General features: G+C 38.7%; 3 protein-coding genes and 2 long non-coding RNA genes across 18 annotated transcripts in view; 1 reads left to right on the top strand and 4 right to left on the bottom strand.

Annotated features, from left to right (window-relative positions):
* The window catches only part of LOC148733819 (uncharacterized), a 1,669-nt gene extending 1,205 nt beyond the window's left edge, over window positions 1-464 (bottom strand). Inside the window, exons 1-2 of the long non-coding RNA XR_002696477.2 lie at window positions 264-464; window positions 1-49 (exon numbers count right to left, since the gene is read on the bottom strand). The exon at window positions 1-49 is cut by the window's left edge and continues 1,205 nt beyond it. This is a non-coding gene — a long non-coding RNA (uncharacterized LOC148733819). The remainder of the gene's footprint in view (window positions 50-263) is intronic.
* A 5,486-nt stretch (window positions 465-5,950) lies between these two features.
* Window positions 5,951-8,422, bottom strand: LOC148733820 (uncharacterized). Its single transcript, XR_016000496.1, has 3 exons — window positions 8,202-8,422; window positions 7,328-7,395; window positions 5,951-6,641 (listed from the first exon to the last, which is right to left on the bottom strand). It is a non-coding gene; the product is annotated as an uncharacterized LOC148733820 (long non-coding RNA).
* Window positions 8,423-10,229: 1,807 nt separating this feature from the next.
* On the bottom strand, window positions 10,230-13,058 carry LOC148733821 (uncharacterized). Its single transcript, XM_088758037.1, has one exon. The coding sequence runs from the start codon at window positions 13,056-13,058 to the stop codon at window positions 10,230-10,232; it is 2,829 nt and encodes a 942-aa protein (XP_088614163.1).
* Window positions 13,059-17,780: 4,722 nt separating this feature from the next.
* Window positions 17,781-50,950, bottom strand: LOC111319595 (podocan-like). 10 transcript variants are annotated; one of them, XM_088757288.1, is made up of 25 exons: window positions 50,823-50,950; window positions 48,824-48,937; window positions 46,046-46,887; window positions 45,262-45,473; window positions 45,054-45,125; window positions 44,488-44,556; window positions 44,248-44,319; window positions 43,207-43,278; window positions 42,665-42,739; window positions 41,627-41,701; window positions 33,955-34,026; window positions 33,721-33,795; window positions 33,016-33,087; window positions 32,530-32,595; window positions 31,980-32,051; window positions 30,301-30,372; window positions 29,639-29,710; window positions 27,988-28,059; window positions 27,276-27,347; window positions 26,896-26,967; window positions 26,240-26,296; window positions 22,534-22,733; window positions 21,401-21,520; window positions 19,111-20,622; window positions 17,781-18,304 (listed from the first exon to the last, which is right to left on the bottom strand). In XM_088757288.1, exons 4-25 carry the CDS (start codon window positions 45,471-45,473, stop codon window positions 18,138-18,140), a joined length of 3,420 nt encoding a protein of 1,139 aa, XP_088613414.1. In that variant the 5' UTR covers window positions 46,046-46,887; window positions 48,824-48,937; window positions 50,823-50,950; the 3' UTR covers window positions 17,781-18,137. The 10 variants fall into 10 exon arrangements, with proteins under 10 accessions (XP_088613414.1, XP_088613419.1, XP_088613413.1 ...); XM_088757293.1 differs by lacking the exons at window positions 48,824-48,937; window positions 50,823-50,950 and having other exon boundaries at window positions 19,111-19,215; window positions 19,720-19,840; window positions 20,287-20,622; window positions 46,046-47,222; XM_088757287.1 differs by lacking the exons at window positions 48,824-48,937; window positions 50,823-50,950 and having other exon boundaries at window positions 46,046-46,138; window positions 46,224-47,222.
* On the top strand, window positions 47,501-58,888 carry LOC148733822 (uncharacterized). Of its 5 annotated transcripts, none has more exons than XM_088757297.1 (6): window positions 47,501-47,633; window positions 48,855-48,973; window positions 50,054-50,146; window positions 55,264-55,389; window positions 57,540-57,598; window positions 57,797-58,888. In XM_088757297.1, the coding sequence occupies exons 2-6, from the start codon at window positions 48,880-48,882 to the stop codon at window positions 57,878-57,880; spliced, it is 456 nt and encodes a 151-aa protein (XP_088613423.1). In that variant the 5' UTR covers window positions 47,501-47,633; window positions 48,855-48,879; the 3' UTR covers window positions 57,881-58,888. The 5 variants fall into 5 exon arrangements, with proteins under 5 accessions (XP_088613423.1, XP_088613425.1, XP_088613424.1 ...); XM_088757299.1 differs by lacking the exon at window positions 47,501-47,633 and adding an exon at window positions 48,097-48,170; XM_088757298.1 differs by lacking the exon at window positions 47,501-47,633 and adding an exon at window positions 48,202-48,516.
* The last annotated feature ends 4,868 nt before the right edge of the window (window positions 58,889-63,756 follow it).

The raw sequence follows: 63,756 nt of genomic DNA on the forward strand, positions 1-63,756 counted from the left end.
GTTATCTTGGTAAGTTCCTTGTTCAGCTTTTTAGCAATAGCTTGTCCATCTGCAAAGACAAATTACAAAATAAGGTAAATAAATGTGAATTAAATAAATATTCTGATTACACTGGAACCTATCCAAGCTCCCACCCAGATAAGCCAGATACTTCCTGAGCCTCTGTTCTAATCATTCTGTGCACCTGTCTAAGACACACATATAAAGCTGGTCTTCAGAGTGTTTATCACCATTATCCTGTCATATCAAGAGCCTATATTTACCTGCATACTTTTTCCTCATTTCCAGACCAAAGATCCGTTCCGCTGCTAGGTGGTGTAGTTTTTTGAGTAACTGACACCCTTGTTTAAGATTGAGGCAAGCAAGAACTTCTTTGTACAAAGAACTTACCACAGCCCACTTCCTTTGAATTCCTTGTTGCCTCTCAATAGATGCTTGCAGCTTCTCAAGCCTAAATAATATATTACAAACAAGGACATCAGAAAGAAATATTACAACTGGCACTGAGTTAAAAATACTGAATTAAAGTGCACCTATACCCAAAAAATTTTTTTCGCTTAACGAAATAAGCTTATTTTTTGGAGTATTTCTCTGCAAAAATTTTTTTAATTTGCTCAAATCTTTAATTTTCTGTGCCCAGTCAAAATACGGAAAATCGGGCGCCATCTTGCCCCACGACCGATTTTAAAGAGGAATGGCTCTAGCGGGTAATGTGACGTCAAATCGACAACACGAAAATCTGCATTTCACACATTTTCACTTGTTTGGGAAGGTTGTCGTCGATATTGTCCAAAATATGCCGACTAGGTGTGTTGTATGAGGAATGTACGAAGCGCGATACCCTCTTGCAAATTTCTTCTTCTCTTTAAACACATTTCGTTCCAAAAAGGATCGGCATCAGTTCATATACTTATAAACAAATATTTACCAATGTAAATAAATGTGTTCAGATAATCGAGATAACCATTGAACCTCTTGTATCGCATCAGTGGTAAAGTTTCTTGTCTTTGTGAAGGTGTAGTTTGATTGTCCGGGTGAGTGACTCTGATGATGATGACTTCTGCACAGGTTGTCGAAACGTCAGTCACTGCCACCGACAACAGTCCTTCTCAGGACTACACTCACCCGGACGATCAGACTGCACCTTCACATGTTACCCCCGGGTTCAAACCATTTACTGCATTTCTTGTCTTTGCTCAACTCCGAGAGCGTGGAGCGGCAAAGACGCAACACACCAGTCACCCATCTGGCGGCTTCTCCATGCTCACAGGATACGCGTGACCTCACTATATTTAAGAAAAATAAGAGACTGCTCGCAGTCTGTATTCTTTTTAACTATTTCATAGGAGTGACGCGAGTCTCTTCAATTGAGTGAGAAAGTCACAAACCCATTCTTTGCCTAGCGAGCGTAACCACAGACGACTCATGAATTGCTCCCTTGGCGCGGAAATCAGTGAAATCGTATCGAGTATACAAAGTTAGAGCGAGTTCCTTTAGACCTCCCGAACTCGTATCGCGTTGGCAACAATAATAACTACAGGAAGAACTCTTAAAATATGCTAGATAAGTTTGTTTCATACTTTCTGAGAAGTTAAAGAAATTCGGGAGCTTTCCTACAAAGAAACTAAACTGGTAGGTAACCGACTTAGTTTTTCAGATAATTTACAATAACTGACAATTTTGGTGTCTGTTTGTGGACCTTACGTCTTGCCCAACAATATAGTTGCAAAGATGTGTATAGTTTTCCCACACGATTAAGCTCTTTTTTTGTAACCTGTCATCGTTTCACAAACACCACGGCAACGGAAAACCTTTCCGAGCCTCCTTAAACACCGTTGTTGTCCAACCACACCTGTATTGTTTTTAACAGAGAACACTTGCGTCCCATGTATTTGCCCAGTGGTTGTTTTGATGACATTCAGGCCACACCTCATAAACTTCGTGATCCCTCGTGGACCCCAGGTCAGAGGTTAACGGAGAAAGTTTGCTCCAAATCTCAACAAGAAACATTATTATAAAGAATTGTAGAGGGTAACTGAAATGAAAAAGAAATGGCGTCCTGCATAGTTGTCTTTCAAATTTATTTTTAGCCAACAGGGAGTCGTGCAGAGGCATGGGGCGAAAGCAACCAAACATTAGGAGCAGGCCGAGGGGAGGAGCTTACTAGCCGGCCTTTTCAATGATTTTGTATACACAAGCGTGGTACACCAAACATTTGGTTTACTTACAAAACTCTTTGTCGTTGTCGTATGAAAAAAAATGGACAATAGATTTGAAAATGAAAGCGCAATAGGAATATAGAGGCAAGACCGATACAACGTAGATAAGTTTTAAGACGAAGCACTATATTTCGGCTGGCCAAACCAGCCTTCCTCAGGTGCCTGAAGAAGGTCGAAGTTCTTCTGGTGCGTGAAGACGTTGTATTCGTTATTTTGGGCCGATTAGATCATGGCTGATCCAACGTACAAGAGTAGGATTATCGCTCACAGTTGCTTGCTGAACATTTCAAAAAGAATAGGGTTTGGTGATAAAAGGTCAGATCGATTAAAGGTATGAGCTGAGACTAAAATGGTTCACTTAACAATTTTATGTCGAGCTTATAAGTGGGAAACACTAAAACTTGTACATTGCTAGTTTTATTAATGCCATACGTAAATGACATTGCTTACTGTTGCGGAAAATCATATTTTAGAGTCAGCTTTGTATATAAAGCAATGACTTTGCATGCACTCTTGGGAACAGCAGAAATGACTTAGAAAAAAACATTCTAAGTACAGTGTTCATGCCGTGCAATGGGGCATAAAAAAAAGGTTCTCGTAAAATAGACACCTTATTTTATACCACAGAAGACAAGCAAAAGGTAATATGGGTACCCCAGTTAAAAATAAATCGATAACTCTATTAATTAATACCAGTTCTGATTTAAAGGAAAAAGTTATGAGAACAAAATAAAAGTAGGCCGTACCATTAAGCATGCCTTCACGGTTTAGACTGGGAGTCCCAAAGTTTTTTAAGCATGTATTTTAATATCTTATAACGATAAGTCCCCACCCACCCCACCCCACAGCGTTCTGTTTTCACTCGGCGGCTGGTCAGCGGTCCGTGTTTGAGGTAAACATGGCGGTCCCTTACTGAACACCGTTCTTGTCGACCAGAAAATCAAAATACCAGCATGATATTGCCTCGAAGAAGAAGCAGTTGTGTTATTTGATTCGTACTTCACATTTGAGTCCAAGCTTGGGTGATAGAGGTTATTTCTTATGGTAGACTGACGAGGGGAATTTGAACACTAGTTGTGTTTGAATTGTTGGAAGAAATGGTCGCATGGTAATGTAGGAATGGTAAGTATTACCAATAATTTCACATTTTGCTGCTTGAATAGAAAGTAAAGTTTACTTGAATTGCCTTCGCATGTATTTCTGACGGTTTTAGATCTACCTGCTCGATTTGTGTCTGCAACGCTTCATGTTGATAAGTCCCTCAAAAATGGCGGCCAAACTTGGAGATTGCCGAAAATTAGGTAAGTTCGTGGAGTTATAAAGTTTTCGTAAAGGTCGGGCCGCAAAGTTTTTTTTCTGTAGTGACCTTTTCTATGGCATCTACTTTCTAGCTATGTTAGTTGGATCAGTTAAGAACGCCTCACTTTTTCAAAAATTTACCTTAAATTTGATCGGTTTTCGCGAATAATGCATTGGAGCCTTTGTAGATCTCCATTTACGCTCCGCTTTTCTCCTTTCTCTGATAGCGGCCTATTGACCACAGTTTTACTCTTCAAAGGAGAGCGAGATTCGATGAGCGATGAAAGGGTTGCATTATAGCAGCTAAAAATATCACCCAGGCTTAAATTGACAATGTTATCAGTCCACAGTGCTGAATTAGCAAGATCATTAACTGACTTGAGATTCCTGCAGGTGACAGTTTTAACACTTGCTTCAGGATTTATGGAATCGAGATCACAAAGAATAGCTGCGTGATCTGAGAAAAATTGACCGATCGTGGGGTTGTTCTTTATGATCGAGTCTGATCGACGAGTGATTGTCAGATCCAAGGTATGACCAAGGTTGTGAGTAGGTCCAGTTACATGCTGTTCTAAGCCCATGAATTCCAAAGTGTCCTGAAAATCGCCAGCGTCTGCATCGCCGTCTAAATCGAAGTAAAGATTAAAATCGCCGACGATCAGAATTGGTTGCATAGATAAAATAATCGATTCTAAATATGACGTGGAGTCGCTGAGAAATGAATTGGTGGAGGGCGGTCGGTAAACAATCACTAGTCTCACAACGAATGAGCCAGACATCACTAAAAGCTCAGAGAATTGGAATGATGAAGATGAGGAATTATTACCGCTTTGTTTAGTCGTAACCACTGAAATGGAACGAACATTGATCAGGCACAACGAAAGCGGCAGTCGTGATAAGGTTTTCGGAGAATAAACTGGGTTGGATGTTACATTTGTAAGATTGTTGATATTTTTTGATAGAAGAATTGATCGAGACCATGAAGTACTCGCATCCTGCCTGTAATTGCTATTTAAGCAAGGTCCAGGATTACGATTAATATATCCGTATAGGGCCAGTCTATTTAGTTGAAACGTAGCTGCGGTGACAGAATACTCAAGTAGTTTAAGGCCTGGGTCAGGAGATTAAATTGCCTTAATAAAATAAACAGCCATATCTCCATAAATATACAGCCGATTTCGCTGAAACTTTCAGGGACGATAGATATCCATACGAACTTTTACCTTATGGCAACAATGCCGACGACGACGGTCACGTGTCGGGTCACGTGATCAAAACGCTACTCAATCGGTTTTTATCGGAATTGGTAAGATTTACACACACTCGTTACTGATCAATGAATGAGAAAAATACTCAATAAAAAATGCTAGCCATCTACGTTTGGAATGAATTTCCTTCGTTCCTTAAAAAAGAGATTAGAGATTTTTAGGAGCTGAGAAGGAACTTTTCTCAACTTAATGGTCTTTAGATTGTTATCAACTCTATTCGGAACTTCATTCCAAACGAGAAGATAAAGTTTATCAACACCTTCTTCCATTTCGCTAAAAATAACTGCTTGAAATGAAAAATTCGGCACCGGCGATAGCATTCTGACTACCCCTTTTTAAACTACGAAAGAAGTAGCCATTTTGTTTCTTTTCGAACATAATACATGAACAAGACTTGACTACCACATTATACCGCTGACCAAGAAGGCACAAATCAAATATGGTGGTTATAGTCGTCAGGTCGATCACCGGACAAATATGTGATGGGAAAGTAAAACTGCTGGCTTAGCAAGCCAAAAAACGAACGAATTATTTTTTACTGCTCTAGTATTGTATGTTTTCATCTCCTGTAATTGTAAGATACTGAAATGCTTCAATAATATTACTTCAACTTGTTTGTTGCTTTTTTCGCAATTTCCACGTCCGTGACCGAAAGAAAATAAAAGATGCTAAAATAAATTAAGAGATGTACTGTGGGACTCACTGCATGGGTTGTTGTTCCCCATGAAGTCATATATACAACAGCTTTAATTTTTCTCTTCACATGACAGCAAAATCAACCCACAACATGCAACAAAATTGAGCCGCAGGAGGTGGAAGGTGGAAGGGAGAAATAACTGCTAATATTAGTGCTCCATGTGTTTAAAAATTATAATCCTGCTCTTAGGTCTTATGAAAATCTGTTGGTAAAAAATGAACAGGGATTTCAACTGGCCTGGCAGCAAGAAAAGGGTGAAAAACAAGGTTATTCAAACTTCAAATTCTCCCCTCCCACCCCATCTTGATGGAGAGATAATTTGCATGTGCACTTTGCACTAATTTCCTGCCAGCTCAGTTGGAGGCATCTGTCCAATTTCATGTGGTACAAAATAAAAAAAAAGGCAAAAAAAACTATTGAGTGAAAAATGAAATAGAAACAAAATGTAAATTGACATGGAGATTGACTAGGGACTGATTCGCTCATGTTTATTTATGGAATACTAAGTCCCTTGCCCAAAAAAAACTTTCAACAAAGGACAATGAATCAGAAAAGGCGTATAAAAGCCAGCAATTTGAAGAGAGATATCAGCTCTAAATGGAAAATTTCAAAGAATTTCCCCATTTACATGTGAGCAAAAGTAAATGTTTCTTTCCATAAATCTTTTGAAGGTCACTAAATACTTACAGGTAGAAAAATAAAGTACAATTACAAAAAAGTATAGTTACATCAATAGGTCTTTTTCTCAAGAAATATAAGGCCATTGATAACCAAATTTCACAGTGGTCACCACCAGAAAAAAAGCAACAGTATCTAAATGCATATTCTATGGAAAGCTGGCAGAAAACTGCCCAGGGTAAAAAATCTCTGCACCAAATAGAATGTAAATGCTGTCTCTTAACAACACCAGCAGAGAGTAGCCTCTTCAAAAAAAGCACAGGTTGTGTGGCAAGCAGAAGGGAGGCATTCACAGAAGTAAAAAGTCAAGCCAAAGAGCTTTCAGGAAAAAAATCTTCAAAGCAACACCAAAAGAAGTGAAAAACATAGGGTCAGTGATATATAAGGAATTCGACTCTGAATGTAAGGAGCAACTGGTAAAGTCCTTTACAGAAGTCATGTCCATGGTTTCCGAGGCTGGGTTGACAAACAAAGTTTCACCTGTTGAGGCAAAAGAAAAATCTGTAAAGAAGAGAGAAAATTAAAAAAAAAAAAGTATAGAAAATTCCTGAAAAAAAAAAAATTATGTCAACCTTCACCTGGCTCAATGAACATATTTTGCAACCAGGAAAAGGCAAAGAATGGTAGAATGTTTTGAAACCATTGATGAAGCAAAAAGGAGGGTAAAAAATGCCCCAAAGCGGAACACCTGAAGTCATACAGCCTGAAAAATTACACAACAACCTAAACCGCAACCCCAAATCCAGATAATTATTGTGCCAACAGGTATGAAAACCACCTGGCAAAAATACAAGTTCTTGTCCTGAAGGCCACTAGGCAACTACAGTCTGATACAAAAGTATGGGATGCAACCTTCTTAATGCAGAATAACTGGCTTCCCAATGCTAATGACTATGAGTTATCAGATGAGGTAACAAGTACTCTTCACAAGAAAAAAAATGCTCTGAAATTGCTACAATCCTGGAAGATGATTACAGTACATTTGTAAAGTATTTTGATCAAGCATTCTTACCTAATTTTACTCCCTTAAATGATTTAGTCAGGTCATTTAAAAAAGGTAACAAGTCACTTGAAAGTGATTGTTGTCCATCATTTTTACCACCAAAAGCTTCAGATTGAGAGCAAATTTGTTACTGGTAATTAACACTTATTTACTAATTGCTCACCTTCATCATAAGCGAGTCAAAGATTGTGTTTGACCTCAGAATAGCTGCGCTGTTGAGCTATCTTGTCCCTATGGATTTAAAAAAAAAAATACACTGTGAACATGAAATTAGAAAAGAAGTCTCAGGCAACAGTTTACATTACTTGGCTTAAAATTCTACCATAACTTAGATGGCTTTAATTTCACAAGTTGGACAACATACCCTGATGAGTGTGGAAGTTGTATAAGAATTTAAGTAAAAATCATAGTTAAGAAAAGGTAATGGTCAGATTCCTATTTGCCATGTTCATGTAGGATTGAGAATGTCTGTGTTATTCGTCACAGGCTGGCAAATGAGTCATTGTTAACTAAGGTTAAAGACGACATCCCAATTTAGTTTGTCACCTCTCTTGGGATCGATTCAATCTAAAACATAGATATGTATACTTTAAATTTCGCTACACATGTATAAGAACACAACTGTTGACACATAGCTTTTTTCTCTCTCTCATTTACATGCCTTGTAGATTGAGTAATGAACTCTCTTTGTTGAAGCTCATATAAATACATTTACCCACAAAAGTGTTGTACTATAAATCACCGTTAAATTTCTAGCTCGATATTGAGCCGAGGCATTTAAATTTGGTAAACAACAAAATTTACGCTACGGGTAAGTTTTCACTCCGCGGTTTATTAATTTCCACCTCATCCTACACTGACGAGAATGGAAAATTTCCGAAACATACCAAAACATTTGTAATCTATAATTTAGTAAACGAAAAAATGCGCTTTCCTTGAATAAAACGCTCGTTATTTGGATTTACGCCTCAGAGCATTATGGAAGCTACGCCAAATTAGAGCTAATTTGCCGAATGAAACACAATAATACCACTCACCTCAGCTGTAGACCTCACATCTGCACGAAAACAACGTCTTCTAAAAAAATTTCGGTAGACACATCTATGTTCGCCTTCCAAAAGCGTAAAGGCTCTCTGATCTAAACTTCGAACGCGCTATGCGGTAACGGCCGCCATTTTTTTAAGTCTTGAAACTCTGCTGGAGTCTAGATGCCAGTACTAGTAACAGAACTATACTTTATTCGTTACGCCATCCAACATGGGGGACTACAACAACGTGCTCTGACCATCATACGGGAAACCGCTGACCAACATCTCCCCCCGTTGAAAAAAAGAAAAGAAAAAAAAAAATAACATGTCTTAAAAACGCTACAGAGTGTTCATAGGCAATGTTTGAGAAGGCCTAGTCTGTGACATAGTCTTTCAGTCTTTCTGGGGGTTTGATTATTCTCCCAGATCTCGTCTGCTTCAACGGCGTAGAGGAACCTGCTATGGGTTCTGCTTCTCTCAGGGAGGTTTCTGGTACTGCATCTGCTGCTGGGTTCGGGTGCTCGTGGGTCTTCTGTTCGCCCTGCGGATTGACTTCGGCGTGTTTGAAAGGATGTGGAGCAGGGGTGGAGTTAGCTGTCGCATCTACTGTGGCTCGGTTGACTACTATCTGAGGTTGGAGAATAGGTGGTGGTGGTGCGGCGGGTTTCAGTTGTACTCTGTTCCTGCGGATCGTGGTACCATGAGAGGTACGAATAGTATAGGACCGTCCGTTGTCTTCCTTGATGACTTCCCCATAGATCCATGGTTTTTCGCGATGGCGGGGAGGCGGCTTGGCATAGGCGTAGCTGCCAACTTTGACTGGTTGGTGCTCCACTCCGGCTGACTTGTCATAGTATGCTTTGCTGTCATGCCTTTTCTTAAGGATGTCTTCTTTTACGATGCTAAAGTTGATCATGGCAGGTGCCAACAGATGATCCGTGGTAGGTAGGGTGGTGGCAGTGCGTCGCAGAAACATACGCTGAGCAGGTGAATATGTGTGTCCTTGAGGTGGAGTGTTTCTGTACAGAAGTAGAGCAGTGTGGAAATCATCTGCTTTCTTTAACATGGACTCTGCAACTTTAACGGCAGCTTCTGCTCTGCCGTTGCCCTTGGGGTGGTACGGGGAGGAAGTGGTGTGCTTGAAACCATATTCCACAGAGAACTTCCTGTACTGGTCGCTTATGAACTGTGGACCGTTATCGGTGTGGCAGATTGCTGGGACACCATATCGGGAAAAGTTGGCTTTTGTTTTCTCGATGACCGTGGAGGATAGGGTATCTCCCAGCTTGTCTACCTCAATCCAGTCCGAGAAGTGACACACAGTTACTAGGTAACTTTGGTTGTGGAGCTCACAGATATCTTGACTTACTATCTGCCAGGGCCTTGTAGGTATCGGTAGAGATTTCATCGGTTCTTTTGGTGCGGTCGTACCGTATTGGGCACAGGTGCCACAAGCGTCACACATGTCTTGTATTGATTTTCTCATCCCTGACCAAAAGAGAACCTCTCGGGCCATGCGTATGTTCGATTCTGCTCCAAAATGGTTGGCGTGGATTTTCCTAAGCATTTCTTTGTGCATAGACTGGGGTACCATGACTTGCGTGCCTTTGTATATTATGCTATTCTTCACTGATAGTTCGTCTCTGTAGTTCCAATAGGGACGTAGGGATTCAGAGAGGACTGATTTGTCTTCAGGCCATCCATGGACAATGACTTTGTATAGAGCTGCCAGTGTGACGTCTTTGCTTGTCTGTTCACGTAAGTGGTTCTCGGTGCTCTCTTCCAGCCTTGGGTTGCGGCGGTTCTGCTCGGACTCCAACTCCATTCGGAAGACGTCGAAGTGTGTTACTCTCGCTGATGTTGGCTGTGGAAGGGCTGCCCGAGATAGAGTGTCAGCCAGGTGGAGTGTCGCTCCTCTCTTGTATGTTAGTTGAAACCGATATCGTTGCAGTTTCATCAGCATCCTTTGCAGACGGGCTGGGGCTTTGTTCAATGGTTTCTTTAGTATGGTTTCGAGAGGCTGATGATCTGTGTGGACTACAATGTCAGCCTTGCCATATAACGCTGTTCCGTGGTACTCATGCTGGAGGATGTGAAAGCGACGGGTTGCAGCTTACCATTGTCGCTGGGTTGTAAAAGTGCACCGCCCAGGGCATAATCACTGGCATCCGTTTGAAGTACAACTGGCTTGTGGAGATCATAGTAGGCTAAGACTGGGGCTGAGGAGATCAGTTGCTTCGCCTTAGTGAATGCATTATCATGAGCGTTGGACCAGATGAAAGGTACAGCTTCCTGGGTGAGCATTCGTAGAGGTTGTATCACCGAGCTCAGGTTTGCACAGAAGGGTGACAGATAGTTGACCATGCCAATGAAGCGCAGGAGTGCTGCCTTGTTCTCTGGAGGCGGTAGCTGTGTTATTGCTGCTACCTTGTCAGGGTCAGGTTTCATTCCCTTATCAGAAATAATAGTGCCCATGAATTTGAGTTCCTTAAGCTTGAACTGAAGTTTGGCTGCATTGAGTCTGATGTTCTTTTGATGACAGCATTCCATCAGAGCAATGAATCTTCTGTCGTGGTCTTTTTGAGCTTCTTCATAGTCGTTTCCTTCTCCATATACTAAGATATCATCTGCAATGCATATGATGCCTTCTAGGCCTTCTAGGGCGGTGGTCAGCCTCATCTGGAACTCTTCAGGGGCGCTGGTAATACCAAAGGGCAGACGAAGCCATCTGTATCTGCCATATGTTGTGTGCATGGTGGTCATCCACGAGGAGTCCTCATCGAGGGGAATGTGGAGAAAGCCTTCTTTGACGTCAACTAGGGAGAAGCATTTTGCTGCACTAAGCTTATGAAGCTGTTCATTTAGGGTAGGCATCTGGTGTTTTGGTCGGTGGATAGCCCTGTTAACTGTTTGACTTGGATCTATACACACTCTGAACTTCTTTGGTGTTTCTCGGATAAGCTCGTTGGAGCACCAGGCGGTTGGTTCGTTTACCTTGGCGATAACCCCTTGCTCTACGTAACGATCCAAGGCTTGTTTTTCACGCTCTCGCTTTGCTACTGGTATTCTGTGAACTGGCATCTGCACAGGTTGTATGCTCTCATCTATTTGAAAATGAACAGGTGGACCAAGCTCACCAAGGCCTTCGAAGGTGTTGGCGTACTGGTCAAGAATGTCCTCCTTACGTAACTGGCCCGGAGGTGGGAGCTGTCGGGTTGAGAGAACTTTGATTGGCTTTGATGGCGAAGGTGGAGGATTGCATGGGTTGGCTGTGGCTTCATGGAGTTGTCGAAGATGGTTGCAGGCCATATTCATCTTCGGGTCTGGAATTGATTCTACAGGCTGCGGTGCAAATTCCCAGGTACGGGTAGACTGGAGCCCTGGGGGTTTGCCGTGTTCAGCAATGCTGTTTTCTACCTCTGAGGATAGGGAATGGATTTCATCTGCAAGTACTTTGATAAGTCCCAATCTCTCACTGTCGCTCCCTGACAGAAGTGCTGGTTTGCATCCGATAGAAGAATCTGGTAGGACTTGAAACGTGAGTGTTTCATACTTGTGCTTTCTTTCACATACTAGATCCACCTGACCTTCAGGTTCCAACGGTTTGGAGTTTCCATAGGGGTATAGACGGTAGGGGGATCGTTTGAGTTCTGCATCTGGCAGAAGGGAGCGGAGAGTATTGATGGACATTGTGTTGCATGTTGCTGCAGTGTCTATTTGAAACTTGACTTGAGTGAATGCTGAGCCTGTCGCAGAAAGTGATAGGGTTGTGAAGTATCGCTTTGCTTGGCTGGAAGCGGCGATGCTGTGTACTTGGGCTTCCAAAGAATAAGTGAAACCACAATCATGATCAAAGGGTGTGTCATATGGTTGCTCCTCTGTGACGTATGTGTCGGTGTAGTGAAGATCTCGTGATTGGGTAGATGTGCCTGCACGTGGATCATGTCGCTGGCCACTCAGTCGTGAGTCACGTCGCTGGCCATTCGCGTTCTTTGTGTATTCCTTCCTACCAGATCTAGTGTTGGAGGCTGGGGATCTGGTATCTGGGAGTGTAAATTTACGGTCTTCTAGGCAGACCCGGGCGAAATGGTCATTGCCACCACAAGTCGAACAGGTCTTTCCTTTAGCGGGACATACTTTCCAGGGGTGGGGACCTCGGCGGTCCCCAGACCAGAAACACGTTCCAGGCTCCCTGCGCAGTTTCATCTGGTTATGTCTGAGACCTGTCCAGTGGACTTCTTCATCGGTTCCTTTCGACGAATCCACGATTAATTTGTTTGTTTGCTTGGCAGACTCTATTGCTCTCGCTTCTGCCACCACATCTTGCAGGGTTTTCTTTGAGTTGTCAGGTTTTACGTGTGTTTTGAGGAGCTCAGTTCTCGTGTGATCCTCATGGAGGCCAAAAATAAATTTGTCTCTAGTGAGTTCATCGGTGAGCTCACCGTAAGCACAAAGGCTGCTCGCTTGTCTTACTTTGACTTCCCACTCTTGTATGGACTCATGTGAGGTCTGGGACGACGTCCAGAACTTGAAACGGTCGGTGAGAAGTGAACTCCCTGTGGAGCCTGTGTAGTGGGCGCGTAGTTTTTCCATCCAAACCCATGGTTTGTTCTTGTCGACGTTGAGGATTTGAGGTTCTATTGTGTACCTAAGTACAGACAAGGCTTCATCTGGAAGTGAAGATCGCAGGGCAGAAATTTCTAGTAGCGGGCTTTTGTAGTGATCTGCTCGTTCGGTGAGAGGATCTTTGGCGAGGTTACGATAGTTGGCTTGAATGCAATAATCATTAAAACGAAGTTCAAAATTCTTGAAATTTTCACTCACATTACCCACAAGTTTAAGCTCCGGTCTTTTGAGGTTTGCCATTGTGTAATCCCACTCTTGACACCAAGTCTAGATGCCAGTACTAGTAACAGAACTATACTTTATTCGTTACGCCATCCAACATGGGGGACTACAACAACGTGCTCTGACCATCATACGGGAAACCGCTGACCAACACTGGGGGTCTCAAACCAAGATAAAACCCAGGCCTTAAACTACTTGAGTAATAGACAGTTCTTGTAGCCAGGTATGCATTCCTCCTTGGTCGATGAACAAGATGGCGGAGGTGATAATAATGCAATCCAAATATATTGAAGCGGATTAAGCAGGCTGAATCTGTTATTAGGTTTGTTTTATCGTCGATAAATGGATGCTTGGTAACATTGCTGAGCCGTGCGTGGTAGTGAGAGCCGTGAAAATAGTGAAAATCTGTGTTAGGGTTGAGTGAGACCAGCAGAAGGTGAAAGGCACGTAGAAGAGGTTCATGCATTTTTCAAGTCATTTTGCAACCAATTATTTTTGCAATAAGAAGATTACAAACGGTTGAAATTTAAGGGCAGCCTGAATGAAAGTTTATTTTTAAATTAATAGGCACGTCTACAGTGCTCTCCATCCAAGTTGTGTATCTCTGCTTTGCTATACATGAACATTTTCGACTTATCGATGCCGCACAATGGAAAATATTACTATTGATAGACGCCTGTAATTAAAAACCCAGTTTTAATAATTACAAAGTATACACAATAGTTAATATGCTTTTAAATTGATACACCCTTCGAGGAATGAATCGTATAAGCGCCTTACACCCTGACGATTTCTATGTGCGATAGATACAGATAAGATGTCGAGATGTGTAATTGATTTGAATAAAGATCATTTCGTTTTAACTGATAAATGATTACCAGTTTTATTCAATTCGTTACGATTTTTTTTAAGTTGAGACACGTTAACAAGGCATAGTTTGGGCTTCTAATTTCTTTTTTAGAGAGTGAAAAAACTAACTTTACCACGAGGAAGAAAATAGAACAAAAATGGGAACTACCCGAGAAATATTTTATCCCTTGTTTGAAACGGACTAATGGCATCTAACTTAGGACGATATTATCATATCAAGTAAAATGATAAAATGATAGTATGACTGTTGGTCTTACTATCCCCTGTTCTTAGTCAGCCTAAATATGTTAATTGATGCCGTGATACATAGACCTATCAATAAAAGTTTTTTTTTTTTTTTTTTTTTCTCGTATTTGTTTCGTTCATCAACCTTGTAGCCTCTGAGGATCAATGCAGGATAGAAATTAACATTCGTATTCACGGAAATGACTGTAGCAGCTCTTAACATCTGTAATATATGCGCAGACCCTGCGTGGTTTTATAAGCGCCGTTTGAACGGAAAAGGTAATAATAAGCGAAGAACCTTAAAAAATGATTATCTTCATTATACATTAAACTTGCTATGAACAGTAGTAATATACTATGACAACAGAGGCGTTGAGAAAAAGAGCCAAGTCCTAGGAGAGCGCTCCTCAGGAGCCTCAGAAAATGTTTGGAATATCGCAGTCACAAGCTGTAGGCCGTCACAATTTTAACTTATAAACACGATGATGAATATTATTAGTCATTTGTTTCTGTTTATTTCGATGGTCTTTGTTAAGTTTCTACGCCAACACGGAAGGATCCTCGCAAAATGTGAAAAGGAAATTTTGCCCTCGATTTTTTTGAGCAAGTGATACTTCTAAAATATGTACTAAGGTTTCGGAAATCTTCTAGGAATTTTAAAGCCGGAAGAAATCACAGGGAGAGTTATTTTTCTTGCACGGCTGTGTGCTGTGTGTTTTGCAAATTTGATCATTCTTAGGTCTTCGTTTCGAGTTTGACACACACAAAGCTCTTCTCGTACAAAGCAGCGAAATAAATCCATTGACGACGTAAGAGGAAACCATTAAGAGAGAAACAGAGGCCTGTAAAGGAGAAATTTAATGGTTGATTAGGTGGATTATTGATAAAGTCGAGCACGGAGCCCGCCAAAATGCCTTTAAAGTGCGCTAAAATGCGAGTAAAGATCCCGCTTCTGTCTTCGAATCTACACCCATTTAAGAATACAGCCATCGAATAATATTTTTGCTAATAGTCTATCATCGAAGTGGCCATTATTCGTCACCGAAAGGTAAAAAGCAAAAAAGTGGTCTGAAATCGTCACCTTGATGGACGTCCTTTATGCGGTGAGTTGTTAGTTGAATTTCATAAACTATGCCTGTGTGTATATCATTTTTTATTCAAAGAAACTCGCGAAGTAGTCAACACAAAATGGATACGGGGAGTGTTGGATGGAAATCTATGTGCTTTAATAAATATCTCGGATCGGTCTAGTTTTGCTAAGATAGGAATATACAGGATGGCGCACTGTTTAGCATAAAGTACTTGGTAACATGAGTGACTCATAGAGTCTTTAAATGTGATCATGCCAATTGTAGAAGCACAGTAAAACATCATGAAGTTTGAATCTTTGGTAATGATAGTTTGTATTGCTGGGAACGGTAAGGAACAAAACAATGACATGGATGAAATTTATGGTGCTATCAAAAGCTTTATTGATAACTCCATCAGATTGATACAGAAATCAATAGTTCAACCTACTCAATTTTCAGATTCTTAAGCAGTTGTCGAGGGAAGCTTTTAAAAGACTGGTTGTATGTAAAACACCTTCCAAAAATTTTAAAGGATACCTGTGTTGGGATACATGTATTTTCTTTGAAATTTATTTGCTATGATTTTATAGGTGTGTATGAGCAAGTTTTATCGATAGTGCCAGGTGCACTTTTCAAGATGAAAAATGGAAAAAAAAGTAACAACACTGAGTAGTATCTGCCATTCCGCATTTACTCCAGTACTTGGATGACTCATTATTTTATGAAAAATCGGTTTTTTACCCTACTTCTGCCTCGAGGTAAAACAACAAAGCTTGGTCTTTATTGTGGAAACGCAATGAGAAAAAAAAATTCTCCCTAGTTTGCAAGAATAAAAAAATGCATCAATAGATTTGTCAATGATTATTTAAGTAACTCCAAACTATTTTAAAATTCAAGCTAAGTGCTCTGTCTAGAAGAATCGTAACAACAATATAAAATTGATCGCCAGTAAATTGCCAATGAAAGTGGATCATAGAATGTGTCAAAGGTAATCGGGTGGCAGGTGTGGGGACAGGGGAATTTTATCGATACACAGTAAAAAACCCTCCGACTCTGCCTTCATATTCGAAATGTGAAACATTCGAAAGGTTTGTTTTAATCATATAGGACGGGATAGACTTGCTCGCGCGGGAAAACCAAAAAAAAAGATTGTGTAATTTCGACGTAAAAGTGCAGAGGAGTAGACGGCTTCTCTTGGACCGGCTCACGTCAACCCGTCCGGCCTTACATCAGCTTTCACTCTGGTTTTCAATGGGATAGGGCATGCGGGGCCTGACGGGTCATGTATATGATAGTGCCTACTTAGTACGTAGCTTGTAATTTAACCATGAATAAAATGGTTTCAGCTATGTTTCTAAAGATGCTGTGGTGCTGCATCGATGGGGGGTGTTATAGCATAGTTCGCTTTTTTCAACTACATTGATAATGTGAAATTGCCACCGTTAAGAGCTTCTAAAGCTGAAGTTTCAACCGTTAGCCTTTCGTTAGAGGAAGTGCTGATTTCCAACCGAAAACCATAGAAAAGATTTTATTTTTTAACAAATATTCATAATCATTTACATTCTCATTATCTCGCAGTTCATGTCTTTATTTACATTTTCTCATCGGTTTCTTATCATTCATATTACCCGTTGAAGACTGCGGTTCGGGCAGTCGAAAGCTCGTAGTTTTTTCATCATTTTAGCCAGAGATCTTTTTTAAATTTCAACCTTATGATATAGTCTCTCCTAGGGAAGGATTGTATCGTCTCTTGTCTAGCCGTAATACAATACATTGACTAGGTGCTTATTGCCTTCTCTGCACATATCTGAGGTTAGCGTCGGCCAGTGATAACGCAGCGGTTTTCTCAAGTTTACCATTACTGCCTCTAAGTGAAAAATAGATATTTTCTACTTGAAATAATTTGGATATATCAACAAAGTTGAAATGGTAAATTGGCCACCGTAATGATTACAAAAGCTAACGCTCCAAATATATATCCAAATTATTTCGTTACTCCCACCGACGCAGCCCCAAACAGTTTCTTTCGAAACTACCAGCCTTTTTTCTACTTGAAAGTCAGGGGATTTTCTTGTTATGAATATTGAGAATTCCTGCCTCCCTTTTAGTTAAGCCCCGTGCTCCAGATTGCACACCGTCGAAAGATAGAGGAATGATAAGGCCGTAGGGCATCAAGGACAGAACAGATTGCCTCCTATGATTAATGCAAAGCTGTTCATCCAAAAGGAGCTCATATGCACAACTAGTGGTTACTTAATTTGTGCTACAGCCAGTTCCTGCGTGCTTTACAACAGAACAGAGCACAGTCAATGCTTCTATATTTGTTAATTTGCGCTCGTGCGCTAGTGGTTAAAAGGTTAATCAGAGTTGATTCAAGCGCATTGCAAATTTTAAGATATTTCTTCATGCTACTAAGCAGATTTTTTCCCTCTGAGAAATTCACAAATTTGAAGCGCAAAAATGCTACATCGTACTGAGCAAACCAAAAAAACCTTGATTATGAGTAAAAATGTTCGTTTTCAAACCCCACGTAACTTAGTTAAAGGATATTTTTAATTAACCAAAACGCGATGAGTACTTAAATAAAATTTAACTTTTAATTTTGACTCAGATAGTCTTGCTTAATTGTCAAGACAACAAAAATTATTTAAAAAAATCTTCGATGGAATCTAAACTGATAAAAAAATTATACATAGTCGCTGTATACCTCGCAAGTTACGGAAAGTGTTATATCACTTTGTAAAAAGAATAACATAAGCATTTTTTTTTGTACTAGAGAAATAGTTCCTCGAATCTCTTTAAACAAAAGCGTCATCCCGATAGCCTAAAACTAAGCTATCCCTGGAGGATTAAAAACTAAAAGCAAGTAATCATTGAATACGTTTATCATTACAAAATGTTACGATATAGCAGTAACAACTGGAGCGTTTAGTCATTGATAACTAAGAATCGTTCCTCTGCCAGCGGTTGGGTGAGCATTAATTTTTTTCCGTCTGCTCTCTTGACCTCCAAGGAATCTATGACATACCACGCACAAACATCGCACTGGGCAGATGGAAATACTCCTCCATGCATACTTCAGATGGACGAGGCCTTTCACTGTTAAAGCAGAAATATACCGTAAAAATTATTACAATAATGATGGATAATTTCCTGGTCAGTATTTCATAGTTTCTATATTTTTTGGCTTCCCGAATGCACCAAGTATCAATTAGAAAGTAAAACAAGGAAAAATTAAAGAGCTGTTGAAGATGACTGGGCTGAAATTGAAAGCTGCTATGCTAGCGAACATATATGTCTTATTAAAAAAAAAAGTTAAAAATAAAAAAAAAAAATTGAGAATACTAATAATAGTATTCTAACCTCTCGGTTAGCTCAATGGATAGAGTGCTGGACTGTTGTGCGGGAGGTCGAGGGTTCGAGCCCCGGCTGGACCAACGCTCAGTGTCTTAAAATAATTGAGAAGAATATGCTCCCTTTCTATTACATCAAGAAATGGTTAGATATTCTAGTCTTCGCGGATAGGGACGAATAAATGGAGGTCCCGTCTCCTGCAGAGTTAGGGGCAGGAGACGTTAATTTCCCACGCCCGAGATTACTGTGTGATGGATGTCCTCCCCTGGGGTGGGATGGGTGGTTAACAAGACCCCCGTTGATACCAGTGTTTACTACAGTGAAGGAGCTATCCTGTCTAAATATAGAAGTCTAATCTAAAGTAAATAAAAAAAACAAACAAACAAAAAAACAACGAAAACAAAAACAAACAACAAAAAACCGAAAAAACACTCGAGCACATATTAGGCCTATGATGGCTACGTTAAAACCCGATTACTCATTGAAAATAAAATCATAATTACGGAGCAAAGTAATAAAAAGTTAAGGGCTGTTAGGAAATAAAATCTTACCTAGGACTATGAACAACACGGCGCTGTTCAGAACCACGAACACGGCATTCACGAAAATGGAATCGTTTCCTCCTTGACTCTGCTTGATGGTGGGCTGGGAATAAACTGCACCGAGGCAAACATTGAAGAATATTACCCAAAGCACAAAGGTTTGAAGTCCATCTTCAAATTTGCCTTTTATTGGTCGGAGAATGGTGTAAGCAATTCCTGATGCACTTGCTGCAATTACGGCAAAGCCAATTTGAGAATGGCTTTCAGAACCAAATAACAGGACGACTGAGATGAGGGTCAGTTTGCGGTACATCTCAACTATCTCCCAGTACCAATATTTTTCTTTATAATTTTCAAAGAACACTTTAAAACCAAATCCAATTTCTTTCTCAGTGCCACACTTGCGGTATTTGTAAATGGGAAACAGAAGCAAGAGAGGAAAAATGACAGGGTATAATGCAAATGCTGCTGCAATATGCCAAAACACGTTATGTCGAGTGGTTAAGCACCGGATGGAATAATCAGCTTTTAGGAGAGATATGCAATCGTTTCCGTTATAGGTAAAGCACAAGTTCACACAGACTCCAGGCAGGGGTAGGATGTTTATGATTTTCTTACTTGTCATAGGGTAAGACAACAGAAGAAATAGGAAGATGTTCCGATAACATGACTTCTTTATGGCTGAGATTTTCTGCAGCTTTTGGCTCATCAAGACATCCATACTTTTGATATGAAGTTTCTTTAAGAATAGATACAGCAGAATCAAACAAACAAACGTAACGTTAATGACAATGGCTACAATAAATTGGCTGAATGGGTCCAATCGAAGTCGGGGATGTATGCAGCTTAATGGTGCAAACTGCAATATGTTTCCTTCAAAGAACTTCAATACTTTTTCCATGGAGACAAGTGCAACGGGCCACTGGATCCGTGTCAATGACGAATAAATACCGGCAAGGACCTGATAAAATCCAATCACGATCTTGGCACAAGACATGATAACATCCGCAACGGTACGATCGTGTTGGGCACGTTTTGAGTCTCCCCAATGAACCGAGGCAAAAAGAAGGACGAAGACGACAGCTATTATCATACACGAGATGATTGTGACTAACATATTGGGACATTGCAAGCAGCTGTTAAATCGGAAATAGTGGCTGTTAGAGCACGTTGCACAAAGAGTACCTTGATATCCTGCGTTACAAGATGAGTTGATTCCGCCTTTGCACGAGTCTGGATAGGGGCACTTGAGGGGCTTTGGCAACAGTCCTTCAAATATATTGAGGTTCTTGTCATATTCAGCTGTAGCGATGCGAGTGTTGGTCACAAAATCCCAGTATTTTGCCATTATATCCGTGTTGTTCCACTTCCAAAAGTAGCCCGTAGCCAATATCGCTGTGTCGTTTCTACAGTTCACTCCATGATCTGGGCATAGCATACAAGGGCCGAAACGATCCAAGCGGTAGAAATTATGAAGACATCTACAAGCACGGTAACCAGCCGTCTGATTAGTTTGGGTTCCTGTTGGGAAGAAGAAAAATGCATCCATGAATCAAATTACCGAGTATTAGGGTTCTCGATAGTATAGCCAGAAGAAGACGATCCGCTGCATCGCATAGACGGTCCACAATTTGAGTATAACTAATTCAAGCAGCCAAAGCATTTAGCACTAGGTTTCACCTTTTTTTTTCGAAAAGCTCTAGGTATTTACACGTTGTCGAAGCAATTAAAAGATGCTCCAAAAAAAATTAATTAAAACAATGGAAAGGAAGAAAAGTTAATTTACAGCGCGAAAAGTGACTCTCATAAATGAAGTGTACACCCTAACATCAATATGCGTTTTCTCCATACTATTCTCTATACGTTTCCTACGGTGTTGACCAGGAGAATTTGCTTAATAATACTTTCTTTATTTGGTGATTATTTCCTTTATTCTTGTGACCTGGATGTGTGACTCAGGGCTTATATTGTGGGCTAAACTGCTGGGTCATCAGTCAGTGGCCGGCACTTAGTGGGACACCTGTTAAAGTTGATTTTCTACATCACAGGAAACGCAATTCCGTTTTGGTGCGCATTGCCTGTTGTTATGCACTATTCGCAGGAATTAATGTATTAATTTCTTGAACGGAATCCCAATGAAGTTTGTTTATCAAGAGCTCTAAAGAAACCAATGCCTTTGATTTGTTGAATTGGAAGTACAGAAATGCACTATCTACTTAAAGTTTTGTAACGACGTGTGTTTCAAAAGCATTCGCAATATTACTGATTGCCCATTTGTAAACCTTGGTATGATCCTCACCATATGGACATGCGAGACAATCAGTGGGAGATTTTCCTGGATGACGCGATTCTGGAACATATGTACCCGTGCTACAATTCTTACAACTTACTTGACCCATTTCATCTTGATAAAAGCCACCTGAAGTTAAATAAAAGAAACTTTATAATGAGAATGTCCTTTTGGATTTGAATACCTTCCTAAACTAGATTTAGACTGGTAGTTAATTGATGAAATGTATATACTGAAGGTCTACTGGTTACATATAAAACCATTAGGGGTCAAACGCAACATCTACCGCCTCGTGGAACTTCCAAAATTACGCAAAGCAACTTTTGAAGCAGGAAATGTCGCGTACTTTATCTCCTGTTTAGGAATGAAAAAATTTAACTTAAATCAAATTAATTCAATTTCAAATTCATGAATCGGGGATTGAAAATTTCCAGTAATAAGTGGTTTGCACGTTACGTCATCGCCACCATGTTGGTGGACGTAAACAATAGATATCTCATTAGCTTCTTTTGTTCGTCCACCAGCATTGGTTCCTTTCACCGTTGTTACCTGTGTCTCTAGAGATTAGTTGCAAACATACATATGTTATGTTAATTGGCCACTCCCCACGGGGGCTTTTCGGGGCCAATTCCCACCCAGTAACCACCCCAGGGGAGGACATCCATCACATAGTAATCTCGTGCGTGTGAAATTAACGTCTCCTACCCCTAATCCTGTAGGAGACGGGACCTCAAATTATTCGTCCCGATCCGAGAAGACAAGAGTATCTAACCATATCTTGATATAGATGGGCAGCATATTCTTCTCACTTGTTTTAAGACCTTGAGTGTTGGTCCGGCCGGGGCTCGAACCCTCGACCTCCCGCACAACAGTCCAGCGATCTATTCATTGAGCTAATTGAATGCAAACCACCAATAGTACTTGCTCTCACTAGGCAGGTTATAGAGAAACTTGTTAGACCGGTTTGTGCATAGAATCGTTGATTGCCCCCTAGAACGTCTACGTCGTATTATAAAAAAAATAGTTATTGCGTTACGCTGCTTCACCATTTTCCATTAATTCCACTAATTTTTTTTATCTACAGAAGAAATTAAAGAAAGATAATAATAAATAAATGAATAACTAAGATAAAAAGGCATTACCTGCGGGACATGTTTTGCACATGCCATTGCTATAGGTACCAGCCGCGCAAAAGGAGCAGTTCTTACATTTGAACCACCCTTTATTAGGATGACAATCCTCACATGTGAAGCTCGAATGTTCAAGAGACTTTAAAAATTGGCCATTCGCTGCGCCTTCGTCGGTCAGAATTATAAAGAACGATTCAGAAGGAGCACAAATGCTGAAAAAAAAAATATATATATATATAAAGTGTGACTTGATTATATATATAGACTTGATTATATATATATATATATATATATATATATATATATATATAATATATATATATATATATCGTCTGAGACACCCCTCCCTGCAGTTATATATATATATATATATATATATATATATTATGAGAGGAAAAAAGGACGTAACTACATTTCCCGACAAGCCTGTTTCGTGAATCGCTTCACTCTTCAGGGGTTTATCATCCTCTGAGACCCAGGGGCTGAGTCGATTTCAAGTTAGGGCACGAAGAGCCCCTGGGGACATTGTCTTACAGGACTAGTTCCAAACGGTCGCAGTCGTTCTGCCATCTGATTGGTGCCAGAAAAGCTTTGTGTTTTTCTGCCCAATCAGAGTGAAGTGTGCTTTAGAGTCCTTTCGTGTGTTTTAACACGGACATATAACTAGTAGCTCAGTTGCTCGCTTTGTTTGTTTGGACCGTGCGACGGAGATTTACTTGAGGTGAAAAGTTTCAGTCTCAGCGCACAATGTAAGAGAAATCCATCATGTCCGCGAAAATCTTACCAGAAATTGTACTGAATACTTCCGCAGGTATCACTAGAGAACGTGTTTTAAAGTTTGCGAGGTTTGTACACAACACGATGGTTGCAGTCATTGATATGTCGCTTTAAACGTTAAACGAGATTCAAGCTTAAATCTTTCTAGATTTTTTGCATAATTTGCTGTGACTAAAACTTTGCCAATCCCGGGAAGTTATTTCGTCGCACGGGCCACGCAGGTATGTCGAGCAACTGGTTCTTGCGCAACTTTCTGTGCGTGCCAAAATCTAATCTCATCTTCGCTTGAAAAAAAAGAAAAGCTGAGCGTGGAAACTTTTGCTTATTAGATGTGGGTAGATGATTCTGTTCTACTAAGCTGACATTTGCAATAAAGTAAACCCGCCCTTTCCATCCAAAATTTCTTGGTCTTTGGTTTTGTTTTTCCCACTGAAAACAGCATCGGATCGATTTCCAATGATCAAAGGTATTTAACTTGGTCTTAAACAATCGACCTAAGAGGTGAAATGACAATGACCAAGGGACAAGAAGAGAATCCGTGGCCTTCCTGGCTCAAGAATTTCAACACTCTAGGCAGCAGTTGAAAGATTAAACTCTTTCCAAAGCCCATCGGTAACTGCTTGAAAACATCTCTCCTTCCCGCGATGTTCTCGTTAATAAGTTTTTGTTCAGATTTTAATTAGCTAACCGGAAACACAGCTTAGCTTTCTCTTAGCACTTGCTGGAGGTCGTCCACGAACTCGACGTTCTCTGCAACCTTGGCCGTATTGTCTTTACTACTAAGATTAGATTTTGGCGCGCACAGAAAACAGAAAGCTACGTAGGCGAATGCGCCAGTTGCTCGACATACCTGCGTGGCCCGTGGGACGAAATAACTTCATGGGATTGGCAAAGTTTCAGTCACAGCAAATTATGCAAAAAATCTAGAAAGATTTAAGCTTAAATCTCCTTTAACGTTTAAAGCGACATATCAATGACTGCAATCATCGTGTTTTATACAAACCTCGCAAACTTTAAAACACGTTCTCTAGTGATACCTGCGAAAGTATTCAGTATAATTTCCGGTAAGATTTTCGCGGACAATCTGATCGACTTCTCTTACATTGTGTGCTGAGACTGAAACTTTTCACCTCAAGCAAATCTCCGTCGCAAGGTCCACACAAACATAGCGAGCAACTGAGCTACTAGTATACGTCCGTGTTAAAACACACGAAAGGACTCTAAAGCAGACTTCACTCTGATTGGGCAGAAAAACACAAAGATTTTCTGGCACCAATCAGATGGCAGAACGAGTGCGACCGTTTGGAACTAGTCTTGTAAGACAATGTCCCCAGGGGCTCTTCGTGCCCTAACTTGAAATCGACTCAGCCCCTGGGTCTCCGAGGATGGGGGTTTATATATATATATATCTATATATATATATAGTTGGGTTTCATATGGGGTTATTGGCTTCCCCTACCCTGTCACCTTGAGAATTAAGTTTACCGGGAGACCACGTCTCCGATCATGTAAATCACATCTTTGATTGCCGTGTTGCCAGCATGGTTGTCCTGATAGTGTAGTGGTCATCACACCTGACTAATAACAGGGGGATGTGGGTTCAGATCCCACTCAGGGAAAATATTCTTTTGAAACATCTATTCTATTTAAGTATGATTACTTGGGGTGTACATGGTCAGGGTTTCCCTTGTATAAAGAATTTATATATATGTAACAGTTTTGGATCATTAATAATCTTAATGTAATAAAAGTCGGTCGCAAGCCTTAAGGGAACCGAATAGACCAACGAGAAACACATCAATAATGAGCCTTTTTCAAGAAGTTTACACTTTACACAGACTTAGAAACTCCAAGAGCATAAATTTCCTTATTTATACAAAATATACATAAACAAATAATAGAACTCGAACCGCCTGCACGTCAAAGAGGGTCCCAATGGGAATAACTGTCAACCGTCGAATGGCCAAATTAATATATAGATTTAGCCAAGCCTAAAAGCGGAGCTCCCAATTGCGTAATAACGTAAAAGATGTGCATTTTCCAAGACTCGTCTGAGACACCCCTCCCTTCGTTTTGATAGTCTCCCCTACCCTACCCGTGCAATCTGAAGGCGCGTTCATAAATACGTACGCTCGGTCAGTCACGTGAAAACCAAACCAAATGAGGTTGGCCATATTCCATGGATATGGGGCTCTGCCCCACGCGCGCGAAGCGGAGACCTGCTATTAACCGTCAACCGTCAAAAACGCAATATTTTTCCCGCCAGCCGTCAAATAAACAAGTCAATGTTAGCCGTCAAATGTCTCAGATATCCTTAATTAATAAATAACGATTGTCTTAATTGAGGTCAAGTTCTCTTCTGATATACCACAATAATATATTTATGTAAGTCTTCTAACTTCTAGTCGCGAGTAAAACTGGCCAGAGACGTAACCGACTGCCGGTGTGGAAATTTATCCGGTGTCCTAAAACGTTAGTCATTCATTAATAAAAAGAGTTATGAATCAAAAGTTTTTTACAAATACGTGGTTATGAAAAATTATTTCCAAATTCGCGTGTTTAGTTCCTTTTGCGAACCACATTCCAAAAAAATTTACCGTCAACCGTCAAATGAGCTATAATTTAATCGTCAACCGTCCAAAGGGCTGAATCGGTTAATCAGCATCAACTTGACATCCCCCTGCCCATTGAGATCCCCCTTAAAGAATATTTGATATTTGTTTTGTCTTTTAACTGTTGTGTTTTCCATAAAATCCCTCGTAGAGACTAAATAAGCGCAATGTCTTAGATTGCCCTACCTTTCAGGACTCGAGATAATCAGAGCGTGCGTTACATTAGCTACAAACATAACTAGGGAAATGGTATAGAAGACCGTCACCATTTCATTTCTTTAATCAGACCAGACCACTTTTAGTATAACTAAAGCATATCAGTTACTTACATACGAGCAGTGTAGTTTCCTGGAATAAATCCCTCGAGAATTTTGCAAGAAACTGCGCTGGAAACGAAATGTACATTGTTTTCAAAGTTAGGTTAGATAAAATTTTGAGAAAGATAAGTTTTATTCAGTCACTGACCTAGGTATTTTCAGAGGAAAGAGTGGTTGTGGTTAAAGTCGAGTCTATGACCACCATAACACTAGTTCAATGTTTTTTTCACCACGTTGCGAGACTTACGCTTTACAAAGCCCTAACACAAGCTTCAATACCTGTCTATAATATTCATCTGAAATGAAATAAGACTTGGGAAACTGAAAGCCTTCCCAAAGAAACATATTGGGAAAGCCATGAAATATTTTAATTCTTGAAAAATTAAAAGAGAAATTCATAGAATGAACAACTGAAAAGTCAGTGCCACAGAGAGAGAGAGAGAGAGAGAGAGAGAGAGAGAGAGAGAGAGAGAGAGAGAGAGAGAGAGAGAGAGAGAGAGAGAGAGAGAGAGAGAGAGAGAGAGACACACACACACACACCACACACACACACACACACACACACACACACACACACACACACACACACACACACACATACACACACACACACACACACAAATCATTGTAACAAATCTATCGTAAGAGTATAAATTTTTATTTTTCACATTTTCATGTCCGATGTCATATCGGCAAACATTTCAAGTGGCAGCATTGTCAATGGGTTGTCAAAAATCGTCCTGAAACAGAAAGAAGAGTTTAACATATATCAATTACACCAAGAAGTTCCTAAATAAGAGAAAAAGAGCAAGATAATGAAGAGTTTGTTTTTAATTTCGCGATTATAATGTATTATAATAGCTAACCAACTGAGGGCTAGATTTCTATATCGATAATTAAATAACTGATTTGTCGGTCGACGGAATCCTATCCTGTCTGCATTGCAAGTTTTATTAGACTCAGCTAAGGGGTTTGATTTGGGATAGGTAATACCGGTGCAATGGAACAAATATTTTTAAAATAGTAGAACGTCGATTTAACAACTTACAATGTTTGAAGGTGAGATAATCCATAAAAGGGGTTACCATTTATTTGCTTGATCTTGTTGCTGTGAAGAAACCTGGGAATGGTAAAGCATACAACAGGTTGAATCACTAACACTCTATTTAGTTTCGTGTTCACTTTTTCTGTACATATCTCAGCAGTTTTTAAATAATCTATCAAACTGGAAGATTCTTATCAATTGGAAAATGTTTTTCATCAGTTAAAGAAGGCAACATTTACTAAGCTGACAGTCCTTGTCCATCGTTATTATGTCACTTTTAAACATGAATGGGAAGATAACTATTTACGTCAATTAACATGGATTTTGTACACTAAGTACTTTCCTGTGATTTATTGCCCCTTGAAAAAATTGCTTCCTTCGCACAATTTTAAAAATTCCCTCATAAGATGGGGTAAAAGAATATATCTAACGATTATAAGGATCCTTTTGACGAAAGTAAAATTCGAATTACTCTTGGAATGAGATTTAAGGAGAAAGTAACCGTTAAAAACTGTTACATAACAAGGATATAAACATAAAAGTTTGAGAAGAAAAAGCATATCAAATTATCGTATCCTTTCAAATCAAAGGAACGGAACTTTTCTCTAATGGTAGAGTTCATCGGGTATAGCCTCAGTACATAAAAGAGGAGCTCATTTCCCACGGCCATGGACCACAAATAATAAAATACCCTTCCTAATTCTGGGCTACTCACAAGATTCTTAAAGTAGTAGCATTAGCAAACGCATTATCAGGGATTACTCTCAGGTTGTTGCCCATCAATCCTCTGTTATGGATAAAAGAAGAAATACATGGCTGCTCTTAGGCTCATAAGTTTTAACCAGCTTGTAGTATGGCAGTATCAAGTTTACGAAGTGAATTATCCTTTTACTTTCCAAGATTATTTGTGCCACTAGCTGAAGAGGTTCAGATCGCACTAGTTGTGAAATAAGCTGTATATATTTGCTATATAGCTCAGAACTTTTTTCCTATGATTAACATATACCTTTGTGCGATACATGTACAAGATATTTGTACTATGAACCTAGTGCAATGTTCGAGCTCTCACGAACCCTTCCAAAACTTCCTTTATTAGACACATTTTAAGAGAGCACAAGAAATCACCTTCTCAGCATGCCTGAGACTGTTTAAGAACTTACTGAATTAAATCTATAAAATCTAAATGTAAATTATATATATATATATATATAATTTACACGAAACAGGGCTATATATATATAGCTCTGCTTTCATGTCCAAATTGAGCACTCTAACTAGGATGAGTCATTGCTCTGCAATTGCGCATGCTCGCTAGTGTACTCTAGTTTGAGCACTCTGGCATGGCTTAGACGATACCACAAAGGTTGGGTCGTTTGGGGTGACCGTCTCGGTTCTCCCCCATCCTAGCATTAGCACTGCACTGATGAGGCCCAGAAGGCCGAAACAGTACTGTCTGCAGTTAGTTATATATATATATATATATATATATATAGGAGAAGTAGTGTGGTACACGAAGACGGACAACTTCGAGCGAAGGAAGACATATACTCAATAAAAAGTCTAAAAAGTTTAATAAAAAACGTTTCGGTCCGAGACCATCAGTTGTAATATAATGACTTCAAAATTTTTAAGTCATTGTATTTAAGTTGGGCTTAGTTGGGTTTCATATGGGATTATAGGCTTCCCCTACCCGGTCACCTTGAAAAGTTAAATTTCCCGGGAGACCACGTCCCTGATCACGTAAATCACATCTTTCATTGACGTGTTGCCAGCATGGTTGTCCTGATAGTGTAGTGGTAGTGACTAGTAACAGGAGGGACGTGGGTTCAAATCCCGCTCAGGGCAAATTTTATTTTCAATCATTTATTCTATTTTTAAGTATGATTACTTGGGGTGTACAGGGTCAGGGATTCCCTCGCATACAAAACATATGTGTATATATATATATATATATATATATATATATAAAGTGTGACTTGATTTTCGTAGAACAGTGCTCAATACATAGAAGTAGAGCGAAGTATATATTGTGGGAGGAAAAAGACAAGTAAACTACAAGTTCATCCCTACAAGCCTGTTTCGTGGTCGCCCACGAAACAGGCTTGTAGGGATGTAGAGCGAAGTATATATTGTGGGAGGAAAAAGACAAGTAAACTACAAGTTCATCCCTACAAGCCTGTTTCGTGGGCGACCACGAAACAGGCTTGTAGGGATGAACTTGTAGTTTACTTGTCTTTTTTCTCCCACAATATATATATGCAATAAAAATATCACCCATGGACGGTAATGAAAGATAAAATATAAGATTTAAGACCATAAACAACTCCGTGCGTAAGTATTATTTTTATGAAAATTTTAAAACTCACAGGACTTGTAGATTTGACAGTCCAGTAAATGTGCTAGAGGTGATGTCTGTGATGTTGTTAAAATTTAAAAGCCTTTCAGAAAAGCAAGAAGAAAAAGAAAAAGGGAAGAAACATTAATTCCTTCCAAATTCATCTGAGCACGTGCCTATTCCCACTACTAAGCGTCAAAAATATCGTTGAGTTGCGATTCTCATTGAACAACGACGATTAGATCTCATTGGATCTCTACATGTGTGTCTTTGAATTCTTCCAAGCTTTAGCCATAGACTTATTCTACCTTCCCACTGTATACGTTGTTCTATAAGAATACATTCTCCTATGTTCGCTTCATGAAACAATCACTGGTGAAATATAGACCCCTGTGGCCTGACCTCTAGTAAACGACAAATTCCCTAAAGCGACTACTTAGACGTCACATTTCGGGAGGTTTTTTACGGGAGGTTTGACTGTAGTTTTATTCAGTAACTACTAACTCATCGACCACCTGCACAATGCTGCATTATTTTTAAACAACCCTGCTTAATCCATCTTACCAAAGCAATTCCTTATAATTAAAGGTTACCTCTTAATCAGATTAGACTAGAGATCTTGGATAGGCGTACGGTACTTCATTTCCTAGAGTCATTGTATTACAGTAAGAATAAATAACTGTTTTAACTTACAAGACTAATAAGTTCTTGCATCCAGTGAAAACCCCATCTGCTATGTGTTGTAGTTTGTTGAAGGAAAAAGACCTGAAGCGAACATTTCAAAGCTTGTTTCTCTTTCGAAAGTGAATAATGATGACAATGATAATATTACTACTAAAAGGGATAATGATATCTATCGTAATATTAAGAATATAAGTTGTAACGATGCCGACGACTTTATCAAAGCATTTCCACTTGAATACAACATCAGCTTTAAGTTGTCTGTTATTTAGGTATTAAGAGTACCTATTTCAAGCATGGAAAAAAAAATTCAGGTAAGTAATAGGTAAGTAAGAGCAAAGACAAACACTTATCACATGTACTGTAAGGACTCTCGACCGATATTTCAGGCATCGATATTTCGACCGACTATCGACCGACTATCGACCGACTATCGACCGACTATCGACCGACTTTCGACCGACTATCGACCGCCTATCGACCCACTATTGAACGACTATCGAACAACCATCGACCAACTATCGACTGACTATCGAGCGACTATTGACCAAGGGTCGACCGCCTATCGCTGAGGGTCGACTGATGTATCGAATAGATAATTGCAGAAGATTTCATTGTAAATCTCTCAGAAATTTACTTACACCAGTTTCAAAATAGATTAGAACTATAATTGCTTAGTCATATGAGTAAAACATTAGGAAGATTTGATGCACTCATGAGATTATCTTGGAAAATGCTCTCACGATAGGTGTATTGGAAGATGGCCTAAACCACGAGTCTTGATTCGTTTCAGTGAGATTCTTTCGCCATTCCGCGTCAGATTTCTTCTTGGAACGTTCTTCCAAGAGATATAATACAGGCTGAAAGCTTTCATAATTTTAAAAACAAGCTTTATCATCATCAACTTAATAAATTTTAAACTAGAACCATCTTTTGATTAACGCCTAGATTTTTGAAGGATGGAATTGTATTTTATGTTTTTATTTAGCATTTTCTATTTCTGTTTGGTAGTTTCAATATAGGACTAAAGTCTTATCTCCCTTTTCAAGATGTTTTTCAATAGTTCTTTAACTTATTCTTAATTATTAATTAATTATTAGTAATTAATTGTGCTAGCCTCTTAACTCCCTTTTCAAGATTTGTTCCTGTAATAAGCCTTTTTACATCTTGAATAAAGTTAGTATCTATGTATGTATATATTTATGTTTTCTTTTTTTCTTTTTCCCCAATGGAATTTTCTGCCTTTTATTTTTCTCCATTCACATCCTATTGTTAAATGCAGAGAGTTAGCAAAGATTTCCATGTTGAAACCGAGATCAGGGCAAGATTACGCGAATGAAATTCAAGGACTAGGATGTTTAACTACAAGAAACCCATCGAGAGTCATATATGCTGACATGTTATAACTGGTGATTCACATTTTGGCAGGCCAAAGAATTCCGTTCGAAGATGCGTTTTTTTATATATAACTCGCATGCATTTCAATATTTTTTTTACGAAAGCTTTTCTTGGAAACTTTCGTTAAAATTATAAGATCGGCCCTTGAGGGTTTATTTTATCCTCAAGTGCAAATATGATTCGAGTTTTGAGGGCCAAAACCTCAGCAATTCTTGGATTAAAAACCCCCAACACTCAATTGAGAGTGATTCTTTTTGTCTATATTTTAAGAAAGGGAGCTTTGTTGAGCTTACAGAGCAAGCAGCATTGGTGAGCATTGGAGGTCGTCCTTATGAAGCTTTTCGATGTGATTCTTGGAGAGCAACCTGAAACACAATAAAAGTATTTTTCACAGCGAGATTGAATGTTTGCTTAAGTAATATCTGTACACTCCTTACCTTAATATGCATTCAGTTAAACCAACGGTTTTGATTTAGCTGTCCAACCTTGCGATCATGAGGCTCCCATATTAAAGAACTCCATGCGTGTGACATGCTTCAGATTCCTCTCATCGTATCATTTAGATTTGTGCTTTTTTTCTCTAGCTAATAACGTAAAGAGTCACGTCAAATTGGTTTAGCACACAGTGCCTTTTGTAAACTTTGAAGGAATATCGGATTTTTAATTCTGGTTGGTCAACTCTATCTCACCCTCAAATTCACCCTCTTCCCTTTTCTCGTGAGGTGTGGAGACTTTCCTTGGAACTGAAAAAGGCTGCAGGTTTGGATTTGAATGAAAGAGTCAAATGCAGATGACACTCCGGTGTTTAGTGCAGTACTAAACCCGAGAACAATCCCAACTTACACAAATCCAGGCAATTTAAGTCGAGGTAGATCGGGCACAGTTCTCAGCTGATTGTCATCTAAGTGGCTAAAACGTAAATCCAAATAACATACTAGTGAAAGCTGGAATATAATATCAATCAATTTTCCACAATACAAGAAGAAGATAAAATAAAAGTGTCTTCATTGGATATTCGAAACAATGATATCGTGAAATATTTGGTTTAGCAGTCAAATTTCCTTTTAAGTAACTTCAAAGCAATGGATGATGAAATAGGCAAACACATCTACAACAAAGCAACCAATAGAAGATTTAAAATAAAATTGGGGTTGAGACTTATCTCAACGCGAGTCATTCAAATTGAGTGCGGCGCCACTTGTCTTAGCCATGCGGCACCTAAGAATTAGCTAGTCATATGGTTCAAGACATTTAGCCATGGCTCTTGTTCTAATTCACTATGCATACGTAAGCATTGTTATTTCAATGAACATGTCATTTCTTACTTACAATTCAAGAAGGCTCGTGAAGCGCTTGAATGTTCCATCCTCTATTGTTCTAATTTGATTTCCATCTAGGCGCCTGTGTTAAATAAGTGAAACTTGTGTAAACGATATCTATCAAGGGAATTTTACAAAGCGCGTAAGAAACTAGCTCATCAAAAATATATACCAAGACTGCAGGTTCTTAGAAGAGGCTTATTTTGTGAAACGTTGCGTTGATGGACTATACTGAGGATTTTGCTAGTCCGACTAAAACGCAAGATAATTTGATGGAGCAACCGGAAAATTTTGGTCCTATACTCGATTACAAATCCGTACAAAACAGTTACAACTGTGGATATTGATAAATGCATTAAAATAGATATAGATTTTGACTTAATGGTGTTCATGGAGGCGAGGAATACTGGAGCGCGCATTCGTGGTAAGCGAGTCCCATATTATGTAGGCAGTAGCAGATACCAAAATCACGTTCCGGCCGCGCTGTGAAAGTATACGAAGATGAAAAGCAACGTAGATCAAGGGCTGTAACGAAACCTGTCTACAATTAAACCAGCTGAAGAAGCAGGAGTTTTGGAGAAAAATGATGATGAATAGACCAATTCATTTGACCATAAAATGGCGTTACAGAAGGCAAATAAAATCACAAGTAATTGGCAAGTTTGAAGGCTTTTTAATTATTCTCAATAAAATCAAAGGACCTTAAGTGACTTACAGAGTTTGAAGCCCATCAGATGGTCCTTCAAGGGTGGCTATTGATAGGTGCGATAGGAAGTTAAAATTCAGGAAACTGCAAGATAACAACAAGTTTTGGCATTGCCAAAAGTAGTCTTTCCTGCACTGAAATGTAGATTTGATTAAGAAATGTTGATTTTTTTTTAACATAAGCTGAGCTATAAAAGAAACGACTGTAAGGCGTACAGTTTTTGCTGTAAAGAGTCAAACTTACAGTTTTTTGAGCTTTTTCATGGCTTTGAAAGTTCCTCCCTCAATGTTTGTAAGACCACAAGAGGCCAAAAATCTTACAGAATAGAAAATTTGCATGAGCAAGAAGAATTTTATCTGTGGGACACCACAAAAGTATGCAAGCGTAAATTCATGTCACACGAATAAGAGTAGATAACAAATAATTGTCATCGTCCAGCCCCGCTTGCAAAACCCCACGGAAAACCACATTAAGTAAAAACTGACTAGTGCAGGGCCGAACGGGTTGACGTGAGCCGGTCTTGAAAAAGTATTCAGGCCCTGCCGTCCTTACAACGATCTGCTCCAAAAAACTTAAAGAAAAAAGTTTGAATTAGAAGAGTCGTGTCTTTTAAGGTATATAGTCCATGGACCAAACCCCTAAAATAGGGTTTCTTGTACCAATTTGAGGGTCCAGTGCTATCGTGGATTTTTAAATCTAAATTTATTTAAGTTTATGAAAATCCACGATATCAACGCTGAATAGATAACTTTTATGGTGAAATGAGCTGAATTTTAAAGGGGATGGGTATCCAGTAGGATAAAAAATCTGGGTATTTTTGCATAATGCTCGACATTAAAAAATTGATATTTTTGTCCCATGATATCCGCACGAAGTGGTTCTTGGATATGTTATGTACATCTATTATACCTTTCTTTCCAGCAAGTGACGTGTGTTTACTTCGTTGCCATGGTAACGAATACCGTATAAACGGTATTTTTCGCCTTTGAGTGCTTGTTTTTACGCTTAGCGAAATCATAAAGTTTGCTTTGTAACTTTGATGTACTCATAATGCCCCAAATTCTGTGTTTCAATTTAATAAGAATTCAAATCATAACATATTACAAGATAAAGTGTTATCCGTGAAATATCGCTTGACAAAAACTGCTATTATATTTAGAAATAGGGAAAAACATCGAAAAATTCGTATCTTTTTACCATTTAGCAGAAGTCAAACTATACTTGGACATTTTATGGTACGTGATTGATTGCTCATTTAAAAAACTATTTAACTGATTTTCTTATCACGGAAATGGTTTCCAAGGAAACAGAATACTTTTCTTGTTTAACCCCATTGCGATATTCGCCGAATATTTTGTATGTCGTTTTTACGAAATAGAATATTATCAGTTATTAAGAGCGTTTACATGAGTCCTCAATTACATCAGATGTAATCTGATTAGCTATAGGCTGTAATGATCTCCCTTAAGTCATTAAGGCAGTCCGCCCTTTATGTACCCATCGCAGAACACCATTCATACTGGTTTCGTACGATTCAAGCATCAGCCTTATCAGAGGATAAAAACATTCTGTTACTTCCAAAAATTAAACCAGCTTACTTTCACCACTTATAGCAAATATCAGGTCTTGTCCTAACGATAGCATAAGGCGATGAGTTCTTGGCGAACAAGATTCCATACCTGAAAAGTTAGTGCTACCCGTCAAGAGTATATAAGAACTTTTTCACTACCTCTGGAATGTTCACGGCATTTTCGGTCAAGTCAGATGGTTTTAGAGGCCATGCAGCTTTGTTATCTTGGGCTTGGATCGCTTCTCTTGGGCTAAAGGCGGTTAATGATATATCGCTAGAGCTGGACGAAATAATATTACTCTTCTCTGTCACTTGCTTGGCCAAATCCAGTCTTGAAAGATCTCTTGGAATAGCAAAAATTCGATTGTTCCCATATAGATCTTCAAAATCAATAGCATATCTAAATTCTTTCTCGAGACTTCTTTTGAAATGGGTTCTTGTGGATTCTGGTATTTCCAATTCTCCTTGAGAGTTAACAAAAGTGGTAAACAGGGCATATAATTCGCTCAATCTCACAATCCTAGGATTTTGTAGCAAATGGGTTCTAATGTAGTTGACCAATTTCTCCTACCCCTGCAACTCGGTACGGGGATACTAGATATACTCCTTGTCTTCCTTCTTATCGCCACCTAAAGGGATATTTTGGGTGTAATTGCGATAGCATGACTTATGGTAACATGCCTCAGCAGCCACAAGCTTTCTAGAGACAACAGCCAAGATTCTGTGATCATTTTTCCTACAGCAGCCTTCCTGATTTTTTCATCGACGCGCATATCCACACACTGAATCAGTTTCTCCCTCGTGCGAGAATTCCTGGTGCATTTATCTTTTTCGCAAAAGATACAAACCCACTGATAAACTCTACTAGGATTTTGTTATTCAGAATACATCCTTCCAATACTTCAGAAACTATGGGTAGTAGAGATATTGGTCGATAATTCTATACTTGTTGACGATCGCCTTTTTTGAAAACAGGTACTGTGTTGGCCAGTTTCCATTCCATTGGTATGGTGCCAGAGCTGCGTGATTGATTAAATAAAAGGCAAAGTGAACGTGTAATGACGTCAGCAGTTTTGGGTTGTCGGATGGAAGATCTTCGACTGTCGGTAGAGTCACAATTTGCTCTCTCTTTCGCATCCAATTGAGATAACTTGTCGAGGTTTCTCTTCAGCGTAAATATGCCACGACATTGCCTATGGTAAGTAACTTTAGGTAGTTCTCCCTCCAAGAGTTTTGGCGATCTCAAGAATCGGCTCGTAGTTACGAATAGTTGTAGCATTTAAAAGTGTTTTCCAGGATTCGAGGTCCTTTAAGGTTGCCAATTCTCCCGTGTAGTTGCAACAGTGAATCGTCCATTCTTCCTCTCTCCGTTGTCGTTTATCCTGTTCTCTATCATCTATAACTTTTCGTTTGGCTCCTTCGGTTCAAAAGTAGAAATATATAGTACGAAGATATAGTCCGCGATGTAAAGAAACACTGCCGAAAGTATTTATCAACTACATCAGGGGGTTATAAAATAAAATGATTGGTCTGGCTGCCTTACAGTTCTCAACTTTCTGGCTATTAGCGAGCTCGAATGGCTGACTATTTCATTATCTCCTTTTTGAAATGTGAAAACGACTTAAGAAACAAGAAAATTCGAGCGCGGTATCCTTTATTAGCCCACACTGGGTGCCATAGGCTCCATTATTCAAAGTCCGGAGGGATAGTTTAAAAATGCTCTGACTAGTGAGAGTAAGTTTATTTAATGATCAAACCTCCATTTACCTATTAAATGATTGTAAGTTTTGGAAATATGTTAACCCTTTATTGCCAAACCTAAAAGCAGCCTTAAGATATTGATAGTCATTTATCAATGTGCAATAATACTTGTTCCTCCTAGTTTCGATTTCTTTGTTAAAAAAAGATAAAATAGCGAGAAACAAACACTTGCCTGCCTCAGTTGCAGTCGCCATCTTGAATTTTACCCTTGATGCATTGCAATTACAGGCTCATAATAAATTATTTCTTATGTTGTCGTTTCTTGAAAAATATCCAAATCTAACACAATAAGCTATGAAAAACGCTTCTTTGTTAAATTTTGATAATAATAATAATAATAATAATAATAATAATAATAACGAATTTTTATACAGGATTGAAAACCCATCAGTGTATAACACTGTTGTCCTTGGGGTCCTGTCAAAATAATAAATAAATAAATAAAATAAAACTTAACAAGATATAATCATTGATCTTAAGGTCTAGAAAAGCATACAATAAAATAAAATGCTCTGAAAAAGGATACCTATAACCACGTTTAGATCGAATTTTTAACTAAAATAATCTCGCAATTTGTTCTTAAATTTCAGTCTCGAATCTAACGACCTTAGTTCAGCAGGCAGGTTGTTGAAAGTCTTTGCTCCTTGGTAATAGAAGCTCTTTTTACCAAATTCTAAACGTACTTTGGGTAATTTCACTGATATACCGTTATTCCTAGTGGCCTTAGAATGAACCAGTCTTTCGAAGTAGTTCTTAAAGGGTGCGCAAACATTATTCAGGAGACAGTCGAAAACAAACGAACAGCTTTTACGCTTGATCAAATTGTTCACGGATGGGGGATTAAAAGAATTATTGCCAATAACTTTAAAGCCTCGTCGTTCGATGTTCTTTATCATTTCCTTTCCGTAATCCGGAAAGCTAAGACCAAGTGTTCCGCAATAGGTAAAAATAGGTGCGATCATAGTGTTATAGATCGATTCTGCACACTTTTGGTCGATCAAAGGACGAACTGATCGCAAGAGATTAATTCTGGTTGCAGCTTTTTTATAGATTCGGTCAAAATGTGATGCAAGGTTTAGTGATGAGTCAAGGTGAACACCTAAGTACTTATAGGTAGAGGTGTTATTGATGAGTGTCCCATTAACAGAAAGTTTAAGTTCCTTGTCTTGAAGGTTGATTCTTTTAGCTGTTCTAAATAACATAGACTCCGTCTTGTCCTTTTTAAGGTTAATGATCAGTTCGTTGTCTTTAAACCACTCGCACAGGTTATTCATATCCTCGCTAAGGCTTCTCTGTATAGTATCGATGTCTTTAGAAGAGGTATAGATGACTGAATCGCCGGCATAAGTTATAATCTTCGAGTGTTGAAGCGGTTTATGTACATCGTTGAAAAAGATAATGAATAAGATAGGACCCAGGATACTTCCCTGAGGAACATCTGTGAGAATGGGTTGAGGTTCTGATAGCACGCCTTTATATTGGACAACTTGTGATCTGCAGAAAAGGTAATCAGTGAACCATGCGAGTTCTGTTCCACGAACTCCGTAAGTTGAAAGCTTGCTCAGGAGGCCAGAGTGACTGATGGTGTCAAACGCCTTTGATAGATCGATAAAAACACAGCCTGTCAGGTTACCATTCTCACCTTCTCTTCTGATAACATCGGTTAGATGAGTAACGGCCAGTTCAGTAGAGCAAATGTACTGAAAATGAGAAAGTAGACCATTCTGTTCAAAATGAGCCATCAGCTGCTTAAATACCACTTTCTCCAGGATCTTTGACATTGAAGGAAGTATTGAAATAGGCCTATAATTGTCGATTTCGGCCATTGAACCAGATTTAAGAAGTGGTACAATTTTAGCCGCTTTCCAGTCAGTAGGTATAGACCCTGTTGCGAGAGACAGGTTAATTGTATGCGTGAGAGGCTTGGCTATTATATCAGCAGAATCCTTTAACATTCCAGAAGGAAAGTTGTCAAGGCCAGAGGACTTATTTCTCTTAAGGCTCTTTAATGCATTAAAGACAACCTTATCCGAGACTGATCTAAACTCAAAGTTCTCTAGCGGCTGCTGAATGTCTATTGTAAAGGGCCTTTTCCAGACAAAATTACAAAGAGGGAAGATCTTTCTTTTTAGAGATCCCGCAACATCAGTGAAGAATTTGCAGAACGAATTTGCAATAACCTCTTTGTCGGTTTCTACTGCTCCATTAACGAGAAAAGCTGCTCCTGGTTCCTTTGTAGACTTTGTAGGGTATAGCTTTTTAATAGCTGACCAAAATTTGTTAGGTGAACCCACAGTCTCCTCTAAGAGTTCACGGTGATACCTGCTTTTGCAATTTTTTACCATACCGTTAACTTTGTTTCGTTGGCGCTTGTACGAAGACCAGTCAATTTCACGATTTGTCTTTCTCGCTTTTCTCAAAAGCTGATCTTTGGTATTCATTTCTTGCTTTATCTTCTGTGTAAGCCATGGGCAGAGTTTCCCTTTGATCATCTTCTTTATAGCTGGCGCATGCTTATCAATACATTTTTTTCAGAATGGCTTTCAAAAAAGACCATGCTTCATTAACACAGGAGGATTTAAAGACAGGTGTGAGACTATTGGACCGTAAATCATTGCAAAAGAATATAGGATCATAATTAGCATAGTTTCGACAGGTGATGGTTCTTGTCTGGAATTTATGGTTATGCAGCTTACGGACACAACCAATCATATCATGGTCACTTAAGCCGGCGGGAATGGTTTTAACACTATAAACATTCTGAGGGCGATTTGTGTAAATCACATCTAGCAGTGTTTTTTAATCTTGCGTTACCCTCGTGGGATCCTTGATTAGCTGTTTAAGGCCAAAAGACAATAGCATTGCCTTCAGTTCTTTGTTGTCTGAGCTTACCAAATAATTGCAGTTGATATCGCCTGTCAAAATGCATTCTTTGTTTTCAGATGATACAGCAGAAAGCATCGACTCCAGTTTATTTTCAAAATCTGCACAAAGATGCTTTGAAGAACTCGGGGGGCGATAAATAAAACCAATAAGGATACCCTTAGATTTTGGAAATAGAATTTCTATCCAGATACATTCGATCCCATCGCGTTCCAAGTCTAGTCTTCTATGAAAGGGGACAGAAGAGGAGATATAAACTCCCACACCTCCACCTTTGCCTGTTTTCCTCGGTCTATTAATGAACGTATAGCCATCCAGTTGAACTTGAGCCTCTTCACTGTCCGATAGATGAGTCTCACTCAGGGATATGATGTCTATATGCTTGGAATCATCGATCATTTGGCATAGACTATCCTTATTCGCCACGAGGCCTCTGATATTTTGATGAATAATTTTAAGCCCATTTTCGATGACAAATCCCGAAGATCAGACAGGATGTCATGTGAACTAGAGGAGCCAACAGGACCAGGTTGAAGTTCAACATCATTTGCGAGACGAATAAGTAGTAAGGAAAGAGAGGAATTAATCGTAAAACGGCATCCAAGGAGTAGAAGTCTTGAATTCGGCAGCTGGAGATTCTTTGCATGTTGCGAGCTCGGTGACCGATGGTTAAAATGTTGAATTTTCACTGTCGTCAGACCGTGAGAGATGAAGAGAAGAGTATCACCAGATATATCGAGGTCAGGATTAGTCTTGGGAAGGAGTGCACCAGAGAAACAAACGTAGAAATAAAGCAGAATGATCCAGTATCTAAGAGCTCTAAAAACGTGACCGTCCGCCATATTGTCACTTTCGGTCACTTTCGGATACCATAAATAAAGTTTTAACTTCGAAAAATAAGTTCTATAGCACTCTTAAAATTCAACCTAGTTTTCATGCAAAACTGATATTTCAAAGCTTCAAAAATACAAAAAAGCTACCGATTTTAGATTGATATCATGACTTTTTGGAATGACCTTCGGACAAGCTTCAAATCGGTACCACTCTCGACTGGTCCCTCGAATTGGTACACTCGAGTGGCTCTGGCCCATGGACTAATAAGGGTTTTCATGTTCTGTGGCTGCGTGTGTCCGTCTATCGCGTCCTATTTACGTTGAAATTTTCAACAATTATTAGTCTTATGATAAAATGCTTATTGACAGGGTTTAGATGGGCTGAACAGGAAAATATTTGGCTCTTAACTATATTCTCGTTCGGCCCTCCCATTCAATCAAAAAGTACATAATCCATTTTTGTGCATGAACAAATTTCAACACATTCGAGACTCGTCCCCTTCAGAAATCTGTCGAGTCTTTTTACTGCTACCTTCCGCATTAGTTCTATAAAGATTGTTGTGGAATTAATTGTGGTAAGATGCGTTCATCAGTTTATTTTTACTGTTGAGATTTTCACTGCGAAGTGCCATCGTTTTTGCTTTTGATTAGACGAACGATGTATTTAGACAGTCATTCGCTTTCAATGTATATGACTTGTGTCAGCCAGTATGAAAAAAACTTAAGGATGTATGAAATAAAATGAACTGTGCTTGACCGATTTGTTATTCCCTTGTTGCAGCCGATGCATCGTTCGTTTTTCTTTTCTGATGCATCGCAACTCGTGAATAAAAATCGTTCCTGAAATAATCTCTATTCATTAACTTACAATTGCTTGATATTGTTAAAACCAGAGAAAGTGTCCGAAGTTAAGTTAGATCCGATCGGATTTCCATCGAGATCTCTGGAGAGATGATAGAAAGTCACTTTTAGTATATAGATAGCAATGTTGTTTTAGCTAAGATCGCAACGTTCTGACTGCATACTGCTGTTCCTCATCAAGGGAAGGCAGCATTGTCGAGTGGTCTTCGTATCGGACCTGTAATCTGCCGCTCCCGGGTTCGAGTCCCGCCCTGGCCACTACTTGGATTTGTTTTACGGTAGCCCCGAGTTTCAAATCCTCAACCATGCTTGTAATATAGCCAACTGATTTGCCTTCGGCCAGTTCGGGTTTCTTAACACTGGTATTTTCTATTTGAATTATCTGTTTAGGTTGTTTCGTTGAAAACCTGTAAACTAGCTTCTAGATAAGTGTTTCTCCACTTTAAAAATGTTAATTTTTTTCATTTTATTTTATCTAAGCGATGGAATAGGATATTAATTGTTATAAGGCATGAAGTTCGTTGTGATAAAGCGATTTTTATTCGCATGGCACAATCCTTTGTTATCTCGGGTGAAAACAATGCATTCATCTTCTATCAATTTTCTTCCTGCTCATTTTTGTAGAATACAACAACAATATCGAGAACGTTAACGATAACTATAATAGGCCTATTTTGGGACCTTAAATCGCCTAAAGTCGCCTTAAATCGACTTAACTTGTCTTAAGTCGACTTAACTTGTCTTAAGTCGACTTAACTTGTCTTAAGTCGCTACTGGTTACGCAATGTTTTAAGCGCTCCATTCTTCTTAATTAACCCTATTCACCCCACTCTAATCATGACTATTGAGTTTATTGCAAGGGGGTTGTGTAAATATTTGTAAGGTTTACGGAAAGACTTATACTAACTTTGCTTTTATCACTTCAGTTAAATAAAATTGCATTAAGTCGCCTTAAATCGCACAAAGTCGCCCAAAGTTACGGCAACTAAAGAATGAGCAAGGGAAGTTGTTTTATCTTGAATTCAGTTTCGATGGACATACTTACAAGTACACGGCGCTTTTTATTTCTTTTGAGAACACTTTGAAGGCACTCTGCGAAATATAGTTCCCCCATAGAAATCTGGGAATTAAAAGTGCTAAATAAGCTACATCAAACTACACGTAGTTAATAAGTTTATTATGAAATAAACACTGACAGTAACGTCTATGTTCTGATTGCTCGTCCTTCTTCTACTCTTTGCCCATGGATGCATGTTGCTGTCGCATGAGCTCATGTTTACAAAATATGGTATCGCCATTATTTTTGTCCTTTCCATGATTAAGAAAGGTTTCTGTATTCCGTGAAATATACCACAGTTTAGCTCATCTTCTATACATAAGGAGAGAGGAGGGGGAGGGAAGAGGGACGCTATATTAATGTTGTACCCAAAATTACTGTTCGGAAGCCTTATGAAACCACAATTTCTCATGGCGTACCCTGAATAGATTTGTCACATTTCTTATTTTCCTCAATTCCTTTTCTAGTTTATAATGCTCTGGCTGATATTGTTCATAGTATCTGTCGCAAATTAAAATCGCTATACGCACATTCTTGTTAGATTCTTCAAATTCTGGAGTGCGCTCGGAGGAATATGCTCCAAAAGGTTCCCTTCAAGGTCTCTGACGAGAAAGCAATGCACAATTACGTCCATGAGTTAAAAAATCATGCAACGTTACGTCTATAAGTCAAAACAGAATTAGGAGTAAAAATTTATTCAGAACATGGTTCTAGCAGAGTTCATAGTCTGAGGTAGCGAAGAGGTCAGGGATAGATGGAATTCTACGACAAGGGACATTTTTTGGACGCTTCTCAAATTCAAATGCCTTTCCATCCCGAGGCTAAAAACGTGTTTAATTCTGATACAATGAAATATATGAAGTTCATATATTTCATTGTATCTGATTTATTACTTTCACGGGTTTATTACGAATCAACTTAACGGCCTGCTCCCAGTTGGCTTGTTAGCTCAATTGGTAGAGCGCTGCACTGGTATCGCAGAGGTCAGTGGTTTGAGTCCCGTACAGGCCTGATTTTTTTCAGGTCTGATCTTCGCTATTGCTTAAATAGCGCTATCTACTGTGAGGATCGTGCATCATACGTATGTTTAATTCTATAGCTTATTTCCTTAAAGCGGCTCGCCGAAAACAATATTCTACAGTTCACCATTGATGTGTACAAATCATATTGAGGGCTTCTCTCATCCTTGGAATCCTCCTAAAGGTTTCCCCATATCCATTGGCTCATGGAGCCTTACAAAGGCGAATCCAATGAGTAGTTTGACATTCTTGAGTGAGATTTTTTCAGATGCTTATACATAATTTTTCAATTACCTGTTTCCGATTATGTTTTTTTCTATGATGAAAGCTTCAGCTCAAGCTATCAATTCAGTCCAGTTTTCGAGCGTAAAATCAGGCTAGTCATCGAAACATTACAACTTAAACTCCTCCCCTTTTAGCCATCCAACCAAATGATTACTATCATACATTACTGTGTGATGTGTGATCGAAAATATTCTATGCCGCAGAATCTAAAGATCCTTATTCCCTTCTCTCGTTATAATTACCCTTGAATACATGTTATCTACTTACAAGTACGTTAGTTTCGTCAAATTCTGGAACGCGTTCACTGGTATAGATTTCAACATGTTCCATGACAAATCTCTGTGGAGAAAAAATTTGTTTCAGGGAATGGGGGCTAAATTAAACGAACGGAAGGAGGCGCGAAGGCTGTCGGGATCTCTGTTCCTTGTTGATATTGTACAGTGTAAGATACATATTACATTATACTATTGGTATTTATATATTTACAAATCCAAGTCATATACATACATATTTGTTAAGTTTGGAAGATGGAATGTGCATTGAGGAAAGGTCTTCAACTTGTTCCCGGAGAGATTGCTTCAAGTAAAAAGACGAAAGAAATTAAGAATAGCTTTCACAATTTTTAGATCAAATGATAAGTGATAATTAAATATAAATAATTAAAAAAGGTATTTAGGAATAAATATAACTAAATAAGTAAAAAGATAAAGGAATAAAACTAGGCAATGTCATCTTAAAAGCCATAAAGAACGATGCAGTCCTGTTCAATTGTAGGTATCTTAATTTGAAGTTTAACCAAATAAACACTGCGCTTGGCATTTGATTTATTGTCCAAAACAACGCTTATCGCTCCAACAAAGGCAAAGAAATAGGCTAGGGATAAGGGAATGGTTAAAGCTTACTCGATGCTGCACCGGAGTTTCCTTGGTTCTTCAAACACCAAACGATATGCGGCGACGCTGCTGACAAAACTCACGATGTCTGAATCGTAAAGTCGCAACTATCTTATTCAACCCGCTTATGGAAGGATTATTGAACATTGATACATGAACAAGCTTCTTTCTCTCACATACATTTTCTTGAGCATTCTCAGATTTCTGAAGGTATGATCCTGGATCGAGCTCAGTTGATTGCTTGACAAATCCCTTAAGAGGAAAAAAATTGATAAGGAAGCGGTGAAGTAAAAAATAATTGATGAGAGAGGAAGGCTATAAATTGTTTTTGTCTTTCAGTTTCATAATAAGATCCTATAAAAAAACGTAGTTGCATAAAGGTACTCACAGTATTGCCGTATTGGGTGGAAGGTCACGTGGTATGTGTGTAATTCCGCGGCACTTAATACTGATTCGATGGTGGCCAAAGGGTTTGCATTGACAACTTCCTGGATGAAAGTCTGTTAGACAACAGAACCCGAAGGCCACGAACCAGAGCACCGAAAGTAAAGGTGCCAAAGTATTGCATATCAATGATCGGATTGAATGTGGCTTGCCCATCTGCTCAAACGAAACACAAATACATATATACCGTGAAAATTAACAAATGAATGATCTTCTATCTGCATAATGTATGATTTTGGTGATAAGCTAAGGCAAGTTTGAAACACTTGGAGTGGATCTGGATTATTAGAACGTTTATTTATACAAATGTACACACGATTTAAGAATCTATTTTATCTCAAACCATCCAGTAAAATATGCCTTAGATCATATGATTGTAATCTTTATCATTGATCTAAATGTAAGACCCCATATCCTTCAGAGAATTTGCACATCTAGTCAAGTTGAAAGTTTTATCATCAATGTGTGTTAAACAAGACAGCTGTGTTATGTATGTTATGGTATCGCGCGAGTCGACTGTAAAAACCGTGCTTGAAGGTTAGCGCTGCTTATGAATGGAAATATATGATTAAGCTAGTTCTGGTCCTTTCTTGTAAAGTGGGTCTTTATTCAAATATTTGAATAAAGGAAAATTTTCAGCATAAAGTAATTCCACGCTTTGACTAAATTTCCCATCACTGTATGTTTGAAAACGATATTCAGAATTGGAAAGAAAAGAACAATGTTACCCCAACAAAGCTTTAAGTGGCTCTGCATGCAGGCGATGTCAAAGTTGCAAACAACTACTATTTTGACGAATTATTTTGAAATCGTCAGACGGTCTGAAAAATGAAAATTGAATTTTAGAAGAGTTAATGAACCTGGCTTCGGTCAGTTAACTTGTTTTGCTTCAATCCATGCTTTTACCGAGATAGAAGACAAAGTTCCAAGTTGCTCGGCCTCAATTGTTGATTTTCCCCAAGCCTACTTCATTCCTGGCTGCGATATTGAAATGAAAGAAGGAAGGGTTATCCGAAGGAACAGTATCAGGACTCTTTCCTCTCGCTTGAAACCAGTCTATTTGACCAGATTAATTAAGTAATTCATATGCATTCATGGCATTTCATTTACATTTACATTTTGCTTGAAAAGTACATAATCAGCACAAATACATGGTTTAATGGGTGCCATTTCTTTCGGAATATAAAGTGAATCTGAAAAAAATTCAATATTAATTTGATACATTGCTGAGAGTTTGGCGAATGCACAACTGTAATGATCAGTCATGAAGAATCCATCCAAGAGCTGTTACCCTTAAGGAGGCACGGGTGCTTTCGAATGTTCGAGCTTTTCGTGATCAGGGTTTACCGGAGTGCACTCGTATAACCCGGTCGCTGCACGCATACGTGTAGTGCTTATGAAAATACTTGCCTTTATGCGGATTTTTGTGACTTACAGGCACCATTACCAGTCGATAATCCTTACCCTTTGTAGCGTTGGTTGATTGAATGAAAGTTCCTAATTGTGCTTGTGTGTTCTTATTTGTGGGCTGTACGAATTTGCAGTTTTGGAAACTGAAAATTACTGAAATCTTGAAACAAAATTAACGAGTCGATCAGAAAGTTTATACTCTTAGTTTATCTATGGGGGTTTTTGACAGCCGCTAATTTTCATGATAATATCAAATAAGAAAAGATAGCAGTTTACAGCTTTTGTTTAGTTGGAGATAAAAACAAAAAAAGGAAGACAAACATTTTGAACGAGAGTTCATTCCAAATGACCTGGCCCTCGTAAAAACAAAGAAATCAATTAATCGAAAGTGAGTGCAGGTATACAAGCAAACGAAAGTGTGACTCCTGGCATTTTTCCCTTTAAGCTGAAAGCAAGGACAAAGGCATTAGCGTTTCAGCTGTTTCATCGTTTAAACGAGGGTTCATTCTGCATGACCTGGCCCTTGTAAGAAGATAATAATGGGAAGTGATTGTTAGTACACAAACAGACGAAACTGAAAGAAAGAAAACAAAACAAAAAAACTAAAAAAAAAAAGCAAAAAAAAATCAGGCTCTTGGAGTTTTCCCTTTAAGCTGAAAGCAAGGACAAAGGCAAAGGCGTTTCAGATGTTTCATCGTAGAATATGGTGCGCAAAGTGAATTATAAATCACTGGAGATGGTTTATTATTATTATTCACCAATACCCTCCAGGCTATACACTACGTCACCCTCTTTTTAAATCAGTTCGCAAAGTGTAAATGGAAGTGAACCGAGGATTTCACATCCATTTACACTTGACCACGATTCACTCACCATATTTCGCCGAGCGAGTTTCTTTTACGCCAGGTAGGTAATCCGCCATTATACTAGGTCACCTGGTAAATGTGAGCAGTGTTCCAAGATACGAGGGAAAAAAATTCAAAGTATCTCACAGGATAGTTTTAAAAATTCGGATGAACCATGAAGTAAGAGAGCTTTGAATGCCATAGGAGACCATACTTCACTGTCGAATTCAGCAGGCACTCTGACCTACCACAACTTATGATTTCGTGTTACTTACGAAATGTTATGTTTTTATGACATTAACGGGAAAAAAGATATAAAGCCACCCTTGGCGATATTTAGTTAATTAAAAACAGGAAACTAGTTCGCATAGACGACACCACAGCTGTCATGCTTTCTATGCGATCATCAACGACAGTTCCTTTTGACGCATGACACGTAACGTCACTTTTAATCTCTACAAATTCTGTAATTGTCATGAGCTTAAAATAAATGTGATACTAAATAATGATTTACCTTGTAAGCGTCATGGAAATCGTAGGAGCTGTTAAGTTTGCTCTATTAAAGTGTCAATACTTATTTTCATCGCTTCAGAAAATAGTGAGGTGATCAAGTCAGCTGGTAAAGTCGGAAAATATTCGATAACATCATTCTTTTCATGCCCACATATGCGAGGTTAACAAGATGGTACGAGTTTGTATACGTAATTGCCCAAATCTTCAAATATGACATCGATTCAAGATAAAAGAACAAAGTCAAAAACGTCACACGATATGCAGGTTTTTCAACTCAGTGAAGCGAAGAAGAAAGTTGAGTCGAGATGATATGAAATTATCACAAGAGAACCACTGACCAACTATTCAACTAACAGATAAAGGGGAGAAGAGAAACGGAAAAATGAAAAAGATGACCGATCATTGAGATAAATTTTCATCCATTTAGAGAGGTCAGGCACTGTGGTTCAGAAAAAAAGTTTTGCAAGAGAACAAATCATAAAATGAGAACTGGAAAGAAAATTCAATGAAAAATTCGCGAAAAGATCGCTATTTCGAAAGACTATCAAAAGACTTTTTAAAGTCTGGACGTCAAACTTTATATAAAACAGAACGGTTGATTAATCATTCATTATTTATATTTTTTTCGTTTCAGTTCATGACTTGTTTTTGACGTCAAGCTTAATACAAAACAGAAAAGTTAATTAATCACTCATTTATCATATTTTTCCCTTTTGGTTCATGATTTGTTTTGTTTACCTATTTTGATGGTGGACTTCTTTGTTTTTAGGTATCGAAAGCACTCCTCTGTTGTTATGGCTTCCTCTTGTCTGCATCTGATCGTCACCTTCCTCCTATTCTGTATGACGTTCGCTAATAAGATGGAAGTCAAAAATTTAAAGTACTGCGGTAAGTAAAAAATTCTAAACACGGAAAGAGCAGCGACGAATTATAATTCAACACTGTTAGTGTTAAATATGAAATTCTAAGATGCAAAAATTGTTCTGATGCACTATGCCTAATGTGTCTAAATACGGTTTCTGATTATTAGAAATTAAATATATTTTCATATATCTTACTTTCTTTCCACACACACCTTACTCTCTTACCACATACACGTGAATGGTATCTGCGAGTCAATAAAGCAATTCTTTACACCAAAAAGGCAAATAAAGAGAACCGTGATAAAGGCTCAAAACAGTCCCTTATCGTGTACACACATTTCCGCAGAAAGACCTTGATCTAGGTAGTTACGGATCCCAAAGATTGTTTTTTGTTTTGTTTTGCTCGATTGCGTCGACGATCGACATACTGACAGTTTCGATATTTAAACAGTAACAATCTCAGCAATAAGAACAGAATGAATTGATTTCTTCAAATTTCAAAGTTCGGTTGGTGTAAATAAAAATTCGTTCATAACAATTTGGGACGTTATCTGAGCTCAATCCGCTCATGATCAACAACTCACTCCGCCCTAAGTAAATCCGATGGTCCTATGCGCGTTTGAAATTCGAACCACATCCCCTTTCATGTGAAGTGTTTAGAACACCTTATACTTTCGTAAATTTTAATAAATTCGCCAAAAAGATTAGCGAAAAACAAGCCACTGGTTACTCAACTAAAAGAGAGCTACGGGCGCCTGTCAATCCATGTCGAGAATTTTTGCACAAAAATAACCGTTTCACAAGTTTATATCTGTGTTTACTGTTTCTACGGAGTCGGTGGGGATTTTTATTGTAAGTTAATAAATGCTGTGGTGTATCGACTGCCTTAATAGGCTCGTGGACAATGTGAAACTGCATTTTTACCATTTTCTTAAATTACATTCCAGCATCTTTTTAATTTTTTTATTTAGTTTGATTCTATTGCACCGATCATAAAGTCGAATAATTTGAATCTAGGCCTTGTCGGACAAACACTAGCTCTGTGACAGCTATTGCATTGGCATAGGTGAAGGAATGGTGATTTTTTGTGGTTGCTCTGTTTCAGGTCCACCAGATAAGACCTTAAAGTTCCACGTGACTCCCTTTCCAGTGATATCCCTGGATGAACCAGTGAATGTCACATTTACTTTTACTGCAGGTTAGTAAGTGATACGGAAAGCTGCCGTGACCAAGCTACATCATTCGACATACTTGTCAAGTTACCATTTTCCCAAGAATAAATATAATTGAAATAAAATGTCAAACATATGAAATATTGAGATCGAATGTGAATTGACTGAGTGAAAATCGAAAAATGTGGCACATGAAATCACGGAATCGCGCCCATTGATAAACGTCGCACGGGAAAATGCAATTAAGCCAGAAAAGAGAAAGAGAGCATGCGTAACTTCATGCAGGCCTGTCAATCTGACTGTCAGTCATGTAATCCCCCGTGTACGCCGTGTTCGCAAGTATTGTTTCTTGCTCAGACAACCGAAACAAAGCGCTATTCATCGAAGAAAAATAGCCGTAATCTTGATTAGACGATATTGTTTAAAAATCGATCACATATTCAAGCCGAGCGATTTTTTCATAAAACATTACCAAAATCTCGAAAATTCGAGCTAGAGAAGGGTTCTCTGCTTATAGCTGATTGTTTTTCCATGCATAATTTTTTTCGAAACAGCAAATTGAAAGGAAACATAGATATTTTCATCTTTAAGCGGAGATATTCGTCTATAGGCGGAGATATTGCATGTAGAAGTAACTTAACAAAACTAGTTGAAGTTGGTGATTGACTTTATTTATGTTGTGGCTCAGTAAATACGGCTTACTGTTCGTCCTTGGTGTCGGCGTCGAATTCGTCGTCCATCTCCTCCTTATCTGCTAGTTCTGCTGTTTCTTCCGAGTAGATTGCTTCATCTTCAATGCCGTCTAGAGTGTTGGAAATCCTGCAGGTATAGATCTCGTGAAAGTGTTTTAAGAATTTCGAAAGTGACCAACCGGAATTGCCCATTTTCACCATTGGTAAACAAACTCGGGTTCTGTCCTGGTGTACCGGTTCACAAGGGAATTACCATTGTTCTTTCTTTGTTTAGGAGTTATCGGTTAGCTATTGTGTATTGTTTGGTCTTTTGTATCGGCTCTTGCGAACCGGTACACGAGGACAGAACCCAAACTCGTCACATATTACGGTGTTGAAATCTACGACAAGTAACAAGAAAACCTACCATGGCTTCTCTGCCCTGTAAACTAGTCAAGTAATCTCTCATCCAGCCGCGGATATTTCGGGGTGTAACGGCCCATCGTTGTGCGTTTCGCTGACATCTTGAGCTCTCCATTAAAGAGGTTCACTTGATCTTTCCTCCAGCGGCGGACCATAGACTTACTGATGACGTACTCTCTGTTTATCTCGTAATTGTTTTCGACGGCAATACTGCACTGAAACACTTTTCTGTTTCGAATCTTCTGGGTTCATTTCAGTTATTTTCGAGAATGGAATTCTCTGAATATGGTCTCGGCTTATAGCCGAGTATTTTCAATTCACATGTTTTAAGAACCCAATTAAGACAGACCGAAGTTTAGGGTCTCGGCTTATAGCTGAGCTCGGCTCATAGACGAATCAGAATACGTTAAGACTGAAATGCGTCAGATTTACGAGGTTCGACCATCAATTTCGCTATGAAAGCAAAATAGCATTACAGATATATTTCTCTTTAGCTCGTTTCACTTAACACGTCGGGAAAGTCTGTATACTTTTCGAAAAGTTTAAGGATACGTTGTAAATTCCTGCTCTACGTATGCACATGCTCAGTTCCAACTCAGCTTTACCATAACAACAGTTCCTTTCATCACCTTCAAACAATGCTAATTGCTTCAATTTTACCTCCATTATCTCTGAACGGACGCAAAGCGAAATTTTACAACTCCCGTTTGGGAATTCGTCAATTCAGATCTTAAGAGACCGAAGCTGGCGGTGAGCTTTTGCAACCTCATTCCGCTTGCAAAGCATCGTGGATACCCCACTTTTCCCAGGCGACGCTTTTCAACGGGCGCGATTCCGTAATGTCGAAAATCGAAGACCTTCATATTTTTCCCAGAGATACCTTATAGTAAAGTTAGCAACGTGTTAAGGTTTTTTTCTCCAGACTTGCTTATTTACCATAGAAAATTCACCAAAACTGAAACGAGCGTTTGTAGCCGTAAAATTGTCTCGTACTGTGGGTTAGCGTGCTACTGTAAGGCGCAATCCCGTTTAAGACAGGCTATGTTCTATTTGTAGAGACACGATCAACTGCTTCAATAACAGAATTCTCTACTTTTTTATTTCTCCCCGATCACGTAGCTAAAAGGCTCGCTCTCATCTCATTGGCCCAGCGCTAGTGGGTTTAAAGGATTATATTCGATGACAAAGGAAAACAGACGCGCGTGTGCTGTCTTAGCCACAAGTATCTAAAATTAAGCATTTGTCAACGGCGTGCAAAACAAAATGGCGAAAATCAGTGCCCCGAGTAGAGGCAAATAAACTTTGCTCATGAAAAGCGCAAAAGAAAGCAAGCTCGTATAAATTTGACAAATTTGTATAGGAGGGATTGAGGTATGGTTTAAGTCTAAAACGGGACCGTTTAATTTAATTTTGATATCACGGAACTCTTTAAAAATCACCAATATTTCAAAATTCAAAAATCGCATTTCGTAAGCAAATTTGCAATTATCATTTTCCCCATGCGGTATAACTCAGAATCGGTTGATGTTAAGCTCATGATAAGTGAAGATAGTGTTGTTTTCGAGGATATAAAAATTAGTTTGGGGCTTTTCATTTCCGCAAGGAAAAACCAGGCTTAACTTTGTGAAAATGGCAACATCGTCATTTAAGTCACCCCTTGGTTAATCCGGAACTCCGAGCACATTTTAGAAGTAAGCGATACAGTAAAGTAGCCTTGCATAGCTAACGTTGGCGATTTTTTTAGCCGTAAAACGGCAAAAATTAGCCGTTAGGCGTAAAAGTTGACAAATTTGAATCGTTAGTATTAAAGATGATTTAACCGTAAAAAAAATTAGCATTAGACGTATAAAATGGCCATAAATGTAATCGTTAGCCGTGAACGCCGTCTTTCCATTGAGACCCTCGTTTCATTGTCACATCTTTTGCGAAAGGCACGGCCAGCCATTCATTTGACTATTAAAGTTCTAAAACCTAGACCTTATAGCCTCTATATTCCGAACCATCTGCGTGGAGTACCTCTATGTTAAAAGGTAAACCCCTATTATTCCACTGGAAAGACTTGACACTTCCGGTTCAAATTCCCTACCCACCCTGGTAAGGTTCAAAGGACGACAATCAAAATTCTGTGGGTTTCTCAGAATGTTGAAGCTGCGATTATCGATTTATCGGTGGATAACGTTCCTAACAACAATTCAGTATTTTTGAGGGTCAAAATCTAAAAAAAGAATGCCAATTAGTACGCTAGCTAAGCAAAAGTAACTCGATTGAGTTGACGACCACACCTTTAAAAATACAACAATCTGTGATCATGTGTGACTTCCTCTGCAATGAATTTCTAGAAGAAAAAGGCAAGCACGAGATAAAACGTTGCAAGGACATGTATTTTTAAACTAAAAAAGCTCAGTGAGAAAATGAACTATCTACGAGAATATCTCGAGCCTGAAGGTTATAACAAGTTACTATTTGGCAGGACAATCTTGAGACAAATCTGAGCATTCTGATAAGTTCTTGCTCGGTCTGGATTTCGCCATACGGACCATTTCTACGGAAGCGGTCATAAGAAGTATATTTTTGACAGCGTAGGCCAAACAATTAAGATTAAGAAGTTTTCCCGAAAGCCATGATAAAATACTTAGTAACATCGCTTGCTTGAACGGTATTGGGAAATATTGACCCTCGGTTATTTTTGTAAGGACCTCGCTGCGCTCGCTCCGTACTACAACGATTTGGGCCAATAATCCTCGTTACGGCCCTCGCGCTTAGTTAGTAACTGAGTTATTCTTTGCGGCAACTGCTCATTTGTCTTCTTTTGTACAGCCTTTGTTATTAAGAAGGCTAACACAAGAAAACAATTACCTTTATTTTGTTAAACCCGGGTGTTTGTAGTGTTAATCAGAGGCCTTCTCAAAGTAATTGTAAGCTATGAGTCGAGGTATTTCTAGATATTGACATTGGTTTGGCTTTAATGTTTCATTTTCACTCACAAAATAAAAAGGCTTTATCTAAAGACTCTGGTCTGTTTAGAGCATGAATCATGCTCAAAAGTCCATTTTATTTCGCCTTAGAGGGGCACGGAGAGTTTGTGCCAAAAACGTAACAAACCTTAATAAGCCAAAATTTTCTCAACTGATTTTGATTAATTAGTCACTAAAGTACATACAGGATTTGGTATGAAAGTTATGCAAGAGGCGGTGATTTTTACCTCAAATTTGACCTAACTTTAGCCCCAGGTCCCTCTCTGTCTGATTGGTCGAGAACAAAGTTACATTTAATGAAGTCACAGCTCCACTATAGTAGAGTCCATGGTAAAATTCATTTGGTAGCACAATTTACCAATGGAGTTTTAGAGCATTTTCAAAATGCCACCTAGAAGGTTGAGTTTTTGGTGCACCATAAGCCACAAATAGACCTCCTCCCCCCAGTTGAAACTCAAGAACAAACAGTCAGAGAAGATAGCCAAAGCGACTATTGAAATATCTTATCACTCTCAACTTTTGTGTTAAGTTTAAGCCAAATGAGTCGATCACAACTTTTGGTCCCTGGAACACTTTCTCAGACAGGGGCACTTAAGCCATACCTCAATCCCTCCTATACAAATTTGTCAAATTGATGCGAGCTTGCTTTCTTTTGCGCTGAATGTAATAAAGAAGCAAGTCTGGGAAAAAAAAGAAAAAAAACTTGATCACTTTTCTAAGTTCACTATAAGGCATCTCTTACTGAAATATGAGGATAGTCATTTTTTAGTCAGTTGGCCACCTCTCTCACAGTATTGAAAAAAAGTCGCCCTTAAGTACTTTTCTATTCTTCAGTAGAGGGAAAAGCCTTTACAGATGCATTAATCGTTGAAAGTTCTTAATCCTTTTTATTTAATTTGAGAATCATCGGCAAGTAATACCCTGCATTTTTGCTATCCTCGTTATTTACTCCGAGATCCTCTCACAAAAAAACCTTTCAATCATTTCGTAAATGTTGTACACACTAATATAGCCTAAAAGAGCGTCAGCTCTTTCCACTGTAAATCCAACCTTTCTATCACCACTTTTCCACAGCTGTGGACGTATTAGATTACACGCTACGTTTTATTGCGACCCATCAAGATGGGAAACCCTTTTGGAAAGGGTCTGACATGATCAACTGCACACCAAAGAGAATGTTTTGCAATTTGGCGGCTGGTGGTAGGTATCTCCTAATCAGAATAGAAGAAAAGTACCGAGGGTAAAGCCAAATCGTAGCATTATGGGCACGCCTTGATATGTATTTGGCTTGCAGATCTCCATTGCGTTATTCGCTCTCAACAAAAGGGCGATTCTCATTTGCCTGGAGATCAAAGATACTTGGCTGTAAATGAAATCATGAGACTTACTTTAATTTTAACAGCTGACCAACGTTTTAGGGTAGAGAGAACTTTCAATTTTTTCAAATTTGTTTTTTTGTTTATTTGTTTGTTATTTTTCCTGAGGGGGGGGGGGGGGGTGTATCAATCATCATAATAATCTTTATTTGCCTTATTTTAACAATCAAAAAAAAGTTAATTACAGCGATATAAGGTTAGAAGGCGAGGAGACCCAAGAAGCCACCAGGCTTATGGGAGAGCCACCTCACTTAGAATAATAAATTAAGTAAAGAAAAAGTGCTGCGAATGGGCGGCTCGGCCAATTCAGTGATTATTTAAGTAAAAACTCTTGCAATTTCGCTTTAAAGCGAAGAAAGTTTGACGAACGAGTGACTGAAATAGGGAGAGAGTTCCAAATTTTAGGACCTTGGTAGAGAATGGTAAACTGTTTGACATTTGTACGGCACAAATGCGTTCGATAATGACTGGCTGTTCTGGTACTATAGTTGTGAATTTGGCTATTCCTTACAAAAAGATCGAGAATTAATGGGGGCAATAGGTTATTTTTGAAATAAAACATAAATTTAGCGATTTCAAACGTATTGACTTGGAAAATATCTAAAAATTCCTAGCTTGGAGAATAAAGGGGCAGAGTGGTCTCGATAGTCTGAGTTGGTGATAGCCCGCACAGCTCGCTTTTGCAAATAATAAATTCTATTTAAGTTAGATACGTATGTGCACGACCAGACGGAGTTACAGTAGACGATATAAGGATAAACTAAGGTGTAATACAAAGTGAGCTTGGTTGCAGAGGATAGGGAAAAGGGAGTATTAATCTTAACTTGTTTTGAATCATTTTCAATTTGAGTCCAATAGCGGTTAATTAGATCGCGAAAATAGGATGTGATTCTATCAAAAAATATGGTAATAAATATATCTTACCAGACGTTTTGTTGTGTAGAATCGCTGAATATTTTTACGAGTTGTGCCGTAAAAATAACGAGTAAAAATACTCAGCGATACTACACAACAAAATATCTAACATTTTAGCGTTATAATAAATAAACACAGACGGGTGTGCATCAAAGGTAAGAGCTAAAAATGAATAAATACAGAGACTATTGCGCGACAGGATAGGTGTTGAAATTTTTTAGGAGGAATTTTTTAGCGTGTCTACATGAGGTTATCAGTTCATTTCGTTTGTTAACAGAGGCTAAGTTGGGTTTGCAAATTATAAAGCACTTCTCCCTTGAGGCATAAGTTACAGTGGTTTGAGGCGGGGTTGTATGGAGCGGCCAGCTTTAGAATCTTCCAAGAAATCGTGTACGTTATGTCCATGCCTTTTAAGTTCCAGACTTGTTTACTTAGTTAAGTGCGGTTTCTTTTACTAGGGTGGTTGAATGAAGCTTTGTGGTTGGCATATCGTATCTTGAAGGAGTTTTCTGTCAGGCCCTTATAGGTTTTGGCGGGGTTGTCGTGTTCGGTTGTTACGGTCGCTTGATAGAGAACCGATTCCTTGAGGCAGTGTCTACCCATGGGACACTCAGCTGGGTTTCTACAGTTGCATGCTTTGGTTGGTTTGGCTTTATTGTCTAAGACCGATTTGTCAGAGATTTCATACGATGAAGAGTCCTTCAACAAGGCAGCGCCGCTCCACCAGAATGCCCTCAACTTCAGCGGATACAAGCATAAACTTACATTTTCTCCTCAAACCTCTACCCACCCTCCAAAATCAAATCGAAGGAGAGAAATTATTTGGTACAATCCACCGTACAGTAGAAATGTAGAAACCAACATCGGACGGGTATTTCTAAAGATACTTGACGAGGAACTCCCCAAGGACAATGTGTTACACAAGATCTTCAACCGCAACACAGTAAATCGCTCTTAGACAATGAAGCAAAACCAATCAAAGCATGCAACTGTAGAAACCCAGACTGGCAGAGATTCCCTTAGCAAGTCATTGGCGAATCTTGTGTTTCATTCTCCTAGAAACGTATACAGAGAGTTTTGATGGCTACATTCCATTTTTATCAACTTGCTTTTTGAAGGTAAATTGTGAAGAATATTTTCAATAGAAGAAAATAGATCTTTTCAGTTTTATTTTTCTGATTTTCATAATGATTGTTTTGGCTGACATAAAACTTTCGCTAGACCAGTAAAGTTTTAGCTTCGCGTTATCACAAAAATTGCGCCGTATTGTTGCTTTTCTAATTCAATTTCTTTACTTTCTTATTCTGAACTCATAGGGAACCTTCAAATTTAAAGCTGAAGCGTACAACGATGACGAATTCGTGTGGTTTTGCTTCGAGGGACAAGCAGCTTTCTACTAATCGTAACAAAACATCCTTCGTTCTCATCCTTTTGCCTCTTTTTCACTGAGAACAGAAAGTGGTTGATTTATAATTCAGTTATTTTTCAGCTTGTATTTTATTCAAGAACAACTTCCAATCTCATGGCTAGGTCAAATGGATCAATGCATAATATCGAGATGAAAGCACATGAGGCAGCAGGTGATATTAAACAATTTGAGTGATTATCATCATTGATAAATTTTCATGGGCATATCTTTGAATTTTAGACTACTACTGGCTTTAGCTTAGCTTTAACCTGCTGTGCAGGCGTCCTATCAGTGCGAGTTAACGTTAAGAAGCTGAGTTAGCGTTATTCAATCGGCTAAATTTCATTTGGAATTCGAGTCCACGGCAGGGGGAGGGGGTGGGAAGGACAAAACTTTATAATTTACTTGTTCGATTATTATATGTCTGACAACATTTATAAAAAGTTTTCGGGAGGCTCTTGGGCCCTTTCACTCTAAGTGGAGAAAAATACTATCAAATAATTTTTTTCAATAATTGCGTGAAGAGATCTCTCAGCCTCCTTGAATCGCCGCTCTAAATCGTAAGTTTCAGCAATTATTTTGATGAAGATTAATGAATTCCTTGCTGTCATTGTTTAGTTTTTGATTGTTAAATGGACATAAGTATAAATTTAAAGTCACTTGTAAGATGAGTTCAAGGTTAATTATTATTTTTAAAAGAACGAGGAAACATTTTTCATCGGAGATCTAACTGTATGCTATTTGATTTAAAGCTATACTAAGGCCCATTCCAAGACTCACGAATGACTCATATACTTGACCATTAAATAAATGGCCTCTTAAGAGCAGGTCAGCGGATGGTGAACACCAGTTTCAAAAGGCAAATCGTGTCTGTATTAATCATCCGTTACATTACCAATAAGAAGAGAAAGCTTGGATGTGCCCTGGAAATTTACCTACAATTCTCCTGATATTGTATTTGATTTCCCTAGTCTAACTGTAATAAACTGCTTAGAAACTAGTCACGTTCTACCTTGTCAGCATTGTGAAAATGAGTAATTTCTGTTAGTTCATGTACAAAACTAAAACCTTAGACGTTGTCTTCTGTGGAAATAACAGCATTAGCATTAGGTGAATATTGTTTTAAAAAAACACTTTGAAAAACATCCAAGGCATTTACCCACTAGAGTTTTTATTTGACATTTACGTAGTTAAATAGCCATTGAATACCAATATAGTTGTTTGATCACGCGTCAAGAAGCGCTGTTGAGTTGTTGAAAAAAAAAAAAAAAACCTATATGTCAGCGTATAGATTGGTGTATTAGCGTAGTGTAATCTGACCAATGTGTGCGAGACCCCAATAGTTTAAGTATCTTACAGAATAAGAAATTTATAAAAGCAAGAAGTGTATCTGTAAGACATCATAGGACTATTCAGATGTAAATCTATTTCACCAATCATTAAAGAGCAGATAAAAAAATAATTATCATCTTCTGGCCCTGCTCGCGCAATCCCATAGAAAACCACACTGAGTAAAGGCTGACGAGTGCAGGGCGGGACAGGTTGACATGAGCCTCTCCTGAAAAAATCATCCATCCCTACTGCCTTCGCGTCGCTTTGCTGCAAAAGCGTAGAGGAAAACAACAATGAAGAAAAAGAGTGGTGTTTTTCAAGGAATTAGGGGTTTCTTGTCAAAGCTCTGATTGCATAATTTGTTCTTGCTCTTGTAGCTTGTGTCGGTCCGTTACGTCATTACCTCGAGCCAAATATTTTCCCGTTCGGCCCTCCCACTCTGTCAGTAAGTACATAATCCATTTTTGTGCATGAACACATTTCAACGCAATTGAGAATCGTCCCCTTCCAAAATCCACTAAAGCCTGTTTTTCCCGCTACCTTTCCTACTGGTCATAAAAACATTGTTCTACAACTAATTGTAGTAATATGCGTTTATCCGTATATTTTACTATTGAGATTTGCTCTGTGAGGTGCTATCGTTTGGGTCGCTGATTAGACGAACGACGTATTTTGACATTCGTTCGCTCACAATCTATGAAATGTGTGCGCCAATAAGAAAAAGATTAAGGATCTATGAAATAAAATGAAAATTGCTTGAACGATTAACTATTCACTTGCTCCTGCCGATGCATCAAAAAACTCACTCGCAACTTGTGAATAAAAATCGTTCCTGGGCACTTTCCTTGGAAAAATTTCTATTTATTAAGCTACAATTCCTTCATACCACTAAAACCAGAAAAAGTGCCCGAAGTTAAGTTTGGTACAATTGGATTTACACTGAGATCTCTGCAGAGATGATGGAAAGTCACTCCTAGTGATTAGGTATCGAATGGATATCTGTTTCAGCTGAGATCGTAACGTTCTGAATGCATGCTACTCTTTCTCGTCAGGTGATGAGATGGAAATATTATAAGGCATGATGCTCCGTTGCGATAAAGCAATTTCTTTTCACATAGCATGATCCTTTGTCATCTCGGGTGAAAATAATGCATCCATCTTCCGTCGGTTATCTTCCTTCTTTCTTTTTTGTTTCTTTTGCAAAAAACAACAACGACATTGAGAAGGTTAAAGATAATTAAAATGAGGAAAGGAAGCGGCTTCAACTTGAATTCAGTTTCAGTGGATATACTTACAAGTACTCGATGCTTCTTAGTCCGCTTGAGAAGACCTTGAACGCACTTAGCGAAATTTTGTTTCCCGCTGAAAAATCTGGCAATTAAAAGTACTAAGGAAGTAACATCAAACTAAACGAAGTTAATTAGTTCATTATGACATAATCAGAGTATTGCATATGTTGCGATGGCTCGGCCTTCTTGTACTCTTCGCCCATGGATGCATGCTGCTGAGGCATGAGCTGATGTTTACAAAATACGGTATCGTCATGACTTTTGTCCTTTTCAGGATTAAGAAGGATTTTAGCATTCCCCGAAATACGTCATGGTTTAGCTCAGTCTGCCATTAACTATTAAAAAGGAGAGAGGAGGGGGAGGGGCACTACATTAACGTTTTATAGAAAATTACTGTTCGGAAGCGTTCTGCACATTTGAAACCATTCTACATGATGTATCCTTAATAGAATTGTCATATTTATTATTTTTCTCTATTTGTTTTCTGGATTATAATGTTCTGGCTGTTATTGTCCATAATCTCTGTCTCGAATTAAAGACACTATACCCACATTCTGTTTAGCCTCTTCAAATTCTGGAATGCGCTATGAGTCAAAATGTCACGTATCGTTACCTCTATGAGTCAAAACAGAATTACGAGTGAAACTTTATTCAGAACATGATTATAGTAGAGTTTACAGTTTGAAGAAGAGAAGGAGTTAAAACATGAGGCCCTTTAAATTTATAGTGTATTTTCTCAAAGCGGTTCGTAGAGAACAACATTCCATAATTAATCCTTCAAGTGTACGTTTTGCATTGAAAAAATAATGGATCATCCCTGCCCATAATTTGCATTGTAACTGAGAGCCCAAAAAAATTACGCGTACCTACAAAGCAATTTAACCAGAACGGAGGGCCTCTCGGATCGATGCAGCGGAATTTGGAAACTTTTGCCACTGGTTAGGTAGTAGCTAAACGCTCTCGCGGGTGGAAATTTGAGCCAGATCGGTTGAATTATGAGAATTCGAAATTTATCGACCTTTGAGTGGTGACGGTTGCTGTTCGAGACTGGTTGAAGTTGCCAGTCTCGAGTTTTTTTTTTTTTTTTTAATACATAGTTGACCGGTAACACCACCACAATCGTTACAAAGAAAGTCGCCAAAACAGCGTTAAATGGATCGTAAACTACAAAGCAGCTACAGATAGAAGGGAAAGGAGACTTCATACGATATATTCCTCGCTTTTATTTTCCTTTTTGATTTTTCTATAATTTTTTCCTATTTTACGGCTGATTGGCGACACCGCACGCGCTACAAAGCAAGTCGCCAGAACAGCTTTAATTTTAATCGACCGTTGGCAGCAAAGCGGCTACGGAAAAAAAGTAAGGAGACCTCGCATGTTTTATTCCTTGCTTTTCTTATCCTTCTAAATTTTTTCTTATTTTTATTCTTTTTCAATTTGTCCTTTTTTAACAGCCCACACATAAGCTTGAAATTCGATCTTCCTGTGTTAGTTACTGCCGTTAATGAACTTTATACCCTAAAGTCATACACAGAACGCTTGGGCCGCCTTTACTGAAATTGGACAATAATGTACAATCGAGTTCGCTGTTTTACGAATGTTACAGCCCGTTATAACCGCACGGGTAGACTAAGTAAGAAATCTGACAGACTTGACATATAGGGGTACCCTGCGATAGTATTTGTAGGGTCACGTGACTTGTTCGATATAGTTTCTTTGCAAGAGTTGTAGAGCTTTGCATGTCGAAAGCTGTGAAAATAAAATGCTGTGTAAAGCTGTGAAGCCGTGAATAAATACATTGTGTTACCAGAACAATGGATTTGAAGTTTAAAGCACTTTTAATAAAGCAACGCTGGTTTCGATCGAAAATCTCTTCAAATGGAAAGCTAGAGATCCTTATTCATTTTCCTAAATATTATTAGCCTTGATTATATAATGTCTACTTACAAGACTGTTAGTTTTGTCAAATTCTGGAATGCGCTCTCAGAAAGAAACTTCAACATGTTCCGTGACAAATCACTGGGAAGAAAAAATTTTTTCTAAGGGAATGGGGCTAAATTATACAAACGGAGGGAGGAGCGAAGACTGTCGGGATCTTCCTAACTTGTTTAAATTCTAGAAGATAAGATAAATACAACATAATACTATTGGAATTTATATATTTACAAATCCAAACTATACGTACATCTTTTTTAAGTTTGGAATATGGAAGGTGTTCTGAGCAAAGGTCTTCAACTTGTTCCCTGAGAGATTGCTACAAGTGATGAAATAAGAATAACTTCCTCAATTCTTGATTCCAAATATTAAGTGGACAGATAGTTAAAAAGGGCTGGTGCTTAGGAATAAAAAAAGGAAAAATAATGAATTAACAAAAACTAAGCAATGTCATCTCAACAACAAAAGCGATTCAAAAGTCAGAAAGAACGACGTTTTTAAATGGTTCGTGTCTTTAAAGTTTAATCAAATGAACTCTGCGGTTGAATTTCATTATTTGTCCAAAAAAGCTTATCGCTGCCACAAAAACAAATAAACAGGCTAAGGATATGGGATTTACGAAAGCTAACTCGATGCTATGCCGGAGCCTAGTTGGTTCCTAAAACAACAAATGATATGCAACAACACTGCTGAAAACACTCACATCGGCGTTGCAAAGATTTCTGGATCCTAAAGTCGCTACTATTCCATATCTAGCGTGCGTTTATGGAACAATGATTCATAAGGAGCTTTGCGCCTGATAAATAATTTATGCAAATGAACTGGCTGCACACTCAATGTGCAGCAAGCTCATTTGCATAAGTAATTCAAACCAAGGTTTGACACCCCTCAGCAGCATGAGGTGTTCGCTGAACAATCCAGGACACGCGATATTTGGAGTCTAACTTTTGGCCGAACCATCGAGGGTCAAGGGTATTATGTCAAGGTCGAGGGTCTTATGTCGAGGTCGAGGGTCTTATGTCGAGGTCGAGGGTCTTATGTCGAGGTCGAGGGTCTTATGTTGAGGTCGAGGGTATTTAGTCGAGGGTACCTTATATTATGTCGAGGGTCCCTTTTCATGTTTGTTTGTTTGTTTGTTTGTTTTTTTTTCGCAGCCCATGTTCCCATAGTCCCTTTCTTCTTTTTCTTGGACTTAGAAAATACGAGTCATCGCATTTCGTGAGACCGGATGTCGATGTTGCTACGAAATCAAGGCAGATTTTATACGTCACGTCCACTGTCCGCGTCCCGGTTCTTTGGCTGACAATATCGA

The sequence above is a fragment of the Stylophora pistillata genome, chromosome 4, assembly GCF_964205215.1.
Source record: "Stylophora pistillata chromosome 4, jaStyPist1.2, whole genome shotgun sequence".
Taxonomy (NCBI): Eukaryota; Metazoa; Cnidaria; class Anthozoa; order Scleractinia; family Pocilloporidae; genus Stylophora; species Stylophora pistillata.

Coding starts and splice junctions, on each gene's coding strand:
- LOC148733821 (XM_088758037.1), bottom strand. CDS start 13,058: ATGGCAAACCTCAAAAGACCGGAGCTTAAACTTGTGGGTAATGTGAGT.
- LOC111319595 (XM_088757288.1), bottom strand. CDS start 45,473: ATGGGCAAGCCACATTCAATCCGATCATTGATATGCAATACTTTGGCA. Junction 44,557..45,053: donor CTGAGAATGCTCAAGAAAAT/GTATGTGAGAGA, acceptor TTTTACTTGAAG/CAATCTCTCCGGGAACAAGT. Junction 18,305..19,110: donor CGTGTTGTTCATAGTCCTAG/GTAAGATTTTAT, acceptor CTGCTTTAACAG/TGAAAGGCCTCGTCCATCTG.
- LOC148733822 (XM_088757296.1), top strand. CDS start 48,832: ATGGTGGACTTCTTTGTTTTTAGGTATCGAAAGCACTCCTCTGTTGTT. Junction 48,974..50,053: donor CAAAAATTTAAAGTACTGCG/GTAAGTAAAAAA, acceptor GCTCTGTTTCAG/GTCCACCAGATAAGACCTTA. Junction 57,599..57,796: donor TATCAACTTGCTTTTTGAAG/GTAAATTGTGAA, acceptor CTGAACTCATAG/GGAACCTTCAAATTTAAAGC.